Here is a 72,089-nt window from a genome sequence, read left to right on the forward strand (position 1 = left end):
TTCCACTTTACAAGAAGGGTGGCAGAGTATATCAGGGAACTATTGACCAGGAGTCTCACATCTGAGAGCAGGAAACTATAGGAGAAAATTAGCTTCCATTTAGAGAGCCAGGGTTTGATCAGGTGTAGTCACCATGGCTTTGTCAGAGGGAGATCATGCCTAACAAATTTGGTTGAATTTTTCAACCATTCATGTAGATGAGATATAGTTTATAGATTTCAGCAAGACCTTTAATAAGGTCCCACATGGGAAACTGATAAAAAATGTCAAAGCACACGGGATCCTGGGTAACTTGACAAGTTGGATCTAAAATTGGCTTATAAGCAAAAGACAGAGAGTGGTGATAGAAGGCTGTTTATGTGTCTGGAGCCCGGTATGCAGTATAGGAATCAGTGCTGGGTCCCTTATTGTTTGTGGTATTCATAAATAATGTAGATGAGAATGTTTAGAGGTGGTTGTGTAGAAAAGTAATGTTTGTAGATGACACGAAGATTGGCTGGATGGTTGACAGTGAGGAGGCAGGTCTTAGGAAATAGGAGGATATAAATTGGTTGGTAAATCCGCACAGGAGGCTGCTGAGTAAGATAAGGGCCCATGGTGTTAGAGGCAAGGTGCTAGCATGGATAGAAGATTGGCTGTCTGTCAGAAAGCAGAGAGTGGGGATAAAAGGGTCTTTCTCAAGATGGCAGCCAGTGACAAGTGATGTTCCGCAAGGGTCAGTGTTGAGATCACAACTTTTCACTTTATACATTAATGATCTAGATGAAGGAACTGTGGGCATTCTGGCTAAGTTTGCAGATGATACAAAGATAGGTGGAGGATCAGGTAGTATTGAGGAGTTGGGGAGGCTGCAGAAGGATTTGGACAGGTTAGGAGAGTGGGCAGAGAAGTGGCAGGTGGAGTACAATGTGGCAGAGTGTGACATAATGCACTTTGGTAAGAAAAATAAAAGCATGGACTATTTTCTAAATGGGGAGAAAATTCAGAAGTCTGAAGTGCAAAGAGACTTGGGAGTTCTAGCCCAGGATTCTCTCAAGGTAAACTTGCAGGTTGAGCCAGTCGTCCGGAAGGCAAATGAAATGTTGGCATTTATTTTGAGATGACTTGAATATAAAAGCAGGGATGTACTACTGAGGCTTTACAAGACTCTAGTCAGGCCACATTTGGAGTATTGTGTGCAGTTTTGGGCCCAATATCTCAGGAAGGATGTACTGGCCCTGAAGCGGGTTCAGAGGAGGTTCACGAGAATGGTCCCAGGAATGGAAAGCTTAACATATGAGGAACGTTTGAGGACTCTGGGACTACACTCTTTGGAGTTTAGAAGGATGAGGGGTGATCTAATTGAAACTTACAGAATACTGAATGGCCTGGACAGAATGGATGTTGGGAAGATGCTTCCTTTGGTAGGAGAGACTAGGATCCGAGGGCACAGCCTTAGAGTAAAGGGAAGACCTTTTAGAACGGAGATAAGGAGAAACTTCTTCAGCCAGAGAGTGGTGAATTTATGGAATTCACTGCCACAGAAGGCTGTGGAGGCGAGGTCATTGAGTACATTTAAGACTGAGATAGATAGGTTCTTGATTATCAAGGGGATCAAGGGTAATGGGGAGAAGGTGGGAGAATGGGGTTGAAGAACTTATCAGCCATGATTGAATGGCGGAGCAGACTCGATGGACTGAATGGCCTAATTTCTGCTCCTATGTCTTATGGTCTTATGGTTAGATGGGTAGATCAGTGGCAGATGGAATTTAACCATGATCAGTGTGCAATGATGCACTTTGTAATCAGTAACAAGACAAGCGAGTGCTCGGTGAATGACAGGACACTAGGAAAGATCAGAGTAACAGCAGGATATTATGGTGCTTGTCCATAAATCCTTGAAGGTGGCATGACAGGTTAATGGGGTAGTTAAGAAGGCAAAGATTGGGAAGATAGGTCACTAGTCTTTATCCACAGGGTTTGCTGAAATGGTCCTTTTGGCTTGTCAGGTGCTGCTGCACCTTGATCTTCTTTCACCAGGTATTTTCACTTGCTTTCCAGAAGCACAGGACAACTGCATCATACTTATAACGACTCTGACTTATTGGTTAACAGCCATAGCTTTATTTGGACCAAGACTCTTTTCCTTTACTGCGGAGAGAAAGACAGCTCCTTCCTCACTGTAGGTCCAATGGCTTCTGAGCAAACATTCACACCCACAAGCTTTTCAGTGACCTAGGAGCCAATCATATAATTGTTGACAGGCAGAGGGCCTTTGGCATTGACAACTGGTCACCCTTCCTCAGGCCAATCACCTATTCGCTGCCAAACAAATCTCCGCTCAATTACACCCCTTGCCTCCAGCTCATCTCAACGAGACTCTGTTTTCACTTCCTCCCACCAAAAACAATTGAACGAACAACAGTCTAGCCAGCGCTTACAATGATTGTTGACTAACTTGCTTTTAAAAAACACAACAATCCTTTTCACAATCCTTGCTTTTTTAAAACAGTCCTTTTCCCATTTCAGTCCACAATCAAAAAATAGTGAACAGTAAAAAGATCCAGTGTGTGCAGGGTGCAGTAATGTAGCCTGAGCAGGATATACTTTTGATTAAAATCACTAGCTTTTGAAAGTGCTTCCAATACTTGATATGTTGGAAATCGTTGTATGAAGCTGTTCCTCATTGATATTTATCATATATTGCAGCTCATATTGATGCCAAGACTTCAGAAGATCAGCAGACGCCAGTGCATCATGCTGCAAAGCACAATGCAACCGTAACTCTGCTATATTTGTGCCAACGTGGTGCCAATATTCAAGCTAGAGATCATAAATTTAGGACACCACTTTTTCTAGCTGTTGAGTATGGTAAGATTTTCTATCTATTTGAGTAGCATAATCAGTTTAACTGTAAGCAATCTGTATCATTTATTTCATGGAACTTTTAGTGAAATCCAAAAAGATGCAATTGTTCAGTCATTAAATCTGATTTCAGTGCTTTTAATGTAATGTTAAACTGAGGCCAGCTGATCTTCTGGAGATTAGGCTATTTAAAGTGTGATTATGTGTACAAAATAGCTGCTGTGTTTGAAAACAAGAATTTCAGCGTAATTCATAGCATGTGAAAATCTTTTAAGGAGTTACTGAGAAAAGGGCAGTACTTTGGTTTTGATAATGGGAGTGCTAAAACATTTACTATAAAAACTGATTCCTCTCCTTAAAATGTACATACTTAATATAAGTTCCTTGTTAATCGGCAAATAACATGGAAACCCTGAGAAGAAAACTGATATGTGATCCACAGGAGTTTCTGGGTTCAGCCTATTCAAAATAGTAATCGTAAGTTACTCATTGTGCCTATCATTTTGGCTGCAAAAATTGCATGCTACTGAAGGATTTAAAGATATATAGCAAATTAAAATGGCAGCATGTCAAAAAGCTAGATTTACAGCATTTCTGAAAGCTTTCTGGGGGAATATACCTGTTGAATTTGCAAAAAACCTGGGAAAATCTAGAACTAAAGAAAAATACTGTGGATATTTAAGGTGTGAAATAAAGCGAAAAATTTCTGGAATAGCCTGTTTCTATCATCTTAAGCATATAATTCACTGACACAAGCGCAGCTCAATCCCTAGGTAGCTTGTTTTGACGCATTCAGTTTCCATGCTGATGCCATCTAAGAAACATGCTAGATGAAGTGTTAATATTTGATACACAGGCAGCAGGGGTAGCCCTGTAATTAGAAAAAAAAATACAAGAGCTCCCTGTGACTTGTTAACCGCTCTGTTGACTGATTGGAAAATTTTGGATGGATAATGGACAGACTTGGGAGATTAGGAGTTGTGTGAATCGCTGCACAATTCCCATAGAGTCATCGTTATAGAAATATACAGCACGGAACAGAACTTCCCTTTGGCCCATGATGTTCAGCCATTTGGCCCAGTCAGAAACAACAACCTAACTACTCTAATCACATTTTCTAGAACTTGGCACATAGCCTTGTGTGCCTTGGCATTGCAAGTGCACATCTAAATCCTTCTTAAATGTTATGAGGGTTTCTGTCTCTACCACCCTTACAGGCAGTAAGTTCTAGATTCCCACCAACCTCTGGGTGAAAAGTTTTTTTCTCCACTTCTCTAAACCTTCCGTCTTTTTCCCTAAATCTGTACTCTATCCCAGTCACTGATCCCTCAATCAAGGGAAAAGTTTTTCCCTATTTACTCTGTCTATGCCCCTCATAATTTTATACATCTTAACCAGGAGATTCCCTGCCAATCTCCTCTGCTCTAGGGAAAACAACCCCAATCTGTCCCATCTCTCTTCATTACTGAAATCCTCCAGCCCAGGCAACATTCTGGTAGTTTTCCTCTGCACCCTCTCCAGTGCTGTTGCATCCCTCCTCTAATGTGGATTCCAGAACTGCACAGACTCCTGTAGATGTGGCCTAACCAGTGTTTTATACAGTTCCAGCATAACCTCCCTGCTCTTAAACTCTAAGCCTTGGCTGATAAAGACTAGTATAACGTATACCTTTTTATCCGCCTGGTCCGATACCTTAAAGGACCAGTGTACATGCGCATCAAGGATCCCAGGATCTTACCAATGCATAATTTATTCCCTTCCCTTGCCTGTACTGCCCAAGTGCATCACCTTACATTTATCCACATTGAATTCCATTTGCCACTGATCAGCCTATCTGACCAATCCATCTATATTCAAGGGCTATCCTCCTCACTGTTTACCATCCTATTAGCTTTTGTATCATCTGCAAACTTTCTGATCAACCCTCCTACATTTAAGTCTAAACCATTTATTTAAATCACAATCAGCAAGGGCCCCAACACGGACTCCTGTGGGACCCCACTGGACACAAACTTCCTGTCAGAAAAATACCCCTCAACCATCATCGACTGCATCCTGCCTATCAGCCAATTGTGGAACCAATTTGCCAAATTTCCTTGGATTCCATGGAATTCCCAGCCTGTAACCTATTCGTATAGCCATAGTATTTATACTGCTGGCTCAATTAAGTTTCTGGTCATGGGTATCTGTCAGCATGTTGATAGTGAGGATTAAATGGCGAATGTGAAGGGATGATAATTAGGTTTCTCTTAGTGAAGATGATAAGTGCCTGGCGCTTGGTGTCCAAATTTTACTCGCCACATACATTATGTCCTGGTCTTGCTGCATAGGGGCATTGACTGTCTGAATATTTGAAGAGATGGGAATGTTATGTAGTACTGTGCAATCATCAACGAACATTATATCATTTGATATAAGGCAGGAAGGCTCTTTGTTGAAGCAGCTGAAGATGATTGGGCCTAAGACGCTGACTTAAGGAATTCCTGTACTGATGTCTAGGGACTGAAATTATTGCAGTTCAGTGGTCAGATCCATGATTCTTTGAGTTGGGTATGGCTCTGATCAGTAGAAAAGTATTTCCCCTGATTCCATTCCTTTGCTGTGGCTCCTTTACGCCATATTTGGCCAAATACTGCCTTGATGCCAAGGGCAGTAACTCTCGCCTCACCTTTAGAGTTCAGCTGTTTGGAGGGCCGAAGGGCTTGTTCCTCTGCTTTACTGTTCTTTGTTCTTTGTATGCTGATCCCATTTACTTACGCTTGGTCCATTGCCTGGCATTTGGCATTTTAAGTGCAGATACTTGTTAAATGTTGTGAGAGTACCTTCTTCCACACTCTCAAGCAGCATATTTCTATCACCCTCTGGGTGAAAAAATATTTTTCTCAGGTGCCATCTGAACTACCTATGCCTCACCTTAAAATTATGCCCACAGGTCTTTGTCACGTTTGCTGTGGGGAAAAGATTCTCATGATTTACCCTGTCTGTGCCTCTCATAATATTGTAGACCTCAATCAGATTCCCCCCAGCCACCTCTACACCAAGGAAATCAAACCCAGCCTATCCAGTCCCTCCTCATAACTGAGACTTTCCATCCCAGGTGACATTTTGGTGAATCTCCTCTGCACCTTCTCCAGTGCAGTCACATTCTCCTGACAGTGTGGTGACCAGAACTGCACACCAGTGTTCCATATGTGGCCTATAGAGTTGTAACAAGGCTTCCTTGCACCTACATTCTGTGCTGCGGCTAATGAAGGCACCTATCCTGTATGCCTTGTTTGCCACCCTGTCTGTCTGTGCTGGTGCCTTCAGGGATCTTTGGACTTGTACACCGAGGTCCCTTTGTTCCTTACTACTCCCCAGGAAACTATCATACATTGTATGTTCTTCCCTTATTAGACCTCCCAAAACGCATCACTGCACACGTATCAGGATTAAAGTCCGTCTGCTGTTGGTCTGCCCGATTTATCATTTGATCAATATCGAACTGTAGCCTGAGACCATTCTCCTGACTCTCAACAACACCACCAATATTTGTGTCATCTATAAAGGTCTACATTCACATTCATGTTATTAATGTACATAAGAAACAGCAAAGGTCCTAGCACCAGTCCCTGTGGTACACTGCTGGTCACAGGCTTCTGATCACAAAGACAGCCCGGCTATTTGCAAGCCAACTATGTATTCAGTTTGCAACTTGTCTTGGATCCCGTGGGCTCTTACCTTTTGGATCAGCCTTCCATATGGGACCTTGTCAAAGGCCTTACTGAAGCCCATGTAAATCATATCAACTGCACTACCCTTAACAATATATTTACTCACTTTTTCAAAAAAATTCAATTAATTTAGTCAGACAGGATCTTCCTGTAACAAATCTGTGCTGACTATGCCTGATCTTAGTTGGATGGCATGGTAACTCATTGGTTAGCACTGCTGCCTCACAGTGCCAGGGACCCAGGTTTGATTCTGCCCTTGGGCGGCTATCTGTGTGGAGTTTGCACATTCCCCCTGTATCTGCGTGGGTTTCCTCCTGGTGCTCTGGTTTCCTGCCACAGTCCAGAGATGTGCAAGTTAGATGGATTGGCCATGTTACACTGTCCATTGTGTCCAGAGATGTCCGGGCTAGGTTGCTTAGCCATGGGACATGCAGGGTTATAGAGTAGGGGGGGTGGGTCTGTGTGGGATGCTCTTTGAAGTGTTGGTGTGGACAAATAGCCCACTTCCTCACTGTAGGAATTCAATGATTAATTCCTGCCTTTCCAAATGTTGATTAATCCTGTCCTCAATTTTTTCCAATAATTTCCCTCCCACTAACATCAGATAAATTGGTCTGTAATTAGCTGGCCTACCTGTGCTGCTCTTCTTGAACAAAGAAACCTCATTAGCTATCCTCCAGTACTTGACCTGTGGCCAGTGAAATATTAAATATCTCTTCCAGGACCCCTGCAATCTACTCCCTTGCCTCCCATAGCATCCTGGGACACATTTCATCAGACGCTGAGGATTTATGCACCATTATACCCGTTAAAACATCTAATAAATAGTCCTTATTAATTTTAACATGATTTAGAACCTCACCATTCCAAATGAAATCTCCGGCTGCAATGTCTTTTCCTTTGTGAATACAGTTAAGAAATAGTCATTTAAGACCTCTCCCATGTCCTCTGGCTTCACATTCAGATTGCCCCACTCCTTCCCTGGTAATCACCTTGCTCTTAATATAATATAAAATGTCTTAGAATTTTCTTTATTTGTATTTTCACATTGTATCACAAGTATGTGATTTTTTTTCATTCGTTATCAATAAGTTGTTTTATCCTTTTAATTGTTAGCGATATCATTTGCTATATTACAGTTTAAGATGCCATGGGACTTTGGGAAATCTTTGTAGTAGATTTATAGGTAATCTGTAAGCAGTGTCATGGCAGTTGACTTTCAGTCATTACCTGTAAACTGAGTTGTTCATTCTCTGCAAGGAAAGAAACTGATATTGCATTTAGGCAAGTTGTCCTTGTACTTGATCTCCCGTTGGTTTTGTGTGTAGAATCTGGACTAGTAGTCATGGAGGGAAATGGAATACAAAACTTCTGGGTTCAATTAAAATTGGCTTTTAAAAATTTTTAAGATTGTAGTAATTGTTTAATGACAACAATTCTATCTTCATCAGGTCACGAGGAGGCTGCTAAGATACTCTTGGATTATGGGGCTGATGTTAAATCACTGGACAATTCAGGTCAATCTATTATTTCGCTCATGATTATGAACATGCCTGTTCTGGTGAGTTTGCAATGTTGTATGGACATTTATTTATATGGTGCATTTTATAGTTTTCTAACAACTTAATGTGCTTCTCTACCAATAGTGTAGTTTTCAAATGTAGTGACTGTAGCGATTGTAACGAGGTCAGCCAGGTGGACATCATTGATTATGAGTTCCCTGATTTGCGCTGTTAATCTGGTCCAATCAGGGAGCTCTAGCTGCCAGATAAGAACAGGAATGTCAGACATCCTGTTCACCCTCAGAGCTGGCTCTGAGGGAGCTGGATCAGTATCAAGGACTCTCCACATGTAAATAAAGGGTGTCTTGGTGTTGGGATTCTGGCCTCTGTGGAGTTATTTCAATGACTGTTGTATAAACATAGGAATGGCTGTAGGTTATTTACTTCCTTAAGTCTTTTCCAACATTTGCTGAGATCCTGGTTTCTCCACAGCATATTAAAAAAATTGTTAACGGGATGTGGGTGTTGCTAGCTAGGCCAGCATTTACTGTCTATCTATAACTGCCCATAGGACAGTCAAGGATCAGTCACATTGCTGTGGATCTGTAGTCACGTGTAGGCCAGATCAGGCCAGGATGGCTGATTTCTTTTCCTGTTAGTGAACCATTAGAGATTTTGCAACAAGCGACAGTGGTTACAGTGACCTTTGGACTAGTCTTTTATTTTAGATTTCATTGAAGTCAAATTTGCCTTGATGAGGTTCTGAAATAACTGCACAGAGGCTGGTATCCCGCCACCAAGTCACCCTTTATTTACTTATGCACAGTATACTGGCTGTGGCCAGCCAGCTCAGAGTTAGTCACCTGCCTGAGGAGATTCCAGTATCCTAGTTGTATTTATTTTTCTTTTTTTTTTTCTCGAGGAGATTCTAATCTCCAGCTTATATTGGTCAGTCCAGGGTTTCCTGATTGGCTCAGGTTAACAACTCTAATCAACAACCTTATAGTCAACGAGGTCAACCTGGTTCCAATCACTACAGATTCAAATCCATGGCCTCAGAACATTAGATTGGATTACTCGTCCAGTGACATAACCACTACACCACCACTTTCCCTTTACTTTCCTTTTCCTAATATTCCTTAATATATGCAGCGTTATTTCCTAATTTCACTCTTTCATTTGGTGAACACAGCACAGATGGGGAAAAACTATTCCTTGCCTTGAATATTTTTGTACTCATTCACAGAATGTGGCCATCAAAAAGTTGTAGCTGTCTTTGGCACAGAAAAAGGCCCTTTGGCCCATTGAGTGTGCGCCAGTGAAAAACAAGCACCTATCAATGGCAATGCCATTGATGCCGCTTTTCACATCTCCCTTGAGAAGGTAATGTTAAACCAACCTTCTTGAACCACCATAGCCTAACTGGCACAGGTACACCTACAGTGCAGTTAGGGAGAACAATCCAGGTCTTTGTCCCAGCGGCAGTGAAATGAAACATGATGGTTCCAAATCTGGATGATGTATGACTTGTAGGGAAGCCCACAAGTAGTTATGTTCCAAGGTGCCTGGTGACCAGGCACCTTATCACTTATCACTTTTGTAATAAGTGGCAGAGATTATCAGTTTTGAAGATACTGCTGAAGGGAACTTGGTCAGTTGCTGCAGTGCATCTTGTATATGATGTACATTGCTGCTATTGTGTTCTAGTGGTATCTTGAATGCACTAAACAAATTTCTCGTCAAAGATCCCCATTCTTTGATTAGAGTATTGCCTGCCAATCCATGATCTAGTTTATACAGGTTCAGATCTATCTGAAACCAACTGAAATTTGTGCTCTTCCATTTAGATATTTTTACTTTAGATGCACCTCATCCTTTGCAGTAGTTAATTTGAACATTATGGTACTGTGATCGATGTTCACTAAATGTTCTTCTGACAATTTGCTGCACCTGACCCATCACAAAGAGAGCCAGCAATGCCTTTTTCCTTGTTGGGTCAGAAATGCATTGATCAAAGAAACTGTCCTGAAAATAGTTCTGAAATTTTTACCCTCCTCTGCTGTTTACTATATTATAAATCCAATCTCTATTGGGATAATTGGAGCCCCTCCGTCATCATTACTGCAATTTATTCTTGTATATCGTATTGGTTGGTAGCCTACCCAATGCAGCCAATAGTGTAATTAAAATAACTCTGAAATCTCATCCTAAATCACATTATCATATAAATTTATAATAGAAGGAAGGAAATCTGCTTTTCTTATCTACCTCACCTAATGTGACACTAGACTGCAACACAGTCACCACTTAACTGCCCTCTAATAGTTCAGCAAGCTACTTACCTGTTGGGCAATTAAGTATGCAGTGCTGTACACATCCTGTGAACTAGTAAATCAAATGTACCTCTTTTCCCTCATTAATAATGCAGTATCCACTCTCATATGTGACTGGATGTGACAGGCATACAAATCCGTGCCCTGATCCATTGATTTCTTATATGGAATGGTAAAAGATGGCTGACTTGAAGGGCGAGAACACAAATGATGAAGTTCTCTGCATATCAATATAAAAAAATTGACTGTTTGGTTCATAAAACTTGCCTCTTCAAAATATTTCTACAAACTCACATGAAAGCAAATTTATATTGTATTCTGTTCATTCCACTACAGGCTGAGGAAGGCTTGAATCAACTGTATGTACATGATCCTGACACCCAGCAATCACAATATCAGCTCAGATCCTTGGAGCCAATTTACAACAACAGTAAGTAACAAATTGAGATAGCTTGTGTATGTATTACTTTGTTGGTGAAAATCTGTGCTGTTGGAATATCGTAGCATTGACAAGTTGCCTGCATGTTTGACATTCCTGAGGTCAAAGAGGGACCTGAAGTTCAAAAATAATAATGTCGTTGTTTTCAGATCACATAAGCCACTACACAGGTGATTGCTCAAATGAAAACAAGATTTTAGTCATATTTTCCTGGCTCTCAGTTAGCTGAGTTTTTTTTTGCTGACAGGTTTAAAATTATTCTATCAACTTTTACAGCCTTGCTCTCCCACTGACTTACAACCTGCCACTTGACCAATGCCTTACAGCACCTGAGTCTTTACCTATTTGACTTGGAGCAAATCTACATCCCCTGTTTCTTCACATCCTTTTCACCCTTGCTCACTCCACTTGCCCTGTCCTTCTTACCAACAAACCATTTTGTGAGAGAGAATCAGCCTGTGATTGAATGAGCAGCCCTTACTAATTCTATTGATTTCGTTTATAGAGTTATTTTCTTTCATTGATTGCCTAGTGAATGAATTTTCCTGGGAATTTTGAGGGTAAATTTGCCTGATACCTCTGTGTATTTTGAGCTTTGATAGAGATCTAAGAAGCAGGGAAAATGATGCTTTTGATAAGATGAAGAAGTTGTACTGTAACTAATTTTGATTTTCCTCACTGGCAAGGGAGCCTTACTTGCTGGCTGTTTTAATTGGAAATTATCATGAACATTAATTTAAATTAAAGGTCAGTGTGGATATCGGTCACAAATTCTTTGATTTGCACAGCTGCTAGTTGAGGTTGCTTGTTCATAGTACAGACTTGAAAAATCTCTGAAGGTCTTTTTTTGATTCCTGCCATTGAAGTATCAGGCCAAATTTTAGACTATACATTTAAGCAACTAAGGTATTATGGAGATAGTAGGAACTGCACATGCTGGAGAATCCGAGACAACAAGGTGCAGGGCTGGATGAACACAGCAGGCCAAGCAGCATCTGCTCCTATGATGCTGCTTGGCCTGCTGTGTTCATCCAGCCCTGCACCTTGTTGTCTTGTAAGGTATTATGGAGCAGAGATTTTGGCGGAAATCAGTAAAGCAGGATATCTCCCCAATCTGTACCTAAGAAACACATCCAAGAATGAGAATCATCAGATAAGGATTTTCTACCTGAAATTTTGACGTGGCAATGAGGTGGATAAAGTGTTTTCTCTGAACTGTGATGCTTTTGCAGCAACCCGAAATATTCATGCACAGGCTGCATACAGATTGGCCCCTTCAAGTTGTTGCGTGTTGTAGCCACACAAAATAATTTAAAGGGCCAAAAACAAATGGTCCAAGGACTAACAGAAAACTAGAGGGTACTTCGAGTGGAATTGGTTTAATTTACATATTTGCTGGAGTCCTTTGTTTCATAATTTTGCTGTTGTAAAGTAGGTACCAGGCTTCCGGACCTTCACTTTTGATCACAAAGTCATCTATATGGACAGGCTGTGGGTTTCAGTTTTATCTTTTATATTTTTTTCCCTATAAGTTTCCTAATGTCTGCTTGTATCATAATATCATCTGTGAATTTGCAGACATTTTCCAAAACACCATCATCCATATCAATCATTGATAAATATTAATAATAGTGGTCCTAACAGTAATCCTTACTGGACTCTACCAATAGCCAGTTTCCATGCAGAAGTACCAACATTAATAACTTCCTTTATCTACAAGCATGCAACTGATTCTTTAATCATCTCAAAATCTGCACCCTAATGCCATGAGACTCAAGCTTATTAAGGAATCTATATGTGACATCTTGTTGAAAATGTCAACTGAGATAGCTAAATTCACCAACCTAGTCCATTTCCATTGTGCTGTGCTCTTGGGTAGATCATTATTCAAATCTGTCATGTGATGAAGCTAGGGAAGAAATTTCGGGGCCCCTAGCAGAGATATTTCTATCATCCACAGCCATGGATGACATGCCTGAAGACGAGAGGGGCCAGTTGTGCCTTTATTTAAGAAAGGCTGCAAGGAGAAGCCTGGGAACAGTAGACCGGTGAGTCTGACATCAGTGCGTAAGTTGTTGGAAGGGATTCTGAGAGACGGGATTTACCTGCATTTGGAGAGGCAAGGACTGATTAGGGATAGTCAGCCTGGTTTTGTGCATGGGAACTCATGTCTCACAGACTTGATTGAGTTTTTTGAGGATGTGACCAATAAGATAGATGAGGGCAGAGCAGTAGATGATGTCTCCGTGAGCTTTAGTAAAATCTTTGACAATTTCCGCATGGTAAACTAATTAGTTAAGTTAGATCACTTGGGATTCAGGGAGAACTTGCCAGTTGAATACAAAATTGACTTGATGGGAAGAGACAGAGAGCGGTGGTAAAGGGTTGTATTTTGGACTGGTGGCCTGTGACCATTGGAGTTTGGCAGGAATCGGTGCTGGGTCCATTGTTGTATGTCATTTATGTAAATGATTTGGATAAGAATTTAGGAAGCGTAGGTCGTATGGATGCGGGTGACACCAAAATTGGTGGTATTGTGGACAGTGAAGGATGTTATCTTAGATTACAAAGGGATCTTGATTAATTGGGCCACTGGGCTGAGGGGTAACAGATGGAGTTAAAGTTGGATAAATGCGAGGTGTTGCATTTTGATAAGATGAACAAGGGCAGGACTTACACAGTTAATGATAGGTCTCTGGGGAGTATTGTCAGATAGAAAGACGTAGGAATTCAGGAAGGTTGTGTCACAGGTACACAGGATAGTGAAGAAGGCGTTTGGCATGCTTGCCTTCATTGCTCGGACCATTGAGAATAGTAGTTGGGATGTCATGTTGCGATCATACAGGATGTTGGTGAGGCCACTTTTGGAGTACTGTGTACAGTTCTGGTTGCCGTGCTATAGGATGGATATTGTTAAATTGGAGAGGGTATAGAAAAAATTTATAAGTATGTTACCGAGTCCGGAGGGTTTGAGGTATGAGAAGAGGCTTGATAGGCTGGGAACTTTTTCATTGGAGCGTAAGAGGTTGAGGGGTGACCTTATAGAGGTTTATAAAATCAGGAAGGGCATAGACAAGATGAATAGCAAAGGTCTTTTCCCTAGGGTAGGGAAGTTCAAAACTAGAGGGCATATTTTTAAGATGACAGGAGAAAGATTTAAAAGGGACTGAGGGGCAACTTTTTCACACTGAGCAGTTTGTTTGTGGAATAAACCACCAGAGGAAATGGTAAATGCAGGTATAGTTACAACGTTTAAAAAAATTTGGACGGTTTAGAGGGATATGGGCCAAATGCAGGCAAATGGGACTAGTTTAGTTTGGGAACTATGATCGGCATGGACAAGTTAGACAAAAGGTCTGTTTCTGTGCTGTATGTCTCTATGGCTCACTGTCTTGGCTGGAAATTAGTTTGCAGCAGCTTTAGGCCTCATTGTTATTAACCAGTGAACTGCAAACATATGTTGTGCTGTATGTAAAAGCAGCTTAACCTTTATTAAAGACAATTCACCAAAAATTTAAAGTTTGGTTTTTAATTTTGAACAGCATTAAGAGCACAATACTCGAGGAGACCTGTAAGTAACATTCAACAGTGTTATACTGTGAACTTTTATTGTAATAATCATTTAGCTTTCCATTATCCCAGCACAAAATAATGAATTTCATTTGTAGTTGTATTTTTCTGACCAATGAGAAACCAATTTATTTAACTGTAATGTTATTTAATCAAAGCCCTTCGGTCAGAAACTTCAAAGTTTGAGTGTTTCTATTATGGAACAACTTTAAGTAATAAAAGAAACTATCCATAGGTCCGTTGTAACAGGAATAGGTCATTTGGCCCCTTGAACTGGTCCACCGTTCATTTGGATGATGTCTGATCTGTGACCTAGCTCAATATATCTACCTTTGCCCTATATCCCTTAATACTGTTGGCTAATAATCTGTCAACCTCAGTTTTAAATTTAGCAGTTGATCTAGATTTAATTGCCTTCTGGGAAGCAAGTTTGAGTGTAGAAGTGTTTCTTAATTTTACTTCTGAAAGTTCAGGGTATAATTAGTAGACTACGTCCCTCTAGACTCCCCAACACTCTAATGTTTATATTATGGGTCGGATTCCACAATAATGACTGCTTCAAACAACTGCATTTATGTGCTTCGTTGAAATTGATAGTTGATCATTTTATTTTATGATCACCAGATTCTACAAGTGAAACAGACACTATAAAGCTGTTGATTTTTTTCATTCCACATGTTTCTAGTTTGATAAAGTGCTGGAGAAAACAGTGGTCACTATTTTAAGATAGATTGTTTTGTTTTTAAATTCATCAGCTGAAAGCTGTAGGTAGTACTTACTCAAATTTCCAGATTTTCAGATACTCTACTGGAAAATTCACATAAGGAAATATTGAAAGTGGAAATCCGTGTTGATTTTTAAAAGTTTTGATGTTAGACAGGCGTTGAGAGAGATTTGGGTCTGGGAGGATACTAAGGAGGTTAGCAATAAGTTAGAACATCTAATTTGAAGGCACCTGTCACATTCTGATCTTTCTTAGTCCATTGCAAAGATTTTTACAGGTGTACACTGGGTAAAGAAGTCAGAACTCTGCATGAATCCAGTACCCAGTCTCAGTAATTTCACTCCTGAGTGAGAAAGAACTAGCTTACTTCAGGGATATAATTCAGAAGTTAGCAATGCAAGATAAATTGCATTTGCTGCTATCTCTAGACTGTGAATACCTAAAGTTACTGAACAGAAAGATAAATTTAGTTTTGTAAAAGCAGGTAATATCAAATTATTAGCTAATGAAAACATTTATAAGGGATGTTACCTTGTTATCATGAATTTTGCTATTCAATAGTTTGCCACTTTTTCTGACTTTAAATTATATGTCTTTGGTTTATCCAGATACAGTTCATTGTTTATTGCAACTTGATTAATCTGGCAAAGCATCCTGTCATTCAGAAATTTGTGGATATCAAGTGGAAATTCTATGGACAGTAGGTATTTGTTAATTATTGTTTTGATGGTTTTTGAATAGTGTTCAGCTGATTGAAAGTTAGTCATTTAGTTTTAATGGCATTTTCTGCCTTCCAATGTCAACATCATACAGGTAGAAAAAATTAAATCTCCTTGTAGCACTACACAATTAAAAGCTAAAATGTGTAACAACTTTCATTATCATTGGTCTTGATATCGTTGCCTCACCATGACAATAGATCTGAAAGTGTCAGGTGCTTAAATTAAAGGTGAGGAAAAACTCCCAGTGTTCTGCAGTCACCTGACATTTGTTTTAACCATAGTGGCTAAAAAGTCGTTCTAATGTTCCCCTTGGAGAGGTACAACAATAAATTAACATATTTATAAACAGCTTCTACAGTGCAATTGAAGTTCTTTTGCATTGTTCACTTTTGCTGCTTGGATTTCTTGGGGTTGGGAACAACACATTCAAACTTTTCAGGGAATTGGCCTTTCCAGGGTAAATTGAGATAGTTTGAACACTTTTTGGCTCATTTTAAAGATTGCATGATACACAGTGAACATTGATCTGATCAGTATAGTCATTGTCCACAGCTTTATTGAGCTCTATTGTGTCAAGTTGCAAGGTCTCAAAATGGCTGTGGCCCTATTTTTAAGATTGCTTTTAAGGCTAAATTTGTAGTGTATAGCACTATATAAATTACATTGTATACATTGGCCACTGAAGGTATGTTTCTGATGCTCAGTAGTGCAGACCCCATGAGCAGATTTCTCAATTAGAATGTCAAGGAAAGGTACCATGTTAGACTGTACCACCTCAAAAAGGTAAAGTTGACTGTGGAATGGAAGCATATTAAGGTGTGTAAGAATATTGCTGCAGAGTCAAAGGTAGTGAAAATGTAGTTTCCAAGAATCAGAAGTATGTGTGGCTAATTGATTCCTCGATCATTTCTGCCCATCATTCAGCCAAGTCTCAGTCATGGCTATGATATCATAATCTAACATGCCTGTTTTGCCCTCAGCTCATTTACCTTATTCCTCAGGTTCCTTGCATTCAAATATATTCCATTTAGTTTTGCTAAACTTAGTTCTTTCATATCTATGTTTCCTTTCCCTTCCAGACTCAACTTGCATTTCACCTTCTAATTCTATCTCAGCTTCTTTCCCTCTGATCTACTTGTCGGGATCCCATCCTCCTGCAGATCCAGTTTAAATCACCCTCAAAAGCATTAACAAATCTTTGCGTGAGGATGTTGATCCCGTTCCAAATGCAACCCATCCAACTTAAACAGGTCCCACCTTCCACAGAAATGGTTCTGATAGCTCAGGAATTTGAAGCTGTCTCTCCTGCACCATCTTTACAGCTACACCTTCATCTGCTGTATCCCTGTATTCTTATACTTAGTACTACATAACACCGGGAATGATTGGAGATAGTTACCTTTGAAGTTCTACTTTTCATTTACCTTCTTAATTCCCTAAATTCTGTTTGCAGGACCTAATTTTTCTTTCTTCCTATGCCATTGGTCTGAAAATAGACAATGCCATCTTGCTGTTCACTTTCCCCCTTCAGATTGCCCTGCAGCCATTCTATGACATCCTTGACCCTGTGATTTGGCAAGATACCATCCCGGAGTCACGTCCACAGCCTCTCCCCTCGTTAATGAATCCCTACCACTATTGCTCTTTCAAACTTCTTGCTCCCCCTCAAGCTCCTGAACTACTAACAGTGTGATGATGTGTGACTACAAGAGGTTCCTTTATTCATTCACGGGATGAGGGCATCGCTGGCTAGGCCAGAATTTATTGCCCACCCCTGATTGTCCAGAAGGCAGTTATGTGTCAACCACATTGCTGTGGGTCTGGAGTCACATGTAAGCCAGACCAGGTAAGGATTGCAGTTTCCCTCCCTAAAGGACATTAGTGAACCAGCTATGTTTTTCCAACAATCGGTAATGGATTCACGGTCATCGTTCGATTCTTAATTCCAGATATATATTGAATTCAAATTCCACCATCTACCATGGCGAGATTCGAACCTGGGTCCCCAGAATATCACCTGGGTCTCTAGATTAACAGCCCAGCGATAATACGACTAGGCTGTTGCCTCCCTAGGTTATTTTGTCCTGGTTTTTTTGCAGAGAGGTTGTATGGCAGAGGCACAGAGCAGTGTATCAAGGCCACTTGAGTAAACAGTTTAGGAGGCCTTGGGTTTTTTTTAAACAGCCTGAATGGGTGTGGTCAACTCTCACAGATCAGGATTTCTGAGTAGCATCAGAAGCCATTGGGGTCTCAGCAGAGTTGGAAGCTTCAGTGAAATGTTTCTTGGCTGGTACTTTTTCTGAATTTTCTCTTGATATTTTTTCCCTCCTGGATTGGAAAACTGCATGTGAGAATAAGTGTCTGAATTTTCCTTTTTGCGAAGGGGTGTGTCTGTGGGATGTTACTATATTGGAACAGTTAATTAATAATAGCTATTGTATCTATTATCCTGTTTAAGTTTTCCAGTAGAATTAGGTTACTCTAAATTCCTCTTTCTTCGGTTGTATTTTTAACTACAGTGTTTAAATAAATTGTGTTTTGCTTAACGTCAAGTAGTTTGACCAGTCACATTGCATCTGGAACAGGCAGTTTACATTTGGCTTTAAAAACAGAAAAAGTTAGGGTGTAGGCGGCCTTCTTAAAATATTTTGAGGGGATCTGGTCTGGTCCATAACAAACTGAGGGCTCTTGCCAGGATCAAAATCCCTAATTCCAGATTGAGTTTAGGATTGTTGGACTCGAAGGCAGCGAGTGGTAGGTGTTAGTGTCTTTTGTTTTGGGTGTTGAATTCAGTTGTTTTAAACAGGTTATGCTTTGTGTAGTAATGACAGTCACTAAGAGGTTTCTGGGGTTGGAAGAAGTCACTGCGGGAGTTTTACAGAAAGTGAGAAGGCAAAGCTGTCGGAATACCAGCTGGGGTTGGGGTTGCTTTATCCGTGCGAAATAAAGAGGCAATTGCAGCAGTAGCTTGACATTTACAATCGCTGGAAATACCATCGGAATCTTTAGAAATGGCTAAAATTCAATTGCAAATGAAGCAACTTGATCATGAAAAGGAAATGATACAGTTTGAATTACGACTAAAAGCAGAGGCAAAAGAAAAGGAAACAATGGCCATAGCAGAGGAAAAACAGAAAGGAGAGGAAGGCCCTAGCAGAAGAAAGAGAGAAGAAAAGCAGAAGGAGAGAGAGTTTGAACTTCGGAAGTTGTCAATTAGAGAGGAAAGTCGACTTAAAAGGGTGGAAGTGAAGGTAGAATGTAGGCTTAGTGAAGAGGATAGTGAGGACAAGCACACCCTATGTAGCCAAAGGCCTGTTGGGGATCTGTTTAAATATATTCAAGTGTTGCCTAAATTCAAAGTGAAAGATGTAGAAGCCTTTTTCATTTCATCTGAGAAAGCGGCTAAACAAATGAAATGGCCAGTGAGCATGTGGGTATTGTTGATCCGAACAAAGTTGGTAGGTAGAGTTAGTGAGGTATTTGCATCACTACCAGAGGAGTATCTAGGGAGCATAATGAGGTGAAAAATGCCATCTTAAGTGCATATGAGCTAGTACCAGAAGCCTATAGACACAATTCAGGAATCAAGGAAGGACCCTGATCAAACATACGTTGAGTTTGAAAGGATCAAACAAAGTAATTTTGATAGGTGGACAAGGGCATTAAAAATAGATCAAACATACGACGCTCATAGAAAGACGATTATTTTGGATGAGTTCAAAAAATCACTTCATGAAGTGGTGAGAACTCGTGGAAGAGCAGAATTAAAACTGCAAGATTAGCAGCGGAAATGGCCGATGATTATGAGTTGGTTCGTGAATCAAAGTTCGGTTTCTGACATCAATTTCATTTGGTGAGAGATAGAAATCGGGGAAAAGAGAAATCCTCATGTGATAAGGAAGGAGATCTCATTGAAGATAATAAAGATAGTTTATCACAGGGTGAAAAGAAAACCCATGAGGGGGAAAGAGAAGTAAAAAAGCTCAGGTGTTTTCCCTGCAATAAAATAGGCCACATGAAGTTGCAGTGTCGGTGATTTAGAAAAACCACTGGGAAGACCAATATGCGAAATAGGATAAGCCAGTGAATTTTGTTGAAGTATAAAGGAAAGCACAGTGGAAGCTAAAAAGCTGCACCAGAATGTGTAATCTGGTCAGAGGTTGGTTGAGAAGGAAGTGCTAGATCTCCTTAAAGGTTTTACTTGTGAGGGTAAGGTTACTCGTATATGCCAGGAGAAGAGGTAAAGAAATTACAATTTTAAGAGAAACGGGAGCATGTCAATATTTGCTGGTGAGAGATGAGGAAATAAGTAATTCAGAAGGAGTATTGCCTGAAAAAGAGGTAATATGTGGAATTCATGGTGAGACGAGAGGTGCTCCATTATATAAAGTGATTTTGGAGTGTCCGGTGAAAAGTGGAGAAGTGGTGGTAGGAGTACTGGAGAAACTCTTGGCTCCAGGTATACAATTTATTCTTGGTAATGATATAGTTGGATCTCAGGTGGGAGTGATGCCTACTGTGGTTGAAAAGCTAGTAGAAAATTGGCCAGGCATTCCAACCGGAACTCCATCAACAAACACATTGAACTGGACCTGATATACAAACCACTGGAAAACAGAACCGAAATGATGCCAACCACCCCAGCAAACGGAGGCATATAAATAACAAGCGGGACAGAACACCAATGCTTCACCAGACGTGCACTGACGATGTTACCTAGCAGGCTGATGAGACAACTGAAATCAAACACACCAGCTAGGAAAGCAAGTCTACAACCTTATCCACAACCCGAGCTACAAATTTTTGCAAAAACTTTAAGCTGGGAACTACCAATCTAATTACGCATGATGTAGACATAGGCAATGCTGTTCCAATTATGCAGCATCCTTATAGACTTAACCCTCTGAAGTTGGCACAGGTTCAAAAAGAGATTGAACGCATACTGAAAGACAACATAATGAAAGTGAGTTGCAGCGACTGGAGCTCAACCATAGTAATGGTACCAAAACCAGATGGTACCCAACGATTATATGTGGACTGTTGTAAAGTCAGCGCAGTTACAAAGTCTGTTTAATATCCTATTCCACATTTGGAAGAATGTATTGAGAAGGTGGGACAAGCAACTTATATTTCTAAGTTTGACTTAGAAATACTGGCAGGTACTTTTATCTGGAAGGGCAAAGACATTTTCGGTTTTCATGACACTGAATGGACTGTGCCAATTTAAAATCATGCCATTGGTATGAAAAATGTGCCAGCCATATTTCAAAGACTAACCAATAAAGTCATTTTGGATTACCCAATTATATGATATATATTGATGACCTGGTGATTTTTAGTCACACTTGGAAGGAACATCTGCAGCATCTGTCAGAATTGTTTGAACAACTTTGGGAGGCAGGCTTGTTGATCAAGCTGGCTGAGAGTGAGTTTGTAAAATCCCAAGGCACATCGCTGGGCCATGTTATTGGACATGACAGATGCCCCCACCCCACCCAGATGTGAAAACAAAGGTTATTAGGAAGAGGGCAGTGCTATGATTCCCGGGATTGAGTGGGTTTTATCAGAACATACTTTACAGCATCCGCAGTTCTTTCAGTTTTTATTCAGGTTTTATCAGAAGTTCGTACTGAATTTTAGAAGTGTGGCTGCTTCAATGACTTATTGAAGAAGTGCAGAAAATTTCAGTAGATGGTGGACTATCAGAAGGCATTTGACAGCCTAAAAGCTGTGTTAACCACTGCCTCAATGTTAGCCACGCCTAATTATGCAATGCCATTCAAGGTGGCTATCAATGTGAGTGATGTGGGTGTCAGTGCTGTATTCTTACAAGAAGACAATAAGAAGATAAAAAGACCTATTGGGTATTTTTCCAGAAAATTAAATGATCATTAACAGAAATATTCAATGATTGAGAAGAAAAATTTTTGCTCTTGGCATTTCAACATTTCAACATTGATGTTGCCACTAATGTGTCTGAGACAGTTGTATATACTGATCATCACCCATTAAAGTTTTTAGAGAAATTTAAAGATAAAAATTCCAGAATGTTTATGTGGAGCCTATTATTGCAGACTTTCAATTTGAAAATTATACACGTGGCAGAACAAAAGAACTTAATAGCTGATGCATTGTCACAACTTTGAAGAGGAAAGACGGAGGCGTTCAGTGGCGGGAATAAATGGACTGAAATAGATTGTAGTTGTGAATGCTTGCATGCTTAGAGTCAATGTAATCTATATGTATTGTAGCTTAAAGGTTTTTTAAAAATGAAGCCATCTTTGTACATTGATGGTCCATTTTTTAAAAGGGGGAAGGCGTGACAGTTTGTGGCTTTAAGAGGTTTTTTTTTCCTGGTTCTTTTGAAGAGAGGTTGTAAGGCAGAGGCGCTGAGCAGTCAACCAAGAGCACTCCAGTAAACAGCTTTGGAGGTCTTGGATTATTTTTTTTAACAGCTTGAATGGATGTTGCCAGCTCTCTCAGATCAGGATTTCTGGGTAGCATCAGAAGCTATTGGGGTCTCAACAGAGTTGGAAGCTAACTCATTCTCCATCCACTGTACCTTTATATAAAATAAATTGTTCATGATGTGTGCATCACAGCATTTATTGCCATCATTGCTTGCTGCTTGAACTGACTGTCTTGTAAGGGTCATTTCAGAAGGCTGTTAAGAGTCAAACATGTTGCTGTGGGTCTGGAATCATACGTAGGCCAAACAAGTAAGGATGATAGCTTTCCTTCCCTAAACGACATTAGTGCACCAGATGGGTTTTTACAACAATTGACAGTGTTGGTCACCATTATGTTATCTTCTTTTAAGTCCAGATTTTCATTGGTTTAAATTTCACCATCTGCCATATTGTGTTTCAAATCATATCCCAAAGCATTAGTCTGAATCTCTGGAGTACTAATCCAGTGACAACACCACTACACCACCACCTCCCTCATTGGATGCCAAACTGAGAGATTGGTTAATAATTGGTGCCTTCTAGCAGATTGAACTAGAAGGTTCGTATGCCTAGGTTTCCAATCCAGAAATTGCAGATACATTCTGCCCAGTGTGCCTTTGTCTTTGATATTGAAAATATCTATGCATCTTGTTGTTTTAAAAAGGAAGCACCTGTTGAAATATTTCACATCATTTCAAAATAGCAAGAGATATGTTTGTGGCTGCATTTGCTGATAGCCTGGAGCATACACACTATCAGTAAAACCTTTTAGATACGTTTAAGGACAAAGTGATGATTCAGTAACTGAAGTAACTCCGTGGAGACCAGTATCCCATCACCAAGTCATCCTTTATTCACATGTGCACAGTGACCAACTAGCTTGGAGCCAGTTGCTAGAGTGAGGAGAATCCCTGAGAGTCCTCTTCATATCTGTCAGCCAGGATTCCGTGATTGGCCCAGGTTAACGGCCCCAATCAGGGTACTCAGACTCAGTGGATCCACCTGTCCAATTTCAGTCCAATCACGAAATTAGCAAATCCTAAAGTGAGGAAAAAATTACATAGTATGTTGGCAAATAGAAAAAGAATATTAAAAGAAGTATAATTTTTTAGAAACTTGTAAGAATCTGCTTTATATTGCATGTGCAGGCTAAAAAAAATCAGAGGTGAGCATGCCCAGTTGGCATTCATAATAGGATAATTATTGACTGCAGACATGTTTAAATATGAACAGGGAGAGTCAGAATTTTGATTTTTAACAATGTTGTTCATTTATGTTTTTCAGAATGGAAGCATGGACCCTTCTTTTGGCAAATACTATATTCCATGTATCCTGGTCCTTTTTTTTATGTCTGTTATCATATGACAGAAGCCAAAGCAACAGTTACAGAATGGCAAGTAACATTAACAATTGATATAATTACCCTTAACATTTAAACAAAATTAAAGAATTTTAACTAGTAAACATCATAGCCCTGTAAACATTTGCACAAGGTCCCTGCATCACCTTTTCTATATGCAGACAGCAGCTACTCTCAGGCCTGAAGTAATAGCTTTCCTCATTCCATTCCATAATGAAAATGATCAAATATCTCACTGTCTCACAGTATTCTTAAAAATTCAATTTGATTACTGCTAACATTTCCAAATTTTTCTATACTCCAATGATGGAACTTCTGGAAATGAGAAATTAACATTTGTTAACATAGTTCGTCTGCAATTTACTTTATCATTGTCTCTAATTGTCTATACTAGGATAATTTAGAAGCACTGGAAAAAAATAATTAATACTTTAGGTGTATGTCCTTTCATCAGAACAGGAATAGGTTAGAGATGTCATAGATTTTGAACAAGGAATGAGCAAGAACAAAAGGAATGTCCGTGATAGCGAGAAATTCACGAACAATTAAGTGACAGAAGAGTTAGCAGTCCAACTGAACCAAAGTGAATAGTGCTGAGGGAAGAAAAGTAACAATACCACCTCCAAGAACTACCTCCTTGCATTTGCTGCCAACATCCCCATCTCTCTTCTGCCTCCACTCAGCTATGCTTTTAGTGTAGTATACTGTTATACTACACTCACCTCTTTTGATGAAATCCTGAAGCATGATGTTGGCAAATTGCTGCACATTTGAATCAAATTTATCTCTTTTGTCAGTAGAATCTCTGTAGAATCATGAAAGTGAAGGGACTGTGGAAAATAATTTTTGTTCAGCGTACACCTATCTTATAAAGGAAACTAGTAACTTCAGGAGAATTCTGATGGACATTTTGGATCAATTTTCTTTTTTGTATGGAGATCCTTTAGTTAGACCTTGCCTGTCTATTAAATCTCTCCTGTTCTGTTGCTGATAGGGTTTGTTTCATGCAGGAGGGTCACTTTGTATGTTGGAAATCATAGGCTGAATTATACTAGGCACTGCAGTATCTCCATTTTGGCCATTATTAGGCTGGAAACTGGTTTCAATCCTTGAAGAACAAGTGAGAGGATGTGGATTTCAGGGAGTCACCTACTGACGTAAGGGTAATGTCTTGGTCTTGCAGTGATCCCTGGAGGCCTGTTATAGAGGAAACCACAACCATTCAGCACGAGCCTGGCACAGGAAAACCTTCATATTGGCTGCATGATGTGGGCTTCTCAACGAGCTGGCATAGTGTTGTAACATTTTGAAGTTACAATTTTGGCATCTTGTTTTCACTTACACCTGCTATGTGGTACAAAACCAGAAGATGGAGCTGTAAGAAAGAGAAAGCTTGGTAATAACTATTAATAAGAACAGCCAGTGCTGAGTTCTGGTTTGTCTGCAGCTGTTTTTAAGTCCCCAAAATGTCACGCTTGACTAAGAATTTCACATTGACCGATGGTAATGCAGAATAAAAATTGTATTAATCCTTTTTGAGGGGTTTGCTCATTCTCTGCAATAAATACAATATGCAGAATTTTACTCCATGCACAATGTGGGTAATAGTGAGTTAGTAACGAAAATATGGCAAAATCTGAAAACTGAGATGCTTAACATTGAGAAAAATATTGGTCTTTCCACCCAGGCTTTGACTGGTGAGATGAGAATGTTATTTGTGAGTAGCAAGAAGCCTATTTGCATATATTAACATCCAGTTATTACCATTCTCATCTTATTTACATGCAGTTTACTCTTCTTTAATGTGGAGAGAGAGTAGATATTCCAGACATGAAAGTCAATGTAGTTACCTTGCAGCCTTCGTCTTGGCCAGCATTCCCTAATGTCTTGGGGCAATCTTCATGGGTAGCATGCTTGCATCATTTGCCTGCTGAGGTTGGCATCAGACACACACCAGCCTGATCACATCGTCATGGCACATCACTGACTCAATTAAACTACACCTATCTGCTTCAGTACTGCACTTTGGAGTGCACAACACCTTAAATTGTCATGCTGCTGCAAAGCTCCTTATGTACATGGACAGACCCTTGGAGTGGGGTCTTCATTCCATCTGCTTGTAAAGTCAGAGGGGGTATCAAGAGCTATGCTGTCATAGGAATGCTGGTGAAGTCACTTGTGGAGGTTGGATGCAGCATACTGGGATGCAGAGTGAACAATAATTGTAAAGGCAACTCAACAAACAAGGGTGGCAGATGATGGAGCCTGGGAGAGCAAAGGGTACACAGGCATACAAGATAGGAGCAGGAGTAGGCCATTCTATGCGTTGAGCGGCTCTGTCATCAAATATGATCATGTCTGATCACCGAGCTCAGTATCCTAACCCTGCCCTCAACCCCTGCATATCCTTTGATCCTGTCAGCGACAACAGCTATAACTACCTTCTTGAAAGTATATTATATTTTTGCCCACCCACTTTATGCGGTAGTGAATTCCACAAGCACACCACTGGGTGAAGAAGTTCTTCCTCCTCTTAGTCCTAAAAGTTTACCACTTATTCTTAACCTATGACCCTTATTTCTGGACTCCCCTACTATTAGGAGCATTCTTCTTGCATCTAACCTGTCATGCCTTGTTAGAATTTTATAGGTTTCTATGAAATTCCCCCTCATTCTTCTAAATATATGAATACAATCCTAACCAACTCAATTGCTTCTCATACATCAGTCTTGCCATCCCTGGAATCAATCTGGTAAACCTTTGCTTTAGTCCCTTTATAGTGAAACATCCGTACTCAGAAAAGAAGACCTAAACTGCTTAATATTTCGGGTATGGCCTCATCAATGTCCTGTTTTATTGCAAAAAGGCGTCCTTGTTCCTGTACACAAAACCTTTTGCTATGAAGGCCAACATGCACTTTGCCTTCTATACTGCTTGCCACCTGCGTGCTTACTTTCAGTGACTAGTGCACGAGGACAGGCAGGTCTCATTGAATATCCTCCTTTTTCAATTTACAGCTATTCAAATAATAATGCACCTTCTTATTTTTATTACCAACATGGATAACCTCATATTTATCCACATTATATTGCATCTGCTGTGATTTTGCCCATTCACGCAGCCTGTCCAAATCACACTGCAAATTTTCTGCATCCTCCTCACAGCTCATCCATCCACTCAGCTTTGTGTCATCTCCAAAATTTTGAGATATACATTTTCTGCTTTCATCTAACTTGTTAATACATATTGTGAATAGCAGGGATCCTTGCATGGTACCGTGGGAGGGGAGCAGTTATCAATGGTCACCACTACCCTGGCTTCAATTGGGGATGATTATGGAGAGAAGATATATCAGGGCATAACTGTTGGACATAACTAAAGTGTTTGCCTGGACTTTAGGGGGTGAAGTGGAGAAATGGCAGTTAAGTAAAAACGGTTGGCTACGAAGGTGGGTAAGATGAAAGCTGATGGAGTTGAAAGGGAGGGCAATGCAGAAATGAACATGAAAGTTTGGTGAGTTAGATTGAAAGGCTGAACTTCTGGCTCAATCCATGAAGCATTACTTGTGTTGCTTTCCATGTCATCCAAAACACAAATGCAGAGTAAAAAGAAATGCCTACCACCACACCTGGATTTTTTTTTTCCCCTTTGGAGGAAGGAGGCTCTATCTTTGTGTGACGTGGAGCCCTTTCAAGGGCCAAAGCATAAAACATACACTCATAGCACAGAAAGAAGACATACCTTCTCATGTAATTCAGAATTACTCATGCATTGACCAACTATGTTAACAAAGTCCTGGCCATAACCAACCTTGACCATATCATTCAACATTATAGATTAATCCTACTACTGGCATTGAAGCCTGCGAGGCAAGGTGTAAAGCTTTACCTTAGTTGCTAAAGAAGCTATCACATTCCAAGGTTTCATAAGCTGCATAAAGTGTGGTAACTGCTCAATCACACCTTAGAGTATAAAATTTTCCCACCATTATCCTATATACAATGCCGCCTTTCTTGGGTAATCTGGGGATGGGGGGAGAAGTTCTCATTCTTGTTACCACCTGTACAATCTCATACTGAATATTTACCAAAAGGCTTGAGCAGTGTACATCTGGATCTGTGCATGTTCTGTGTAGAGACATCCCATTGGCCTCCTTGTTGGAGGCCTCCATGTCCCAATGTTTTGAGGATGCTCCTTAAATGTGTGTGTGTGCGCTGCGACTTCTGAATGGCTATACTACTGAGGAGCTGCTTTATTTCTAATACTGTCCAATTTGGGACTGTTCCCACTGGATTCAAGCACAGAGCTGGGGTTGTTTCTGTGGTTGCTGCACCAAGAGCATCCACAGGAATGGATGAGGAACACATGCACATGGAAAATCCAGGACCAGCATTCACTTCCAGTAGATGTGGATCAGCCTCCTAATGTGGAGTTACCAGCCAAATATATCTTTGTGATGAGGCAAAAATGTAGGAGAGCCACAGTTGCTCCTTTTCCATGGAATGCTGTGCAAGTGAGAGGGGTGCATTGGCGCTATACTCTGTTTAGAGATGGCAGTTGGATCACTATGTCATCATGTGCAGAGTATCTGGAATGCAATACCTTGTTCCACCAAAGCCACAAGATATTTCCTCCATGTCAGGTTCTGTGCTTATCATGGTTGGAGGTTTGTTACTGAACCATACAAATAGAGGACATTGCTTAATCCTTGGATTCTTTGCTCCAGCCAACTGGAGGATATAACAAGGCTCTCGAATGGGCAGTGAGGAATTATGAGAGTTGCAAAATTGTATTGAATAAGAAACTGAGGACATTCTTGAGAAAGAACAGCACCTTGAGCATTCTGCAGGGCAGCAACATCTGCTGAAGCCACACAGGCAGGATGCCTTTATAAACCTTGTTAAATGGAACTGATTTGCATGAAGTCACCTTTCAAAACTATAATAGATTGATGCTGTAGATGCTAGCATTCTCTATGTGATCCCAACAGTAAATGTAGCTTAGCATAAGGTATTGCATTAGTAAATGCAGCTTACCTGTTTGATCTATTTATGTTTTTCTTGTTGATTAATACACCTTAAACTAATAGAACACAACACCTGATGCTCTCTTTTGCCAGTATGGATCCTATGGAAAAGATATATTTCATTCAGAACACAGTGGGACGCTCAAGATGTTTAGCCTGACTACCTTCATCTTTGTAGCTGCAGCTACAATGATTGAGCTGATAATGAAAAGTAAACATGTATTTAAAAATATGGTATTTACAATCAATTTTTACCTATATGACCTCTGTAGGCTTTTTTCCCCCTTTCCTTCCGTTGTTCAGAAAAATGTAGTCATAATCAGGGATAGTGTAGTTAGGGGAATAGACACTGCTCTGTGGCCAGGATTGAGAGTCCTGAAGACTGTGTTACCTGCCTGGTTTCAGGATGTTTAACTTGGGCTGCAGAAGAACTTGGAGTTGGTGGGGAAAGATCCGGTTGTTGTGGTCCATGTAGGTAGCAGTGGTACAGGTAGAAAGAGGAAGGAGAATCTGCTAAAGAAATATGAGCAGCCAGGGGCTAAATTAAAAAGCAGAACCAAAACAAATCTCCAGATTACTACTTCAACCATGAGCATATTGGCAAAGGGTCAACAAAATTAAAGCGGTAAATGCATGGCTCAAAGATTGGTCAGGGAGAAATGAGTTTGAATTCATTGGACATTGGCATCAGTACTGGGGAAGGAGGGAGCTGTTCCGATGAGCTGGGCTCCACCTGAATCATGCTGGTACCAGACCCTTGGCAAATCCAGAGGTGGGGGGTGGGGTTCAGTTGCATGGAAAATTATGAAAAATGTTAAAGTGGCCGTGAGGACTTAGCAGAGGTTATTAAAGTTTCCAGAACAAGTAATAGGGCAGAGAGTATGAAAAGGGTCAGGAATCTAACTTCAGGCACAGGAGATGAGGGGTCAGCTGTGAGGAGGTGGAGGCAGTCAATGTAGGACTGACGGTGCTATGCTTAAATGCACACCTATATGAAACAAGGTAAATGACCTTGTGGCACATAATGAAATTGGTAGTTGCGATGTTCTAGGTAACAGAGAGACAAGGCTGTAAGGGAATTAAATATTCAAGGATAAAAGATCTATTGAAAGGACAGGCAGATAGGCAGAGGGGTGGGTAGCCTTATTGATAAGAAATGAAATTAATTTGATAGCAAGAAGTTATATCGACCCGGAAGGTGTACAATCTGTGTGGACGAAGTTGAGGAACTGCAAAGGGAAAATGATCCTGATTGGAATTGTGTACAGACCTTCTAGCAGAAGTTGGAATGTGGGGAAGAAAATAAATCAGGAGATATAAATGGCATGAACAATAATCATGGAGAACTTCAAGATAAAGGTTGACTGGGAGAATTAGGTTGGTAGTGGATCTCATATAAAGGAATTTGCGGAATGTCTACGAGATGTTTTTTGGAGCAGCTTGTAGTTGAGCCCTCAAGGGAACAGGTAATTCTGGATTTGGTAATATGTGATGAGGCAGACATGATTAGGGAGCTTAAGCTGAAGGAACCCATAGGGGGCAGTGACCATAATACAGTAGAATTCACTCTGCAGTTTGAGAGGGAGAAATTGGAATCAGATGTAACAGTGTTACAATCGAGTAAAGGTAACTACAAAGACGGGAGGGAGGAGCTGATCAAGATTCCGTTGTACACTGAGATAATCTTCTTCACTGTCCATTGCACCAGCAATTTTGGTGTCATCTGCAAACTTACTCACCATTCCTCCTATATTCACATCGAAATCATTTATATAAATGACAAAATTCAGTGGACCCAGCACTGATCCTTGCAGCCATCACTAGTCACAGGCCTCCTGTCTGAAAAACCCTCCACCACCACCTTCTGTCTCCTACCTTCAAACCAATTTTGTATCCAGGGGAGAACGTGCAAACTCCACACAAACTGTCACCTGAGAGTGGAAATGAACATAGTCCCTGGCACTGTGAAGCTGCAATGCTAACCACTGAGCCATCATGCCACCCTACAGGACAGCCTTTTTGAAAAAAAAGGGAACAAAGATAACATTTGGAGTTGCCTAGTCTGTGCACAGGACAGAAACACTTGAGTTATACATCCCACCCAGGGAACCAGGTCACCCCAGAAACATCCAGAGTGTTAAGAGAGTCTAGATCCATTGAGATTACAACACCAAATGGGCAATATTAAGAAGAAACAGAAGTCAACTAAGGGAACTGCAAAACTGAACAGCATCCAACATTTATTATGCAGAGAATGCACCTGAAGATAAACATGCAGAGTGAAATTGTTTTCATGGTGGTCTTCCACAATCAACCCTCCACAATACACAAGATAAACACACACTCACGCGCGCACACACACACACATATATATTTATACACACACCTACATGTTAACACACAAGTAATCAGTCTATGTATCATGAGCATCATACCGTCATGAAATCAGTGAACGCATTTACCCATTTAGGCATTCTACACATTCTCTTTACCCCTATATTCTTCATTTGTAAACTCTTAAACAGACACCTATTCTGGTGAACTAGATTTCGCTAACAGCCTAAAAGTACATAACTGTTTATCTACTCGAAAGAATGACACACTTGAGTCCAATATAGTGTCTGAAAGCAGAAACAATGCAACACAAATACTAATGTTGCAGATTTAGGCAAGGCTAACTTCAATGCGATAATGTCTTATCCACAGTAAACCAGGCAAATCTGTTTTAATGGGTTAAGAGACAGAAGTCACATCACATCCGTCACAAAAGACACATCAGTGCAAGGTAACAAGGTGTAGAGCTGGATGAACACAGCAGGCCAAGCAACATCAGAGGAGCAGGAAGGCTGACGTTTCGGGCGTTTCAGGGAACCTGTCCTGTTGTAATTCTGTTGCCTTTGAGGTTTTGGGAGAAGGACCCCAGGGCATTTGTAACTGGAGGGCCTAGCGTGCTGAATGTGTTCTGCCTAGATGCAGGTTCATCATCCTCCGATTAAACTGTTATAGGTTAAATGAAGTGACGGGAGAAAATCACCATGCCACTCGTTCCTTTCAGGGCTCTTCTGGCACAGTGGTACCTATCTCTGAACGAAGAGACCTGTGTTCCAGTCCCACTTGCTCTAAAGATGTGTAATAACTAATAACATCTGGGAACAGGTTGATTATAATTTTCAAAAAAACTTTCACAGGTTTGGGAATTGTAGACAGTTTGGATGCAGTGGGGCTGGGTACCTCTGGATTGTCCTGAGAAGTGAGATTTCTTTGGTTGGGGGTGCGGCTGTAGACCCTAGGCTGTATGTCGTTCTTCCTCAGGTTACGTTATCAACTGTCACCAATCTGTCTCCTTGTGAGGAAAGGGCAGCTAGAGTAAGGTTATTCTTTTGTCCCTCTGTTATTTTACCAATGGTGCTGAGCACCAAGGCTAGAATGATGATGTGCAGGATCTGTGTGTATATCTGGAAGACACTAAGTGTGGTGTACCTGGTCTCCATGAGATGAGTAAGTCCTGCTGGATTTAATGCACCTCTGTCTTCCAACATGTCTGCCTGCCTTCAAACCCAACAGGGGTGTATCGTTAAATCCTATCCTGTAATTCAGGTGCAGAGTCTGCCCTCTTTATCAGTAAAGTCAATGGAATACCCTAGCAGCAAAAGTGTTAGTAAGAAAACTGATTAGATAAAATAAACTCAAACTCCGTTCCGAAGAGCAGTTATACTGGATTCGAAACAGTAATTCTTTCTTCACAGATGCTGTCAGACTCAAATTTCTCCAGCGCTCTTTGTGTTGTTTCAGATTTTCAGCATTCACAGTACTTTGCTTTTACTTAACAAAAAAGCCTTGTTCTTCCTGTCAGTTTTGGATTTGAATTAAGAGATTATCACGGGGTTAAATTTTGCAACACTTATGAATTGTCATGTTAAATTTTGAGCAAACAAATGACCTTTTAGACAATTTTACATGGTGTGATGAGTTCACAATACAGAGTATTCAATCTGATAAGATTTTCTTTTTTTTGTACAGGATATGTGGTTATTTTTGTTTGGATTTTTCTGCATTTGTGAACTATTATACTTGATTGGCCTTGAGATTTCTGAATATTTTGAGTTGAGAAGGATTTTTCGGCTGTGGCAGTGGCAGCAGCAGGCATCTCTAAAAAATGACTTAAAATACTGCAGTCCAGCTTGGCCACAGGTACAGAGACTTCACTTTATGACATTGTGCCTATTGTTTCTCATTTGTCCATCTGATCCTGTAAGAAATTTCCTTTTACAGAGGTTAGATAGTATTCATCATTCTTTATATCTCATACCCCACTGAACAAATAGAACCTCTTTCATCATCCTGGCATCTTACATTCTTCTTCAGCCATTTTTAAAACTTCTTCTCCCAGCCTTTAGTTATAGGCATTGTTAGTTGTTCACTTCACCCTCAGTTTTCATGAATTTTTCAATTATTAAGTCTCAAGTATTTTTCTTTTCTATTTCGGCCAAGTCATTTCAATCTCCACATTAATTGAACAGTAAAACTCTACAGGTGGCAATTTTTGAAATTTATTACTTACCTCCAGTCTGAATATCCTTTCCCTGCTATTTCAAGTGTCCAGCTGAGTCCTCTCCTTTTTACTGAAACTCAGCAAAAACAACAGAATCAAAGAGCCCGACAACTTTTTCTGTGATTGTTACGGTGTCTGCAAAGTCACTGCACAATCCAACATAATTGATCACGCAGGTCTCTTGGAAAGCATCTTCTCCACTGTCCAACTTCATTGGACTGCATTGTATGGTACCACTTTAGTTTGTATGATTTGTCATAGAACTGGAACCCTTGAAGTCCAGATATTATGGTTACTTTATCTTGTAATCTCTCCCAGGGCCAGAATAACATTCTGAAAGTTTGGTGCCCAGAATTGCTCACAGTACTCAATTCATTTCTGTAAATTTATGGACTGCATGACATTAAATTTTTGTATTATTTGATTATTTTTCGACTTGTCCATGAGATTTTATTGTTCTATATATGGGGACACTCCAGTTTCTCTGGACCTCCACCAATTGTGTTTATTATTTGGAAAGTTGTGATTGATCTTCATGTCAAAGATGAATTTAGATATTTGATAGGACTGCAAGCTACATATTAATGCATTTGATGATTAGTCAATGTTCCAACATCTTTAGGGCATCCAAAGTCATTATACTCTGCCAATTAAAATACTTTTACTTTATTCGTACTCTTTATCTCCTGTCACTCAGCTAATTTCTAAATCAATAATTTATTTGCAATTCCATGAGCTTCACTGTTAGTTAGTACTCTTTTGTGGGACTTCAAATGCACTTTGAAAATTATATTAAGAATATTTTTAAATGTTCCCTGTACACTATTTTAACGTCTTGAAAAAAATTCAATCAGGTTTGATAGGCATGACCCACACCTTATAAATCCATAATAAAAGATAGAAAGTACTGGAAATATGTAAGTCTGACAGCATCTGAAAAGAGAGAAACAGAGTTGACAGTTCAGGTTGATGACCTTTCACCAGAGCACCTTGCACTGATAGTAGGAACTGCAGATGCTGGAGAATCTGAGATAATAAGGTGTAGAGCTGCATGAACACAGCAGGCCAAGCAGCATCAGAGGAGCAGGAAGGCTGACGTTTCGGGCCTAGACCCTTCTTCAGAAATGGGGGAGGGGAAGGAGGTTCTGAAATAAATAGGGAGAGAGGGGGAGGCGGATAGAAGATGGATAGAGGAGAAGATAGGTGGAGAGGAAACAGACAGGTCAAAGAGGCGTGGATGGAGCCAGTAAAGGTGAGTGTAGGTGGGGAGGTAGGGAGGAGATAGGTCAGTCCAGGGAGGACGGACAGGTCGAGGGGGCGGGTTGAGGTTAGTAGGTAGGAGATGGGGATTGGGCTTGAGGTGGGAGGAGGGGATGAGCTGGGCTGGTTTTGGGATGCGGTAGGGGGAGGGGAGATTTTGAAGCTTGTGAAGTCAACATTGATACCATTGGGCTGCAGGGTTCCCAGGCGGAATATGAGTTGCTGCTCCTGCAACCTTCGGGTGGCATTGTTGTGGCACTGCAGAAGGCCCAGGATGGACATGTCGTCTGAGGAATGGGAGGGGGAGTTGAAATGGTTCGCGACTGGGAGGTGCAGTTGTTTAGTGCGAACAGAGCATAGGTGTTCTGCAAAGCGGTCCCCAAGCCTCCGCTTGGTTTCCCCGATGTAGAGGAGGCCACAACGGGAACAGCGGATACAGTATACCACATTAGCAGATGTGCAGGTGAACATCTGCTTGATGTGGAAAGTCTTCTTGGGGCCTGGGATGGAGGTGAGGGGGGAGGTGTAGGGGCAGGTGTAGCACTTCCTGCAGTTGCAGGGAAAAGTGCCGGGTGTGGTGGGGCTGGAGGGGAGTGTGGAGCAGACAAGGGAGTCACGGAGAGAATGGTCCCTCCGGAAAGCAGATAAAGATGGGGAGGCAAAAATGTCTTTGGTGGTGGGGTCGGATTGCAGATGGCGGAAGTGTCGGAGGATGATGCGTTGGATCCGGAGGTTGGTGGGGTGGGCCTATGAATGATCCTCCATAGCTCTTTAGCCACCACCACTAAATTTCTCATACTTAAATGAATGGTGGGACATTGGTTTTAGGAGTGCAGAAAATTATTTGTCCATGTTCTGCAGTAAGTGTTTGCCTTCAGGGTTATATCCTTAACTGGGTGATCACGCAATAGCATTTTTCAGTTTCTGTCTTCAGTTAGGTGTATTTGTGCTGTGCACGAACACGTGCAGGCAGATATCAGGCCCCTCCCATTTGTACTGTACGTTTCCTGCAATGCCTTCTTTTGTAACACAGTTTAGGAGAGAATTGGAGGTTGTAATTTTCAAATTGATTTGTTTACCCTCTACCCTTCCACTCTACACTACTCTCCCCCACCCCCTTCCATCTCTGTAGATGGCCTTCTTTCCTCAGGTGTCCCCTCTGACATTCTTCAGTTTCCCCTGTGGCTCTTTTTTTAATTCACCCATGAGTATTGCTGAATGGGCCAGCATTTTTTGCCCATCCGTAATTATCCTTGAGAAGATAGTGGTGAGCTGCCATTCTGAACTGCTGCAACCATGTACAGTTAGGAGAACCACAATTCTGTTCAGGTGCAGTTTCAGGAATTTGACCCAATGACACAGAAGGAATGGTGGTGTACTTCCAAGTCAGGATGGTAAATAGTTTGGAAGGGAACTTGCAGGTGCTGCTGTTCCCATCTTCTCAAATGGTCATTGGTTTGAAAGATGCTGTCTAAGGGTCTTTGTTGAATTTAGGCCATGCATCTTGTCGATGGTGCACACTGCTGATACTGAGTGTCAGAGGTTGAGGGAGCGATGTTTGTGGATGTGAAGCACTGCCAGTGAAGCAGGCTTGGATATAGTCAAACTTCTACAGTGTTGTTGGAACTGCACACAATCAAGCAAGTGGAGATTATGCCATCAGACTCAAGACTTGTGACTTGTAGATAGATGGTGGTCAGGCTTCGGGGAGTCAAGGAGGTAAATTACTCGCTGCAGGATTCCTAGCCTCTGACTTGCTCTTGTAGCCACTGTATTTGTAAGACTAGTTCAGTTCAGTTTCTGCTCAATGGTAACCCCCCAGGATGTTGATTATGTGGAATTAAGTAAGGATAATGCCATTGATCGTCAAAGGATGATTGTTACAATGTCTCTTATTGGAGATGATGATTGCCTTGCATTTATGCTGACCGACTGTTTCTTGCCAAGCTCAAGCTTGGATTTTGTCCAGGTCTTGCTGCATTTGAACATGGATGCATAAGTATCTGATGAATCCCAAATGGTGTTGAACATTGTGCAATCATCAGTGAACATCCCTGCTTCTGTCCTTAATTTGAAGAGATGGTTATTGATAAAGCAGTTGAAGATGGTTGGGTCTAGGATTCTACCTGAAGAACTCTTGCGGAGATGTCCTAGAACTCAGAAGACTGATGTCCAACAACCACAAGTATCTTCGCATGTGCCATGTATGACTGCAACCAGCAGAGAGTTTTCCCCCTGATTCCAACTGACTCCACTTTTCCTAGGGCTCCTTGATGCCATACCCAGTCAAATGTGACCTTGATTTCCAGGATAGTCACTCTCACCTCCCCTCTGAAATTCACCTGTCTTGAACAAGGCTGTAATGAGGTCAGAAGCTGAGTGTCCGTGGTGGAACCCGAACTGGATGTCATTGAGCAGGTTATTGCTGGGCAGGTGCTGCACGATAGCACTGATGACATCTTCCATCATTTAACTGAGAGTAGCCTGATGGGTTGGTACTTGACTGTGTTGGATTTATCCTGCTTTTTCTGTACAGGACATACCTGAGCATTTTTCCACATTGTTAAGCAGATGTCAGTTGTGTAGCTGTGCTGGAACAGCTTGACTGTGGCTGAGGCAAGTTTTGGAGCACATCTTCAGTACTATCGTTTAATTATCCACCACCAATCACAACTGGATAAAGCGGGACTGCAGAGCTTAGATCTGATTTGTTGTTTGTGGAATCACTTAGCTCTGTCTATCACTTATTGTTTATGCTGTTTAGCATGCAAGTAGTTTTGTTTTGTATTTTCAACAGGTTAACACCTGATTTTTAGGGTATGTCTGCTGCTGCTCCTGGAATGCTTGCTTGCATTTGTCAATGAACCAGGGATTGATCCCTTGGCTTGTGGTAGAATGGTGATATACAAGGCTATGAGGTTGTACATTATGTAAAAGTATAATTCTGCTGCTGCTGATGGCCTGCAGCACCTCATGGATGCCTAGTCTTGCATTGCAAGATCTATTCGCAACCTGTCCCATTTAGCATGGTGATAGTGCTACACTACACAATGTAGGGCATTCTCAATGTGAACATCAACTTCATCTCCACAAGTATTGTTTGGTGGCCACTGTTACCAATACTGAGTCATGGACAGATGCATCTGCAACCGGCTGATTGTTGAGGATCAAGAATTTTTTTTTCCCTCTTTTTGGTTTCCTCACCATCTGCTGCAGACCCTGTCTAGCAGCAATGTGCTTGGACTTGACCAGTTAGATTTAACTGTTAATGAAATGCAAATGCATGGAAATAAGGTGGTCCCAACTCATTAGTAAAATTCAGAACTTTCATTTAACAGGAAAATCGGATACATTTTTCCTTGGTGATAAGGCACATTCTCCCCGTGTCTGTGTGAATTTCCGCTGGGTGCTACAGTATGCTCCCAGAGTCCAAAGATCTGCCGGTTAGGTGGATTAGCCATGGTAAATATGGGGTTACACGGATAGGATAGAGGGCTGGGCCTGGGTGGGATACTGTTTGGTGCAAACCTGATGGGCCAAATGGCCTCTTTCTATATTATAGGGATTCTATAAATCTATGAATCTCATAATGCTTGCCATATTTTCCCAACTTTCTTGTGATTGAACATGCTACTTAAGATCTGGGAAAATTCCATTATGATCACCACTAGGCTCATTTTTTAAATTCCAGACGTTTATTGAATTCAGATTTCATTAGCTGCTGTGATGATATTCAAACCCATGTCCCAAGAACCGCTGTGGGGTTATAGATTAGTAGTCCGGTGACATTACCACTTCACCATCACCTCCCCCAAATAGAACTTGTGTAGCACAGTTTCAAAAGTTTATCCCATGATGCTGTTGTGAAAAGACTTGGGATGTTTTATTGCATTAAATAGAACGTGAAAAATAGGAGTAGGATATATGGTCCTGTGTAAATGAGAGTTTTTTAAAGGAATCACAGAACTGTTATAGTTTGGAAGTAATATGGTCCATTGTGCCTTCACCAGCTATCCATTTGAGCATTATGACTTAGTGCCATTTTCCTGTCTTTACTCCAAAACGCTGTACATTGTTTCTCTTTAAATAATCCTGAATGTCTTGAATCAACCTGCATCCACCAGACTTCCAGGCAGTGCATTTCAGACCCTAACTCACCATAGTCTTAACAGACTGATAGAGAGAGATGACTGGGGTTGGTTTAACCTGAGGGTCACCGTGCCTCAGGTGAGGGGAGAGGTTGAGAAGGAGAGTCCTTTATTGTAATGTAAGCCACTAAATGAACTGAACCCACACTGCTGCTAACCAGAGCATCTGGGACAGTGGCCGACTACAATTTGATTAGTGTCTGCAAGTGGCCTTATTGTGTAAAAAATTATGTGATTACTTTAATTTCTTTCTGATATACTGACATTAAAAAGTCATTGTTTTCTAACATTTACGTAGAAAAGAAAGATTTGCATTTATGTAGCTCCATTCTTAATCTTGGGACTTCCTAAGGTCCGTTACATCCAATTATCTTTTTTTGAAGTGAATTCACTCTTGCAACATAGGCAATTAATGTTATTATTTCATACAGATAGACATTTAAAATAAGCCCATACTGAATTGTTAGATTTTTTCTACTTGGAAATTTAACCAATAAGCCAAAGATTGGGCACAAGCACTATGCGCCAAATGGTTTATTTTTCTTCACTATGATTTTATGATCAATGAATTCACTTCCACGCTGCTGAATAGCTGATGGAAAGGAAACATCAACAAAAAAATATAATAATCTGTATGCTCACATTTTCAAATTAAAAACCAGTAAATAACTTAATATTGAGTTCTGAAAAAGAGTCATACCAGATTCAAAACACTAACTCTGTTTCTTTCTTAACAGATGCTGTCAGACCTGCTGGGTTTCTCCAGTATTCTCTGTGTTTGTTTCAGATTTCCAGCATCAGCAATATTTTGCTTTTAATAAGTTAATATTGTTATGAACAGATGCTTCACACAGATGAGATTATTGAACAAAATACAGTATTCAAAATTTCACAAGCTATGGAAAAGGAGTTCGGGTGGATGCCAAAAACAATGTCTTCTGTCTTTCCAATCTTTCATTAAACAAAATTTCCACTCATGAAATATTAGAGGTCTAATCCAAAACCAAAATGCTACAGATGCTATAAATATGAAATGCAAACTGAAAATGTTGGAAATACTCAGCAGGTCAGGCAATATCTATAGAAAGAAAAAAAAGTGAATATTTCAGGTCACAGATATGAACCTTTAATGTTTTTCTCTCAACATGCTACCTGATACATTGAATGTTGAATAGTTTAGCTACAGTGGAGGAAACATGAGAAGTGGTGGTATGGTAGATCTGGCATACATGTGAAAACCAATAATGTGCTTTCCAATGGTGTACCACAGCATAGCACATAGGTGAGAAATATAGGGAGCCAAGGATATATCCTTGGAGGACATCGGAGGTAATGGTGCAGAAAATCAAGGAGGAGCCATTGCAATTCATTCTCTGGCTGTGATTAGATAGATAAAAATAAATCTAGGTGAGTGCAGTTGCATCCGACTGAAGGACAGTAGAGAGGCTTTATATGAGATGTTGTGGTCCGCCATGTTGAAGTCAGATAGAGAAGACGGAGGAGAGAAATCTTTGCCGCAGTCATGTAAGATGTAATTTGTGACTTTGAGAAAAGCTGTTTTGATACTGTGGTGGGGACAAATAAGCAAACATACCAGACCTGTAAAACTAGCAAGTAGAGATTGATTGTTTCTAATAATGCATAACGTGGTATTTTCTATTAGATAACTGCGTTAGACCATGGCTGGTTCAAGGACAGTCCAACATTACATATATTCGATTGTAGTAATTCTATTAGCTTTAAGTGGCAAAAGGAAATGGCTTTGTCGAAAGATCTAACAACTTTGTATCCTATCAGGGTTCAAAGGATTTGCTCAGCCAGTTTTATTATTTCATTTTATTTTTATTTTTATTTTTCATTTTATATATAATATAGTATAAATATATATAAAATAATATATTTTATTATATTCTTTTGAGTATTTATAACTTTGTTCTACATAGGAGAGAGTTTTTCTGAAGAACAGGTTGAATGAACTGAATAAAACGAAGTCCTTCTTTCGCCTAACTTACTGGTGAGTTATCACATTTGTATGATTCAGTAGTCAATTTATTATGAATGCTGTCAAATTGCAATTGGAATTTGCTGCAGTCCTTTGGTGGTGGGGCTTGCTTGGGCAAGTTTTGAAGATGCACCCTCAACACAATAAGAAAGGAGTTGTTAGAAGTGGATTTAGTAGAAGTGTGGCAGTTTTGCAAAAAGGAAGTCAATTTATATAGCTCTTGCAAACCTCCACTTGTTTGTTTACGTTGTGTTGTTTAATTTGGGTGCCAGATCGATGGTTTAGAATGGCAGGAGGCAGAGGGAAATTTTAAAAATTAGCCATAAAATTTTTGACTATTTTTCTGTGTTTGAGGCAGTTCAGAGAATGTTTATTAGACTAATACCTGGGATGGGCAGGTTATCTTATGAGGAAAGCTTGGACATGGTAGGTTTGTATCCACCAGAGTTTAGAAGAGTAAGAAATTTGCTTAAAATATGTAAACCGTGAGTGATCTTGAAAGGCTAGATGTGGAAATGATATTTCCTCTTATGGGAAAATCTAGAAAATGCGCCACCACTTAAAGATTCAGGAGTTACCCATTTAAAACAGAGGCAAAATATTTTCTCAGAGGGTTGTCAGTCTTTGGGACTGTCTCCCTGAAAAGGTGGTGGATGTGGAGTATTTGAGTACTTTTAGGGCAGAGATAGATGATTGTTGTTAAGCAGAATGTTTCAAAGATTATCAGGGTAGACAGGTAATGTGAATTTGAGGTTTCAATTAGATCAGCCAGAGCAGGCCTGAGGGGCTGAATGGCCTATTCATTTCTTGCTTCATATATTCTTCTGTTTAATGGAATGTTTAGAGGCTGGTATTCCATGAAGATATCAAGACTTTTTTATAATTTTCTTCAGCTTTGTAATTGTTTGCTGTATTCTGCTATAACATTATTTGATTAAATTTTGCCTAAAACTGTGACTAAAATAAGAGTATTAACTGAAAGTTGACTTCAATGACTACCAGCTGTACCTGCCTTCTCATTGGCACCTGTGCTTTGGCTACTCCTCCCCCAAAACTATCCATCTGACATTATCTCTTCACTCCCTATCTTATCAAACTGCTTGCTGACATCTATTTATGAATAAACATTAATTTCCTCCAAATAAATATTAAGAAGAATGAGGCCATTGTCTAGAGTTCTTATCACAAATAATGCTGACCCTCCCTGGCCACCAAATGTTAGTGCTTGTAATTCTGCTAATGTTTTTGACAGCGAGCTTTGAACCCATACCTTCGCTATTACCAAGACCACATAATTCCACCTCGTGATATCACCTGCTGCTGAAATTCTAATCTGTGCCTTTTTACCTCTATACTCAGCAAATCCATTGCTTTTCTGGCTCGCCTCCCGTCTTCCACACTTAGTAAATTTCAGCTTATCCAAATCTCTGTCAATCTTATCCTATCTCATACCAAGTCCCGTTTACTTGTCACACTTGTGCTCCCCAACCTGCATTGGTTTCCAGCATAATGCCTCAAAGTTAAAATGCTCATCCTCCAGACAAAATCACTCTGTGGTTTGCCCCTCCTTATCTCCGTAACTCTCAGTGACTCTCAGTAGAATCATATGCTGGCTTTTGGTGCATCAACTGGTTTCTTCGGTCTGTCATTAGCAGCAATGACTTCAGTGACCTCACCCCTGTTTTTGAATTTTCTCTATACACCTGTTCACCTCCATGTCATCTCTTAAGGTCTTCCCTAAGAACATCTTTGCTCAAGCTTTTAGTTACCCTCTTAATGTCTTCATCATTGGCTCAATGTCAATTTTTATATGATCATACCTCAGAATCACGTTGGGATATTTTTCAGGTTAAGGGCAGGTTTTCCAGGTTTTAGTTGCAATTTTGCTTCAATGTACCAGATGATACTAGTATGACAGTGTAATGCTCTGAAAGAGATGGATAAATTTTACAAAGCTAGAGTTTTGAGTCAGAGCTTTTTCATTGTAAATACAGGTTAGTTAATCATTGTGGAATGTTGTACCCAAATGGCTTCCAATTTCCCGTCATATTTTAGTGTCTGAAAAATGGTGATAATTCCTCCTGTTTTATATTCCAGTTTTTCTTCCTTTGAAATTTATGTTCTCTTTTACGTGCATTCAGGAGATTGTACAACTGGATCCTGTATGCTGTCCTTATGCTTCTTACCTGCATCCTAGCTATTGATATCGTGATGAGGAGGAAGAAATTTAAACATCAAATCAAACGAATTATCGCAATTGTCCTCATTCCCCTTTGGCTGCGTAATTTGAAGTATCTCCAAGCATTTGGGTATTTATTTTAAAACATTTCCTGGAGTTTGCACTAGGGATATTTGGGAGAACCAAGAAAAGGCTCTTTATAAGGGACTGGTTTTTCCAACCCCACGGTCAGTAAGGGTCAAGAGATTATGCATGAGTGAGACAGAAGCCAGAGCATAGAAATAACAGCAAATTAAGTCTTCATGGGAATTTAGTGCATTGGGGAAATAAATGCCTTGAGTAAGGATCATTGTGACTCGTAAAGTGTGTTAGTTATTAGTTGGATTTGACAATGCAGGTAAAGATTAGTTGTTGTAAGGTTTATTAAGCTAAGGCCAAGTAAAATCAAGTTGTTATCAGAAAACCAGTGCAAAATAAAGTTAATGTAAGTGAAGTAAAGACATAGTAAAGCAGCCTAGTCGTGTGGTCAGTGTGTCCTATAATATGTGAGAAATTGAGGATGCTACTGGTGAATTAGAATGACATTTGCAGAAGTATCACCAGCTGCACTAAGATGAAACATTAGATAACATTTAATGTGAAAAAAGGTACTGGACGAATATACATCCTTATGTACCAAACCCCCTCAAAACATATCAAGGAGATAGCCTAGATCTTAACTTTTATCTTATTTAAAAACAAATCTAAGGCGCTGCATTCTAGATGTGATTCAATTGGTCAAACTACTAGGCTTTAAGCAAAATACACTTTATTTTTACACCACAGTTAAAATACAAACAAAAAAGGCATAACTTTAACTCTATTGAAATACTTAACAAAATAATGTATATTTTAACTATCACTTGTCAACTGTTCCAACATGGCAGTGTCCCATAAATGTACCTTTGGCAAAAGCAAATTCAGCAAAACAGATTTCCGTCAGTTGCTATCTCCTCCAGTCTAGGAGAAGGAACACCAACAGAATGAATCTAGCAGCAGAGAGAGAACTCAAGCTTTTGCAGCAGCAGAGAGAGAGCTGTATCTAGGAGCTGAAACTCCAAAAACCCCAACTTCAACCACTGAAAACAAAAAAAAAGACTCCTGGGATTGTGTGAGCCTGACTCCACCCACTCATGCTTCTTTTGTCTACTTTAAAAAACACTCAAGCTATTGACTCTGCTTTCCATGGAGCAGGTACCTCAGCACCAGGTTTACAATACTCCTCTTCAAGAAAAACAGGACAGAACAAATCCCTGTTAAAAGCACATGTCATTACACCTCCCTGCTTAGAAACAATGAACTGCCAATATACAAAGGTGCCTTCATTTCAAGACTTTTCGTTTTGCGCTATTAGTATTCTACCATATACTATATATATAATATATATGTATACACATACACACATATTTCATTAAGCCTAAGCATGCAAACATTCAATACTAGTAATTTCTCAGTCCGTTTCTTATGCCACCAAACACCTCCCCCTTCCTTCATCAAAGTCATGACAACGTAGCGACAATTACATTCTTGCAAGCTGCCATATGTATAACTTTCAAATTGAATGGCTGTAACACTAAACTCCATCTAAACAGTCTGGTATTTTTATCATTAAATTTTTCTAAAAACATTAAGGTGGTTAAGATAATATAGCTGTCTCAGATACATTACTGGGAACATAAATGTTGAAATGTTGGAACACCAACACCAGACTGAAGGTCTCTTTCTCAATGGTGGAATTTTCTTGGATGAATGTTCAACTTTTGGGAGAAATGCCCAATTGGTCTTTCTGTTCTCTTGACGTCTTCTTGTAAGAGTACAGCACTGACACCAACATCACTTGCATTGATAGCCACCTTGAATAGCTTTGCATGTTAGGTGTTGCTAACACCGGAGCACCGGAACATAGAACAGTACAGCACAGTGCAGGCCCTTCGGCCCACAATGTTGTGCCGACCTATTATCCTACTAAGATCAATCTACCCTGCATACCCTACATTTTACTATCCTCCGTGTACCTATCCAAGAGTCGCTTAAAAGTCTCTAAAGTCTCTACCTTCATTGATATGTTTTGCCACATCCTCAAAGAATTCAATAAGGCTTGTGAGGCATGACCTGCCCCTCACAAAGCCATGCTGACTATTTCTAATCAAACTGTGCTTTTCCAAATAATCATAAATACTATCTCTCAGAATCCTCTCCAATAATTTCCCACCACAGAAGTAAGACTGACCGGTGTGTAACTTCCAGGATTATCCCTATTCCCTTTCTTGAACAAGGGAATGACATTTGCCACCCTCCAATCTTCTGGTACTACTCCAGTGGACCTTGAGGATGCAAAGATCATCGCCAAAGGGCCTCGCTTCCTGTAGTAACCTTGGGTATATCCCGTCTGGCCCAGGGGACTTATCTATCCTCATGTTTTTCAAAACTTCTAGCATATCCTCCTTCCTAACATCAACCTGTTCGAGCATATCTGCCTGTTTCATGCTGTCCTCACAAACATCAAGGTCCGGCTCACTGGTAAATACTGAAGCAAAGTATTCATTTAGGACCCCCCCACCTCCTCTGACTACGCACACAAGTTCCCTCCACTATCCCTGATTGGCCCTACCCTCACTCTGGCCGTCCTCTTGTTGCTCACATAAATATAGAAAGCCTTGAGGTTTTCCTTGATCGTACCTGCCAAGGTTTTCTCATATCTCCTTCTCGCTCTCCTAAGTCCATTCTTCAGTTCCTCCCCAGTTACCTTGTAGACCTCCAAGTCAACACAGCATTCAGGCTGTCAGATGCCTTCTGACACTGCTCTATCCACTGAAATGTTCTGCACTTCTTCAATAAGTTAGACAGTGGAGCAACTACACTGCTAAAATTTGGTACAAATTTTCAATTAAAATCGTTCAGTCCCAGGAGCCACAGTTTTTATCTATTTTTCTATGGTATGGAAAACACACAAAGAATCTTTGTTTTCACATCCTGTAGGGGCCAGCTGTCCATGTCCAATTATACGGCCTGGGAACATGACCTGGGTTTTTGCAAACACACTCTTAGCCAGGTTCATCACCAAGCCCCCACCTTGAAGTTGATTGAATAATTCTGCTACGTGCTCCAAATATTCCTTCCGTGTATGACAAAAAATCACCAGATTGTCTATGTTCTTATCAAATAATTCACCTCACTCAGTTGGCTAATCCCAAAATTATGTGATTGGATAATCTTTGAAATGCAGCTGGCATATTTTTCATACTAAATGGCATGACTTTAAACTGGCCCATTCGGTGTCAGGAAAGCGGAAATTTCCTTTACTCTTCCGGGTGAAGGTACCTGTCTGTATGCTCTGAGTAAGTCTAACTTAGAAATATAAGTTGCATGTCCCACCTTTTCAGTACAGCCTTGTAAAAATGTAGTATGATACAAATCGGATTTTGTAACTGCACTGACTTTGCGATAGTCCACACATAATCGTAACATACTATCTGGTTTCAGCACCATTACTATGGGTGAGACTCGTTTGCTGCAAATCACTTTGATTATGTTGGCTCTAAGCATGTTTTTAATCTCTTTTGAACCTGTGCCAACTTTAGAGGGTTAAGCCTGTAAGGACATTGTTTAATTGGTACAGCAATTCCTACATCTACATCATGTGTAATCAATTTAGTATTTCCCAGCTTATTCCCACATATCTCTCCGTATAATTATAATAAATCTTTCAGGATTTTTTGATATTCCTCTGGAAGGTAACTCAGTAATTTGTTCCAATTTTTGAGAACTTACTCATTGTCCAATTTAATTTGAGGAATATCAAATTCTGAATAATCTGGATTTGGTTTTTCTCTCCGAGTTGTAACCAGTAACACATTTTCATTTTACTTTCCTTCCCTATCAAAATTCTATTTGAGCATATTCACATAATACACTCCGTGAATTTTTCTTCGATCTGGTGTTCTTATCAAATAATTCACCTCACTCAATTTCCTTTCGATTTGCTAAGACACATTAAACCTTGCCATTAAGGGTTTGCCATCATTTGTAGTAATGCCATTGCTAATTTTTGATCTCTTGTCTGCTTCCTGTTTCCTCACATGCTTTGCTACTTCTAAATGATGTGTAGCCAGATCAGCTGCTTTATTTAATCTCTCCCTAAAGTTGACACATAGTTCCAAGTATGTAGTCTCTGAACTCTGGCTCACCAATTTTTCCTGAATTAATTTCAGTGGCTTTCTCAACTCATGCCAGGAAATGAATTCAAATGATTTGAACTTAGTTGATTCATTAGGTGTATCCCTAATTGCAAAAATAAGTTCAAATGGAATTCCTTTATTCCCAATCCTCTGGATAGTCATAGAATATAGAACAGGACAGCACAGGAACCAGCCCTTTGGCCCATAATGTTTTGTTGAACCTGACTCCAAATTAAACTAATCCTTTCTGCCTGCCCTTGCTCCATAATCCCCCTATTCCTTGTATATTCATGTGCTTATCTAAAAGTCCCTTAAACGCCCTTATCCTATCTGCTTCCACCACTATCCCTGGCAGCATGTTCCATACTCCTACCACTTCCTATGTAAAAAACTTGCTCTTCATATCTCCTTTGAACTTATCCCCCTCACCTTAAATGCATGCCCCCTGGAATTAGACATTTCAACTCTGGGGAAAAAAATTCTGACTGGCAACCCTAGCTATGCATCTCACAATTTTATAGACTTCTATCAAGTCTCCCCTTAGCTCTGTCGCTCCAGAGAAAATAACCCGTGTTTTTCTCGCTTCTACTTATAGCTCATAGCCTCTAATCCAGGCAGCATCCTGGTAAACCTTTTCTGCATCCTCTCCAAAGCCTCCACATCCTTCCTGTAATGTTGCAATCAGAATTGAACTCAATACTCTAAGTGTGGTCTAACCAAAGTCTTATAAATCTGCAACATAACATCCTGACTCCTGTATTCAGTTTCCCGACCAATAAAGGCAAGTATGCCATACGCCTTCTTTACCATGCTATCTACTTATGTGGGGACTTTCAGGGAGCTATGGACTTGAACCCCAAGGTCCCTCTGTACATCAATGCTGTTCAGTATCCTACCATTAGCTATACTTTCCCTTAATACTTGATCTCCCTAAGTGCAGCACTTCACACATACCTGGATTAAACTCCATCTGCCATTTTTCTGCCCATATCTGCAGCTGATCTATATCCTGCTGTATCCTTTGACAACCTTCTACACTATCCACAACTCCACTGATCTTTTTGTTATCTGCAAACTTACTAACATATCCATCTACGTTTTCATCCAAGTCATTTATATATATCACAAATAGCAGAGGTCCCAGTACGGATCCTTGTGGAACACCACTAATCACGGACCTCCAGCAAAAAAAAAGCACCCTTCCACCACTACCCTCTGCTTTCTATGGGCAAGCTAATTCTGAATCCAAGCAGTCAAGTCACCGAAGATCCCATGCATCGTAATCTTCTGGATGAGCTTACCATGAGGGAGCTTGTCAAAAGCCTGAGTAAAATCCATATAGAATCCATAAAATCCATTTGTTTTGATAATAAGGCCTCAATATGGCCTTTAAAGTTTGATGCCACCACTCTAATGCTCCCTGTGACTCAGAATGATATGCAGTGGATTTGAATTGTTTTATTTCTAAGCTATACATAACTTCTTTGAATAATGTTGACGTAAATTTTGATCCTTGATCAAACTGTATTTCTGTGGGTAGTCCATACCTAGTAAAATATTTGAGTAACTCTTCGACAGTCCTTTTAGCCATGATACCATGTAGTGGAATGGCCTTTGGAAATGTAGTGGACACATCCATTATGATCAACAAATACTAATTCCTACTTTTTGTTTTAGGAAGGGGTCTTATGCAGTCAATTAAGACCTTCGTAAAAGGTTGTTCAATTACTGGAATAGGTATTAGGGGTGCTGGTTTTATCACTGCCTGAGATTCTATGATCTGACGCGTGTGATATGTCCGGCAAAATTCAACCACATCTTTTTGCAGCCCAGGCCAACAAAAATATTTTTGTATTTTGGCTTGAGTTTCCCTTGCTCCCAAATGAGGCCTACTGGTATCTCATGCTACCCACGACACCTCCTTTCAATAACCCATCGGTAATTCAACTTGATAAACATCTGCCCATTTTTCATCTGCCTGAATATGGGATTGTCTCCATTTCCTCATCCACACTTCATTTGTAAGATAGTAACATTCTGAGATACACTCAGATTCTTTTGTATATGCTTTTTGATACAACCACTTTATTTTTCTATGTTCCTGTTGTAATTCAGCTAACTTCTCTGAATTAAAAATATTCACTTTATCCTCGACATGTTCTTGTTTTTTTCTTAACCATTTTATCAAACAACGTTTCTGATAATTGAACTTCAACTTCCTTATCTTTACTCCTTAATTTCTTCTCCTGTTTCAACCGGTGGCTTTGTGACCTTGTTACCACACAGTCAGGCAAAATCCCAGGATATACTTCCTGTAACACCTCAGTTGTATGAGGTTTCACTGGTTAATTTAACTACAGTAGGCATCATTCCCTCCTGTGATCCAGCGAGATCATTACCAAGGATAAGTTACATTTCTGGAACCGAAAATTTATCTATTACTCCTATCACCACTTCACCAGACTCTCCAACCTCACCTTATATAATGGAACACTACTCTTCTCACCATGAATTCCACAAATAACAAACTTACAATATTCCTTCTGAATTACATAACTCATCTGTCACCATCAAAGATTGACCTTCTCCCATATCTCTTACACTCTTAATTCCTTTACCTGCTCCTCCTAGTACACGTGAGTAAACTTTTACGCACACAGGTAAATTCTTTAAAGAGATCGGGCATTTTTTTCTCAATTAACCCCCTGACCAGGCTGTACATTTTAGCTTCCCCTGGGCTTTCCTTTACCACTTTAACAAAACCCACTGGCTTATCCTGTTTTCCCATATCTTATTTCCCAGCGCTTTGTTTTAAACCACCAATACTGCAATTTCATGTGTCCTACTTTATTACAATGAAAACACCTGAAGTTTTTCACTTCTCTTCGGTCCCAACAAACCCCCACCATCACCACCACCATGGGTTTGCTTTTTAATCTGTGAAAACTATCTTTAATGAGATCTCCTTTTCCCTTACCACCCAAGGATTTCTCTTTTCCCCAATTTCTATCTCTCACAGCTTGAAATTGATATCAGAAGCCAAACTTTGATTTATGAACCAACTCATTATTATCTGCCATTTCCACTGCGAATCTTGCACTTTTAACTCTGCTGTCCCACGTGAGTTCTCACTACTTCAGGAAGTGAAATTTTAAATTCCTCCAAAATAACAGTCTCTCTAAGAACATTACATGTTTGATCTATTTTCAATGCCCTTACCGCTCAAAGTTACTTCCTTTGATCCTTTCAATCTCTATGTATGTTTGGCTAGATTCCCTCCTTAGATTCTTAAAAGACTTGTCTGCAGGCTTCTGGCACTAGTTCATATGCACTTAAGAGGGATTTTTTCACTTCCTCACACTCCCCAGATACCTCATCTGATAGTGATGCAAACACCTCTCTTGCTCTATCTACCAACTTTGTTCGGATTAACTGTACCCTCATAGCCAGTCACCATTTAATTTGTTTAGCCACTTTCTGAAATGAAACGAAAAAGGCTTCCACATCCTTCCCACCAAACCTTGATAATGCTTGGATTAGTTTAAGCAGATCCCCACCAGGCCTTTGGCTACGATGGGTTGACTCTCCATCACTGTCCTTATCACTAATCCCACCTTTCACCTCCACCGCTACCATTTTAAATCAAATTTCACTTTTCAGTTCCAACCTCCAAAGTTCAAAGGTTCTCTTTTTCTCCCTTTCTTTCCTCTCTTTATCACTTTCTTCTGTTAGGGCTATTTTTTCTTTTTTTTTCTGCTTTCAATCGCAACACAAATGGTTTGACTTACTTTTCTTATTCAGGTTTTTTAATTTGCAATTGAATTTTAGCCATTTTCAATTAATCTGTTTGCATTTCTGGCAATTGTAAATTGCTGCAGGCAGTCATTTCCCGTTTCCTCACGGGCACAGATAATCTCAAATCCAGCGTGTCCATCAATACTGAAATTTTTGCCTTACTCACCTTCTGTAAGCCACCCCATGTAACTTCCTTCACACCCAGGAAACTCTTAGCCATTGAAGGAGCCATTATTACACAAGGCACACCCTATTTAAACCAACACCCGAAAAGGGAACACCAACACTCAGCACTCACTGTCTTTAAGTCTAATAATCTTAAACCCAACCTGGATTTAGAGTTTGATCCTGACAAGAGTCCCCAATTTGTTATGGATCAGACCAAACTCCCTCAAAACATATCATGGAGATAGACTAGACCCTAATGTTTATTTTATTTAAAGGTGTCTAATATGCTGCATTTCTGATGTATTTAGATTGGTCAGCTGACAAAGAGGCTGCGCTCCAAAGCTTATGATATCAAATAAACCTGTTGGACTATAACCAGGTATCATGTGATTTTTGACTTTGTCCACCCCAGTCCAACACTAGCACTTCCACATCAAGGCTTTAAGTAAAACACACTTTATTCTTACACCACAGTTAAAATACAAACAAAAAAAGAATTGGCATAACTTTAACTCTGTTGAAATACTTAATAAAATACATTTTAACTACTACTCATCAACCATTTCAATAAAGCAACATCCCATAAATGCATCCTTGGCAAAGGCAAATTCAGCAAAACAGATTTCCCTCACTTGCTATCTCCTCCAGTCCAGGGAAGGAACACCGACAGAATGAATCTAGCAGGAGAGAGAGAATGCATGTTTTTGCAGCAACAGAGAGAGACAGCTGTATCTAGGAGCTTCAACTCCAAAAACCCCACTTCAACAACTGAAAGCAAAAAAAAACCTGGATCTATGTGAGCCTGACTCCACCCACTCATGCTTCTTTTTTCCATTTTTAAAAATCTCCAAAGCTATTTCCTCCACTTGTCATGGAGGAGAGACCTCAGCACCAGGTTTATAATGCTCCTCTTGAAAAGAAACAGGACAGAACAAGTCCCTCTTTAAAAGGCATATATTAACACAGTCAAAAGTGGATAACTAACCAGGGCCAGATCTATTGCATCCCAGCCTGTTAAATGAAGCCGGTGAGGAAATAGTGGATGCTCAAAGAATGAGGGGTTTCCCATTTTAGTCAGAAATTAATGGAATTTTTCTCTCAGAGGCTTGTTAATTTTTGGAATTCTCTTCCCCAGACAGTAGTAAACGCTAAGTCATTGAATATATTCAATGCTGAGTTGGGCAAACTTTAGATCTATAAGGGATTCAAAGGTTATAGCAAGCAGGCAGAAACTGGAGCTGAGGCCATTAGCAGATCAGCCACAATCTAATTGAATAGTGAAACAGTGTCAAATGGCCAACTCCAGCTCCTGTTATATATGTATGCTTATGTCTTATAACAAGTTTTAAATAAACGTTGAGATTGGAGTACAGGTAGTTCTCCTGTAACACAAAAGTTGCATCCTTGTGTGACCTTGCGCCAAAGAAAATCGCATTATAGAAAATCACCATAGGAAATTGTTATACCTGTACAGCAGAAAGTTTGTATTATCCAAACAGCATCCACTATTCATCAATCACATTACAGATAATGTACGTTGACAAAACACACGTTATAGCAGAACTACCTGTAAGTACATTTTGCAAAGTACTAGCATGAGAAGCACGCATTTCAAAGAAGCCACTCTGACCAAGGATCAAGGAGAGATATGTCTTCTGTAGTAAGGTGATTGGTAAGGAACCATATAAGTGATTTTGTCTTTGCTGACAAGTTAATGAAAAATCCAGGCCCATTTCAGTACTCAGTCCCTGGCTCTAGAGTCACCAAAATAAATTTCCTATGGACTTAGCTACTGAGTGGATTTCCTTGTAAAAAAAGACAGATAAGTCTTGAAAAACTCAGGTCTGGCAGGATTTGTGAATGAAGTAAAACAGAGTTTATGTTTCAGGTCAGTTATCTTTCGTCAGAGTTCTGAAACGTTAACTCTTAGATCCTTTGCCACAGATGCTGTCAGGTCTGTTTAGTATCCACAGAATTTCCAATTTGTATTTCAGATTTCCAGCATCCAATGCATGTTAATCTTGTATTAGATTTATTATGGAGTTAGGTATTGGGCATAAGTGGTTCGACTGAAAGCACTGCGATTAAAAATTTTTGTTCTACACACTATTATATGATTTGATGATAACTTAGATATATAGACGTAAAGTCTGTTTTTCTTGTTACAGTTATATTGGACCATTTATTCTTGTGCTTCACAAAATTGCCACCCTCATATTGAAATACTTGTTTGTATTTACTGAAATGGCTATTGCATTTACATTTGCTTTCTGGATTATTTTCATGGGTAAGTAATTAATGCAATGGATTAGTCATTTTGGGATGATCCTGTTTAAATGTGCAAAGTGGAATGATCTTGCAGATTGAGTTAAAGGCTAGATTATAATATGTTGTTATCAAGTAAATCAAAATGTGGTGACCCTGTCACATTTTACATTAGCATTGTTATTATTATTATTATTATTAACTGCTTATATAATACATTCAATTACATAGAAACATAGAAGATGGAAGCAGGAGGGCATTTGACCCTTTGAGCCTGCTCCGCCATTCTTCACGCTCATAGCTGATCGTCCAACTTAATAGCCTAGTCCTGCTTTCTCAACATAACCTTTGATCCCATTCGCCCCAAGTGCTGTATCTAGTTGCCTCTTGAATACATTCAGTGTTTTGGCATTATCTACTTCCTGTGGTATTGAATTTCACAGGCTCACCACTGTTTGGGTAAAGAATTGTCTCCTCATCTTCATCCTAAATTGTCTACCCGGAATCTTCATACTGTGACCCCTGTTCTGGACACACCCACCATCGGGAACATCTACCCTGCATCTACCCTGTCCAGTCCTGTTATAATTTTATAAGTCTCTATGAGATACCCCTCACTTGTCTGAACTCTAACGAAAACGATCTCAACTAAGTCAATTTTTTTCTCATATGTCAGACCCGCCATCCCCGGAATCAGTCTTCGTTGAACTCCCTCAAGAGCAAGAGCATCCTTCCTCAGAAAAGAATACCAAAATTGCACACAATATTCCAAGTGTGGTCTCACCAAGGCCCTGTACAACTGCAACAACACATCCCTGCTCCTGTATTCAAAACCTCTTGCAATGGAGGCACCCCACTAGTTACTGCCTGCCAATTTGAAAAGGACCCATTAATTCCTACTCTTTATTTCCTCTCTGCTAACCACTTTCGTATCCATCTCAGTACACTTCCCCCAACCCCATATGCTTTAATCTTGCACATTAATCTCGTCTGTGTACTTTGTCAAACGCTTTCTGAAAGTCCAAATATTCTACAGCGATTGGCTGTCCCTTGTCTACTAGCTATGTCTTCTTAGAATTCCAACAGATTTGTCAAGCATGATTTCCCCTTCATAAATCCATGCTGACTCTGTCTGACCCTGCCACTGCTTTCTAAATGCTCTGCTATAAAATCCTTGACAATAGATTAGAGAATTTTCCCCACTACCGATGTTCGGCTCACCGGTCTATAATTCCCTGTTTTCTCTCTACCTCCCATATTGAATATTGGAGTGATATTAGCCACCGTCCAATCTGCAATTTGCAGGGACTGTTCCAGATTCTATAGAATCCTGGAAGATGACCACTAATGCATCCACTATTTCTAGAGCTACTTTCTTTAGTACTCTGGGATGTAGATTATCAGGCCCTGGGGATTTATTGGCCTTCAATCCCAACAATTTTCCCAGCACCATTTCTCTACTAATATTGATCTCTCTCACTTCTTCCCTCTCACTAAATCTTGCATCCTCCAACAATTCTGGTATCTGATATGTATCCTCTTTTGTGAAGACAGAACCAAAGTATGTATTCAGTTCCTTAACCATTTCTTTGTCCCCTATTATACATTTGCCATTTCTGTCTGTGGGGGACCTACATTTGTCTTTACCAATCTCTTTCTCTTCACACATCGATAGAAACCCTTAGCAGTCTTTATGCCCCCTGCAAGCTTACTTGCATACTCTATTTTCCCCTTCTTAATCAATCCCTTGGTCCTTCTTTGCTGAATTCTAAACTGCTCCCAATCCTCAGATTTATTATTTTTCTTGGCCAATCTGTATACTTCTTCCTTGGATCAGATACTATCTCTTATTTCCTTTGTGAGCCATCGATTGGCCCTCTTACCCATTTTGCTTTTGTGACAGACAGGAATAAACAGTACCCCCCATCTGTTCCTTGAATGTTTGCCATTGCCTATCCACTGTCATCCCTTTAAGTGACTCTCCCCAATCTATCAAGGCCAACTGATGCCTCATATCCTTTATTAAGGTTCAGCACCCTACTCTCTGAATCAACAACCTGACTGTCCATTTTGCTACAAAATTCTATCATGTTATGGTTGCTTTTCTATGATTCAATGATTCTATGTTTCTTTGTTTCTATGGTTGTCTCACAACCAGGTCATTTTATCAATTAATATGAATAACAGTTATCAATAACTTTATACATATTGTATTTATGTCAGTAACAGTTTTTTTGATAGTTTGACATTTTGTCTATTTACCATCTTGTTTCACTGTTCTGCAAATTTAAAATCAGAAGTTTGGATGGGAATTGATTTATTAATTGTGGATGAGAGTACCTGCCTTGACATCAAGGCCGGATTTAACTGAGTGAGAAATTAAAGAGCCCTAGCAAAACTGTAGGCAGTGGGAATTGGGGGAAAACACTTCATTAATTAGAGTCATACCTGGCAGTCCCTAATGGCATGGATTCAACAGCTCAAGAAGGCAGCTTGCTACCACCTCCTCAACTAGGATGGGCAATAAATGACAATTATAAATAGACAATAAATGAATGACAATTGTACGTAAATAAATGATGGCAACCAGTGACATCCACAGCTCATGAATAAATAAAAAAGAAATACAGTACCACCATCTGTCAGAAAGATTTTTAATTTGATTAAATCAAAAACTAACTTCATTACTTTGACTACATCTCCCTCCACCTCAAAAACTTGCTGCAGCCAGAATTACAGTGAGAATACAAATTTCACAATCTTTAAAATTTCTTCCATGGGATTTGGGTATCATTGGCAGATCCAGTGTGTTGCTGGCTGAGGAAGTGAATATTTTTGATGGCGGACAGCATACCAAACATGCAGACTGCTGTGTCCTGTACTGTGCTTGTTGATTGTTGTTGGAGCTGGACTCATCTAGGCAAGTGGAGGGTATTTCATCACTCTTCTGATTTATGTCTTGAAGATGGTAGGTAGCCTCTGGGGGCAGGGCACGGGTGCAGGAAGAGAGCTGCTCTTCTCAGAATTCTTAGACTCTGATCTGATCTTATAGCTACAGCATTTATGTAGCCAGGCCAGACCAGTTCAATTTCTGAGCAATGGATCTATAGGGTATTGATAATGGGGGGATTTAATGGTGGTACACCATTGAATGTCAAGGGGAGATGTTTATATTTTTACTTATTGGAGATTGTAATTGCTTGGCACTTGTATGGCACAAATGATACTTGCCACATATCAGCCCAAACTGTCCTGGTTTTGTTGCGTGTTGGACGCGGACGGCTTCAGTATCTGAAGAGTTGTGAATGATATTGAATGTTGTGTAATCATCAGCAAAGATTCCAACTTCTGATCTTATGATGGAAATGATAGGACCTAGGGCGCTCCTCTGAGTATTGTGCATCTGAGATGATTGGCCTCCAACAACCACAATTATCTTCCTTTGGGTGAGGTATAATCTTAGATTACTTAATGCTAGATTTGGTCAGATACTACCTTAATGTCAAGGGTAGTACTCCCAACTCACCTCTTGAGTTAAGCTCCGTCATCCTGTTTGAACCAAGACTACAATGAGGACTGGGTCTTAGTGCCCTTGCCAGACCCAAACTGAGCATCAGTGAGCAGGTTATTGCTGTATGTGTCAATTGGTAACACTGTTAATGATAACTTCCTGAGACAAAGCTAATGGGCCAGTAATTACCAGCTTTGATTTGCCTTCTTCTTGTCCATAGAACATACGTGGGCAATTGGGAAGATGCCAGAGTTGTAGCTGTACTGGAACAGTTTGGTTAGAGGTGCAGCCGTTTCTGGAGCGCAAGTCTTCTGTGTGAATTAGAAACAATTTGGCCCCGTCACCATTTAATAAAATCATGCGTAATCTATTTGTATTCTGAATTCCATATTCCCTTCCATCCCTGATAACCTTTAATTCCCTAGCCTATCAAGAATCTACTTACCTCTGCCTTAAGAATATTCAATAACCCTATCTCCACTGCCTTCTGAATCAGAGTTTCAAAGTTACAAAATGCTCTAAGAGAAAAAAAAAATTCTCCTCACTCTGTCCTAAGACTGAGATCTCCAATTTTCAAGTGTTCCCTAGTCCTGGTCTCACGCAGTGTAAACATCTTTTTCACATCTACCTTGCAAAGGCTCTTCAGTAGCTTATAAACTTCAATCAATTCACCTTTCACCCTTCTGAACTGGAGTAAAAACAAACCCAGCATGTCCAGTCTTTGCTCATAAAACAATCCACTTGTTCCAGGTTTTAGTCTGGTAAACCTCGTCTGAACTGCCTCCAAATGTATTTACATCGTTCCTTAGTTAAGGAGAATAAAGCTTCACATAGTATTCAAGGTATTGTCTCACCAATGCACTGCATAACTGAAGCATAACATCCTCACTTTCATCCTCACTCTCATATAAAAGGCTAGCATCCTATTAGCCTTCCAGATTACATAGTTACCTATAAACTAACTTTTTATAATGCAAGCGCCAGGAGATCTAGATCCCTCATCACCTTGATATTTTGCAGTTCTCTTTTTAAGTATTTTATTCTTTCTGTTGAAGCGAACAGCTCCACATTTTCTCACATTCTACTCCATCTGCCAGATTTTTGTCTACTCACTTAACCTATCCATAACCGTCTGCATCTTTATTTCATGTCGTCTTCACAATAATACTTTCTGACCTGTCTTTGTTTTATCTGAAAATTTAGCCATCTTTGATACCTTTTTCTGTCACTGATATAAGTTTTAATAAGTCGGGGCCGCAGCACAGATCCCATTGGGACCCCATTTGTCAGATCCAGCCAATCTGAAAAGGACCCATTTTTGCATTCTCTGTTTTCTGCCAGCCAGCCGATCTTCTACGCTGTATACCATGAGCTCCTACTTTGTGAAATAACTTTATAAGTAAAACCTTGTCAAATACCTCCTGGAAATCCAAATACAGTATATCAACAGGCCATTAACAGCTTTTATCCAAAACACTTTTTCCTTCAAAGAATTCAAATATTTGGTAAACAGGATTTCCCTTACACAGAAGCGTGCTTACTCTTCCTAACTACCTTGCATTTTTCCAGGTGCCCAGTTATAAAGTCCTCAATGATTGATTCTAACACCATCCCATGGCAGATATCAAGCTAACTGGCTTATAGTTTCCTGTTTACTACCTCCCTTCCTTCTCAAATAGAAGACATTTGCTGCTTTCCTATTTGATGGAACTTTTCCAGAATCTAATAAATTTTGGAAAATTGATATCAATGCATCTACTAACTCATTAGCCACTTCTTTTAAGATCCTCTTCCACAAAACATTCAGTCACTGTACCACTGACTTTCAGGAAAAGTGTGTACCATCTACAAGATGCAATGCAGAAATTCACTGAGGCACCTTAGGCAGCACCTTCCAAACCCACCGCCACTTCCATCTAGAAAGACAAGAGCAGTAGATACAGACAAACTCCACCACTTGCAAGCTCCCCTTTGAAATAACTGCACAGACGCCATTCACCAAGTCACCCTTTATTTACATGTGCACATTACATGGGCTCTGACCAACCAGTCCCTAGAATGAGGAGACTCTCTGAATCTGCTGTTTATATCTGTTAGCCAGGGCCCCCTGGTTGGCCCAGGTTAACAACACCTGATCTCATAGTCAGTGAAATCCACCTGACCCTCATTCTAATCAGTAACCCTGCGAGCCACTCACCATCCTGACTTGGAAATATATCTCTGTTCCTTCAGTATGGCTGTGTCAAAATCCTGGAATTCCATACCTGACAGCATTGTAGATTTACCTGTAGAAAATGCAGTGCAGCAATTCAAGAAGGCAGCTCACCATCTTCTTAAGGGCAGTGAAGGACAGGCAATAAGTGCTGGCCCAGCCAGCAATGACCATATCTCTTGAGAGAATTTAGAAAAAAGGATGATGTCCATCAGAACCCGGAGACCTATCAACTCACAGATTTTTCACTTTGATCAGTACCACTTTCCTGGTGATTACAATTTCATCAAGTTTCTCTCTTCCTTCAACCTTCTGACTTCCAGCCTTTACTGGGATGTTTTTGTATCTTCTGTAGTGAAGACAGTCTTCAGTACAGTTGTCAGGATGTTGTCAAAACTTTTGCAGTGTCTCATGCCTTCAGCTGTTTCTTGATTTCACATGGAGTGAACCACATTGGCTTAAAATTGGCATCTGCAATGCTGAAAGACCTATAGATACAGCTAAGATAGATCACCCACTCCGAACATCTGGCTAAAGGTGATTCAAAATACTTCAGTCTAGCTTTTCACACCTAAGCATTAGACTCCCCTCCATTGAGAATGCAGTCATTTATGGAGCTTCCTCATTCAATTAGTTATTCAATTGTGCATCACTATTGGCTGAATATAGTAGGACTGCAGATCAAATTGGAGCAAATTGAAAGAAATGGAATGATAGATAATTTATCTAATTTTCCAAGGTAAAGGATGGTTTGGGTGTCTGGAGTTATGATGGGATTATATCTGCTGGAAACCACACCTATCATAGTTTATAGGACTATTGAGACATTACTAATTGCTACCTGTTAGAAGGGAAATGTCCTGGACCTCTGATTGTACTCAATGGGATGTTGCAAACTTTGATGTCAAGTTGCCTGTACAAGATGCAGCATATCTCCCTGTTACCGTTTCCGAGATGTGAATATCCATCTCTTCCGGATGCACTGGTCACCAGTTCTGTAGTGGTATTCCTTGTCATGGTGGGGTTATATCAAGGGCTTAAGAAACTCCTGGGGAACGTCAGAACTTGGTAACTCATATCCTGGACAATCCACTATACTGGATCTGATGCATTATGGGGTTTCAGCTCAACATGCTCAAATCTGTAACAAACACAACGCTAGTGCAGAATCTGTTTGAGTTATTTCCTTGTCTTGAAACAGAAAATATGGTGAAAATACCGTCAAAACAGTTTAGACATTTGAACTGATTTAGTTGCAGTTTTGTACGATTTCACCATTTTTCAGTACTTTTACCACATTAGGGTGTTTCGTTTTATTGTGTCTTATACTAAATTCGGTGCCCCTGTAAGGTTTTTGCTGCATCCACTTTGTTGGACCACAAAGTTCAAGAATTGTAACAAATTGTCAAAGGGATAGATGCTTTGTAGCATGTGAAGGACACACAGGAGCACTGAAATAATTGCGAGAAACATAGGTATAATTCATAAGGAGAAATTAGAAACAATGACGAGTGAAAAAAGTACATACTTCTTGGTTCATAAATGAGAGTATGTGGGTGTGCTTTTTAATACTTGTTCTTGGAATGAGGGTGTCACTGACAAGTTCATTATTTGCTACTTACCCCAAGAAGGTCATGGTAAGCCACTTTCTGAACTGCGGCAATTCATGTCATGTAAATATATCCACAGAGCTGTTAGTGAGGGAGTTCCAGGATTTTGACCCAGAGATAGTGAAAATGATAATAAAGTCCCAAGTGAGAAAGATGAGTGACTTAGGGAGGTGCTGGTTTGTCCATGCATCTTTAGCCTTTGTCCTTCTTCTTGGTGGAGATCATCAGTTTGAAAGTTGCTGTCAAAATGATATTGGTTAGTGGTTGCAGGTCATCTTATTGATAGCACACACTACTTCCACTATGTGTCCAGAAAGGAGGAAGTCACCATCAGACAGTACAGTTAGTCAAGGGGAGACATTCAGCAGTGAAATATTTGGGAACAGTTCCAGGGGTTATACATTCCAAAATGTATCAAGCCCTCAGGGATATTGAATTGTGATAGTATGTTAAGGAAAGGGTTTTCAAATATCAGTACTTCTTTTGCAGGAAAGTCAGACCATTTCAGGAGTTTTGATTCATTGATCTTCACCATTTTCCAAGTTACTATTGTTCATCAATATGGATATCACAACCTGCATGATATTGATCCGATCTTGACCTACATCCTGGTTTGTCTGTTGATATTTGGGAGTATTATCTGTAACAACCTACTCATTGCTATGCTGACCAAAACCTTTGCTAGGTAGGAATTTCAAAAAGCTGAAAGAAATATAGTTGCGTTAGTTCATTTTAAAACTAAGAGTATTACAAATCAGTAGCTAGAAGTGGTATTCAGTAGCTTATGAAATTATTGCTTTATTCAGAATAATTCCTTTAGCCAAATGCTGGGTTTTTCAAAACATAGGGAACATGACATTTAGTAAATGTCATAGCAGATGAGTGATAACAACTAAAAGACAGAATGCTGGACTGTAGTTGCAGTTGTTAACTGAACTATCTAGTCAGAAGTGCAAGTTTCACATAAGTATTGTTGAGGAGATGTGTTGCATAAAATATTAACTTTTAAGATAATTGACTATATACATCTGTCTTGGACATTTGAAAAGAACACTTTTCAAAGCAAAGGATACTGGCATGCAGAAGTGAAAATGTTGAATTTGTGAAGGACAAAACCTTTGGTATGGTGAGAGTCCAGAGCTCACAGAGAGTTCACATAACATTTTTTTTTAAACCAACTATTAAAGAGACTGCCACAAGACAGAATGGGCAATAGGCAAAAGACAGAGGGGGCACCCTTCTCTCTTTAAAACTCTCATCAAAGCTGGGGTGTTCTTGTTTTGAAGGGCTACCAAAAGACTTCATTGATGCAAACCAAGAGTTCTTAAGGGAAAATTCCAAATCAAACTACTGTTTACAAGAGAATAATAGAAGCACCCACAGCCATGATTGCAAGATGAGTGTTCCAGTGAGAAACCCCAGTACCAGAAGTTACTTAAAGCCACCCTTCAGCTGTAACAGGCCTCCAGACAATCTGAATGGTTTTCTTTTCTGACCTTGCTTGTTACTTGACCAATTTTTAAGATTTGATGTGCTCTAGAGCCTTATTGTGATTTTTTTTCACAAATGGGGAATTGTGTTTATATTGTTTCTGTATCAGTGGATAGTTATATATATTTGTATATTTTAAGTCTTTTGTTAATAATTTTTGCATATTTGCTTAAGTGTGCTGAGGAAATAAAACTAACTCTTTAGGTATTAATTTAAGGAACCTCACCTGCTTATTTCTCACATCAAGCAAGACATGGAAACGTTTTTATGTTTTGATTTGGCAATGTCACTTCTCTTTTAAATTCAAACTCAATTCAGGAATGGACCAAAAATAAGAGCCACTTCACTCCTCCTGACTTTGTTATAACAATATCTTAAGTTTCTGATCCGGGGTAGATGTGGGATAATATAGCTGAGACTAGTTGCTGAGCTGGTCGCAGGAATATTCAGAAGAGTCAATACCACTGCAAGAAATTAGATAATGGTAGAAATTCTACTGGTTCTACATTAAAGTTAGATTACAGCCTGTCCAATTAGGAGGGATGATGCTATTTGTTATGTACTTAGCAACTTGTTTAAATAGAAAACAGTAAAACCCTTTTGGATTGGTCTACTCTGATCAATGCCAACTCAGCCATTAACAGTGACATTATTTTAAAGTTTGCAAAAAACAAAAAAAATGTCTCTGATCCCTGTGAAATCTGCCAGTGCTGCATTCTGGCATGTGAAAACTAGAAGGAAAGCACAACCAACCAACCATGAAACATGATCCTATTTCCGAGCATTCTCAGATCAGCCAACTTGGATTGGAGTGTTCGCTTCAAGTCACATGTTTAACAAGGTAATACTTAGTTTACAGAGCTATAAAGAACATGCTGTTGTGGCATAGTGATAGGGTCTCTACCCCTGAATCAGGAGCCCTGGGTTTGAGTCCCACCTTCTTCAGAGGTGTGGAATAACATCTGTGAACAGATTGATTAGGACTTGGAGCTATTAGGTATCAAACTGCCTCCTATAGCACAGGTCACAAATTTACTGCTCTTGGTGGGTGATACACCAGTATTGCATTGAGACATTGGGTGAAATTTACCAGCTTTTGAAATAAAAGCTTGGAAAGGGGTAGTTAAATCAGAGATTACGGTATTTAGCTGGAAAGTCCAATCTCATGATGTAGCTACCAAATTTTGTGAGTGGCAAGACCGATAGAGGTTGGATTGTGATATAGAGTCATACAGCACGGAAACAGATCCTATGGTCCAACTCGTCCGTGCCAACCAGGTACAGTATCCTAAACTGAACTAGTCCCATTTGTCTGCATTTGGCCCATATCCCTCTAAAACTTTCCAATTCATGTACCTGTCCAAATGTATTTTAAGTGTTCTAATTTTATGTACCTCTATCATTTCCTCTGGCAGCTCGTTCCGTACATGCACCACCCCTATGTGTGAAAACGTTGCCCCTCGGGTCCCTTTTAAATCTTTTCCCTCATGTTAAACCTATGTAATCTAGTTTTAGACTCCCCTACCCTTGGAAAAAGACCTTACCCATTCCCTTAATCAATGCTCTTCCTGATATTATAAACCTCTATAAAGTCATCCCTCAGTCTCCAACTCTCCAGGGAAAAAAGGGCCAGTCTATTCAGCCACTCCTTATAACTCAGACTCTCCATTTCCGGCAACATCCTTGTGAATTTTCTCCGTAACCTTACTAGTTTAACAACATCCTTCCTAAGGCAGGGCAACCAGAACTGTACGCAGTATTCTGGACCAGAACTGTACACAGTATTCTAAAAGTGGTCTCATCAATCTCTTGCACAGCCACAACATGACATCCCAACTGCTACACTCACTGCTCTGACCAATGAAGGCAAGCGTGCCAAATGCCTTCTTCACCACTTTGTCTACCTGAGATGCCATTTTCAAGGAACTGTGAACCTGCATACCTACTAGGTTCAACAACATTCCTCAGATCTGGAACAAAGAACAAAATAACATGCCAACTTACAATCAAAAACAAAGCCTTCAAGTAACCACAAGTAGACTGACCATCAGAACATTGCTATGTTAATATTATATCAAATAAAAGGAACATAGCTAAAATCAGATCTTACATATCCTATGTAGCTATTTTGCTGCCTTTGAAATATGCAAATTAAACATTTAAAAAATAAGAATTCTCAAAATGATATTTTTACTGGACAGTTTTTAAAAAAATACACTATGGTACACTGCAACCAAGGAAGTATCTGTTTGGGACTGAAGTGCTGTACTATATGACTGTGCCGTCTGCCATGTCATAGTTATGTGACCTCAACTGGTACTGACTGGTGGCTGGTATCCTGCAGTCAGTTTAATAGACACAGTACAGACAATGTGGCACTGGACTGAGCTCCTGACATGGTGTTAGAAATGGAGCTGAGATTGGGTGTTGAAGTGCTGTGTTACTAACAGACAAATGCAGGAATTTCCAGAGCTGTGTAAACTGCCACTGAAAAATACTGAAAAGGAACAAGAAGCAGGCAACAGCTGAGACACTGGATAAGACAGTGACCGCAACATTTCCTCTCCAAGGTCAAGTTGAAGTGATATGAAACACAACTGGTAGTTTTTCCATTAAGAGTGGCAAAATTACTGAGTTGCAACAGATTTATTTAACAGCAGCTGGAGTAGTGACAACTCTTGTCACTGTCACGAAGAGACTGTCTCAACAAGTACCCTATCCTTAAATCTCTCTGATGCACAGAAAAAAAAATGAATGCAGAAATCTTGAAGGCCTCTGAACCCAAATTAATGCAACTTCTGAACAGTTGCTACAGTAGTATTCAATATTAGGGCCCAAGTGAAAAAGAGACCAATGATCAATAAGTGACTGCATTAATACAGCTCACAGAATCCTTTGAATTTGTAGAACTAAAAGACTCTTTAAGTAAAGACAAGAAATAGTAGGAACTGCAGATGCTGGAAAATCTGAGATAACGAGGTGTAGAGCTGGATGAACACAGCAGGCCAAGCAACATCAGAAGAGCAGGAAAGCTGACGTTTCGGGCCTAGACCCTTCTTCAGAAATGGGGGAGGGGAAGGGGATTCTGAAATAAATAGGGAGAGAGGGGGAGGCGGATAGAAGATGGATAAAGGAGAAGATAGGTGGAGAGGAGACAGACAGGTCAAAGAGGCGGGGTTGGAGCCAGTGAAGGTGAGTGTAGGTGTGGAGTTAGGGAGGGGATAGGTCAATCCAGGGAGGACGGACAGGTGAAGGAGGCGGGATGAGGTTAGTAGGTAGGAGATGGGGTTGGGGCTTGAGGTGGGAGGAGTGGATAGGTGGGAGGTCAGTTTAGGGGGGTAGTTGATACTTTGGGCTGCAGGGTTCCCAAGCAGAATATGAGTTGCTGTTCCTGCAACCTTCGGGTGGCATCGTTGTGGCACTGCAGGAGGCCCTGGATGGACGTCGTCCAAGGAGTGGGAGGGGTAGTTGAAATGGTTCACGAGTGGGAGGTGCAGTTGTCTGTTGCGAACTGAGCGTAGGTGTTCCACAAAGCGGTCCCCAAGCCTCCGCTTGGTTTCCCCGACCCTGCAGCCCAATGGTATCAATGTGGACTTCACAAGCTTCAAAATCTCCCCTCGCCCGACCGCATCCCAAAACCAGCCCAGCTCGTCCCCGCTTCCCTAACCTGTCCTCCCACCTATCCACTCCTCCCACCTCAAGCCCCACCCCCATCTCCTACCTACTAGCCTCATCCCGCCTCCTTGAGCTATCCATCCTCCCTGGATTGACCTATCCCCTCCCTAACTCTCCACCTACACTCACACTTTACCAGTTCCAATCCCGCCTCTTTGACCTGTCTGTCTCCTCTCCACCTATCTTCTCCTTTATCCATCTTCTATCCGCCTCCCCCTCTCCCTATTTATTTCAGAATCCCCTTCTCCTCCCCCATTTCTGAAGAAGGGTCTAGACCCGAAACGTCAGCTTTCCTGCTCTTCTGATGCTGCTTGGCCTGCTGTGTTCACCCAGCTCCACACCTTATTATCTTAAGTAAAGACAAGATTGCATTAAACATAGGAGGTCTAGTAGTAGGAGCATTTATACTGAGAGAGGAACTTACACTCAGGATAGTGATCAACATGTACAGAAATGCTGAGGTTACAAATCAGCAGCCAGAGTGCATTCATGGCAGAATAGACTTGGCCTTGTATTATGCCAATAGACACTCCAGGTCAAAAAAGCAGAACAATAAAAAAGTGCAGGACGCAAATACTGAGAGGACATCACAAAGACGAAGGCAATACACCAACATGTTCCCTAACCAACTATTCTGTCTCAGACTTGCCACATTGCTCCAGCAAAGCTCAGCATAAGCTGGAAGAGCAGCATCTTATTTTCCACTTGGGGAGCCTGCAGCCTTCAGGACTGAATATTGAGTTCAATAATTTTAGAGCCTAAGCACGTTCCCTCATGTCCTTATTCCAACCCCACACACCAGACCTTGTGATCAAATGGACTGTTACCATATCCAACCCATTTTCAACCACAAATGGTCCCCATTAGCAGCCATTGCTTCTCCCAGGCTTACCTTTGCTCATTCCTTTGTCGGCCTAACAGTTGCTGTCTCTCTCTCTCTCTCTCACTGAGTTCATCTTCATCGATCGTTTGCTCCTCTCCTTCCCCACACCATCTTCTGTATATATACTAACCTTTTCCTAGCTACAATCAGTTCTGAAGAAGGGTCACTAGATGTGCTTTCTCTCCACAGATGCTGCCAGACCTGCTGAGTTTTTTCAAGGTATTAAGGGATATGGCAGGTCTATGAAGTTAGGCTACAGTTCAGATCATTGAATGGTGAAACAGGCTCAAAGAGCTGAATGGACTACTCACTGTTCCTATGTTATGGCAGGTAACAGATTATTCTGCTAGCCAAAAGCAATGGTAAGAATGAAGATTAAGTTTTGGATCAAAGATGTCAAACAAAAGCCACTCATCTCAGCTGGAGCAGGTCCAAAGCTTGGACTGGTAACTTTCAGAAGAGATTTGCAATGTGTTGCAGCAGATTAAATCACTAACTGCAGAACAGGTCCTAGAGATGTATAATAATGTGTTTGCAGGGTTAGGATGTCTTCCTGAAGAATATCATTTCAAAGTACAGTAGATGACAGTGAGAGACCAGTTCAGCATCTGCCGAGGGAAGTTCCTGATGCTGTCAAGGCCAGCCTGAAAGACAAAATAGCATAGCTGGAAAAGAAAGGAGTAATCAAGAAAGTGACAACTTCGTCAGAACAGATTAACAGTATGGTAGCAGTGAAACAACCTGGAAAGCTGAGAGTATGCATTGACCCAAAGAATCTAAATGAAGCTCTGATGAGAGCTCACTGTCCTATACTAGCCATTGAAGGAATCATGCCACAACTTCACTCAGCATTAGATGTGAAGAATGGTTACTGGCAAATGAAGTTGGATGAAAGCAGCAGCTTCCTAACAGCTTGGTGGACACCATTTGGAATATATAGGTTGTTGCACGTACTGTTTGTCACTTCCACACACCTAAAACAGTATCCACACAGACAATGTGATAGTGAATGATCTTTCATTGAAGCAATATATTACCAACTAAGGTATTTAAGAGAATTAACTGAGATTTCGTGGCATTTTTAATTTTGTCAATGGTGCATGAAGTTCTTGGAGCCCTGTTTGAGGCAGCAGTGAGGTGAGGGATGGCAAGGAAGTGGGATAAGTACTGGCTGTCCAAGCAAACTAGTGGGAGGATCAGCATGCAATGGTGGAAAGGGTGTTTTGTAAATAGTACTGGAAAATAGTGGTACAAGAGCAGAAGAAAATGCCAAGAGTGTAGGGACCTATGGCCAGAGTTACATAGGGAGGGTGGCTCTTACCTGAAGTACAGGACTCAGGAAATGTTTGAAGGCCTAGGATTCAGAGGGAAACCAACTGCTATTGGTCTGATTCACCCTTATCTCATTCCCTGTACTCCCTCTCTTCTAGTGAGAAAGGGAGCTCAGAGGGATGCAGGACCAACCATCAGCAGTGCCACATTACCAAACTTTAGACCAGCAAGACCACCCTTTCAAGGTAGGCATGGTGCAGAAGGGCAGGTATGGATATGCCAATAACCACACATCCACAGAAAAGCCTATCCCAAGAGGAAGTTTATGAGTAATAAGCATATTGCGTGTGCCAGAGTGATAATGTCAACAAGAACTGTGGTTCTCCAGGAAGGTTGACACTGATTTCTGTGAGAAGATACATGACAAGTTGAGACCTACTGGATTTATGAGCACCCAATGACAGTGGCACTGAAGAACACCATGACTATCAATTTCTACTTGTCCAGATCATTCTGGGGATCCACTGGGGCATGTGAGAGATTACCCAGACTGAAGCCCAATGAAGATATGACCAAAGTCATGGTCATGTTCATGTATGCTACTGCACTGATCCAGACAATAAGGCAGAGAGGTCCATTGAGTTGGAAACCATTGTGGGATTTCCAGCAATTGCAAGGTATCATCAACTGTCTGTGCGTGACCATCATGGGCCAGTCCATGATCTTCATCAACCAGAAGGGATTCCACTCCATCGATACACAACTGGTCTGTGACCACCAAATGCATATTCTTCAGGTGTGTACACATTTTCTGGGAAGCTGCCATGACAGCTATATACTAAAACAGTCCCAGGCACCACAGCTTTCTGGCTGTTTGTCCACTTTCAGGGATGGATACTTGGAGTTAAGGCTACCCACTAAAGGCATGACTATTCATGCCTGAAAGGAAATACCGAGGACAAGTATAACTTAAGCCAAAAGTCGTCTTCACCCCAAGATGTCAGCGGAGTAGGGCTCCTGAGCTGGGGCCTAGTGTGCTCTGTCTTGCTTTTCTTTCTTTTCTTTTTTCCTTCTGTTTTTCTTTTTTTTTCTCTTTTACTTAACTTTTATATTACCTATTGTGAAGAGTTCAAATGGCGTTTGGTGCCAGGGAGTTATCCCAATGCAGACTCATGGCAGAGAGTGCAAGTCCAGCACAGGAGAGTGCAAGCCCAATGCAGGGAGAGTGAGCCCAGTGCAGGGAGAGCGGGTCCAGTCTGGGGAGAGTGAGCCCAGCACATGGAACAATGAGACCTGAGACAACATTGGTGAGGTAAGCCCAGCGACGAAAGTTGGTGTGAGGATTGGCAACTTCGTCATTGGTTGGGTCTGGTGCTGATGCAGCGAAGCGATGGCAGTAGAGCATTGACAACATGGGCCAGGTGGTGAGAGACTCTGGTGTTGGTGGGTCTGGCACAGGTGGTCGTGGTGAATGATGGCGCTTGAGGATCTGCGACTTTGACACTAGTTCAGTCGAACGTAGACACTGGTGAGGTGGTGATGGTTCTGAGTACCTTAGAACTTGAACATGGAATGACTTTTCTTTAAACTACATCTTTTCTTTTATTTAAACTATCAAAATAGCACCATATTGTGGCAATGTATGAAAGCATTTCACTGTATTTTATTGTATTTCTCACCGTAAAATACACATGACAATAAAATCATTCATAATTCAACTAATTGAGCATTTGGGAGGCCACTGGACTTTTGAAGATATGATTCAGGTGCATTGATCAACCTGGTGGAGCCCTACAGTATACAAAAGCACAGGTCTCGTGTCACTGTGATCTGCTGTGTACTGCACAAGGGGAGGCATTGAACAATTCAGACATTGCTGTTTGTGACGCCTCCTTCAATGAAAAAAATGAGTAGCCAGCTGACTAGGTGATGTAAGATGAGATCTTCCATGGACAACAGGCATTACGATGCATTGATACATGGTTGTTTCTTGTGACCCTTGTGCCTTACCTTGAAGCAGCTCTGCTGTATCCTTCTAGGGCCTGAATGAACAGAACTTTATCTGTCACTTCTATCAAGGGAGGAAAGGTGTGGATATGATCCAACTTGGTATCAAGAATTAAAATGAGAAGGAAAAAGATTTGAGTGGAAGATGAATTTAGTCACTCTGCACAATGGTAATCTTTTATATGGTATATAAATTACCCTTGACCCTCCGCATCCCTCCCCAGTTCAGCTAGGTGCTCCTCTGAACATTATGGGTACTTCTACAAGATTCAGCCCTGTGTGTGCAGCTTGCATACCATTGGCTTGACCATGAGATCAAGGCAGTACTGACAGGGAGAAAGGATACCTGGATTTTTCGTTGTCATCCTCCTTCTCAGGTCTACATGGACGTATAAGTATGCCTTTCAAGGGATGAAGAACGGTCATCTCTTTCTGGAATCTAGAATGTCTTGTTAGGACATTCCTGGAGCACTCAGTCACTCCTCAGACCTCTGTCAGTGAGTCCATTACCTTAAAAAGCTGCAATGAGAGAAGGATCTAATCCTAGTCATTTGCAGCTGAGGTAGAAGGAGGCTGTTGATTATCTGACCCTTGTCTTGGGGTCACCATGATAGTCACCTTCTAACTGCCTGAGGCTTAAGGTGCCATCATGGCTTCTTGCCTTTATTATAGATCTACTATTCAGAACTAGTTGGAGCTCTCAGCCTCTTGGAGTCTTTCTTTTTTAAAGCTGTTGTTCAGCTTCTTCTAGATATTTAACTTGTAAAATCTGAGGCAGGGGATCCAAAGACCAAAAGGAAATTCAAATAAAACGACAACAAATTCACATAGGAAGAGGCACAAACTTGTGTTATGATGATATCTGAAATATTTATTCAAAATATTCTTGACCAGACCTTTATCTGGATTTTGGGTATAATACATTGTAGAGCAAAGAAAAGTAAGGGAAAATGTTGCATTTGCAAAGAGCAAATGCTACTTAATTGGAGTCACTGAGTCTACAGAACTTTTAAACAGAAATTTCATAACTTATTGTCTGCAATAAAGTGGATGAATTTGAACATATAGATTTTAAGGTGGCCTTCCTCTGGAGCTACACTTTTGTCCTTTCTCTTGAAAAACCCCTCACGAAAGTTATGAATTGTAAACCCACTAGAAGGTCTCATCACTGCAAGTAGGGCATTCCAAAAGGAGGATTAAAAATCTACAGCACTGTACCAGAAAAAAGTGAATTTAGCTAGCCATAATTGATCCACAAAGAAATCCCAGTGTCAACAGCTTGTGTGGAAAGTGTCTTTAGCTGCATATCATGCATTTCGGATAATGCTTGAATAATTCTTTAACTTGGCCAAGTAAGGGACGTGATAGTCTAGTGGTATTATTGCTGGACTGTTAATCCAGAGACCCAGGTAATGTTCTGGGGACCCAGATTTGATGCTGCTATGGCAGATGGTGGAATTTGAATATAATAAAATAATCTGAAATTAAGACTAACGATGACCATGAATCCATTGCCAATTGTTGGAAAAACCCATCTGGTTCACTAGCGTCCTTTAGGGAAGGAAACTGCCATCCTTATCTGGTCTGCCCTACATGTGACTCCAGACCCATGTCAATGTGATTGATTCTTAACAGCCCTTTGGCCAATTAGGGATAGGCAATAAATGCTGGTCTAGCCAGCAATACCCTCATCCCATGAATGAATAAAAAAGAGATCCTTGATTGGGGTTGTTAACCTGGGCCAATCAGGGAACCCTGGCTGACAGATATAAACAGGAGATTCAGAGAATCTCCTCATTATAGGGAGGCAAACAAGAAAATTACAGGGGCTCTGACCTGAATTTTTGATGCTTTCTGGCCACGTGGAGGTGCCAAACGTCTGGACAATAGCTAATATAGTTAAGAGTTTTCAAGAAACGTGGGAGGGACAAACCATGGAATTACAGACCAGTGAGTCTCACATCAGTGGTAGGGAATCTATTGGTGAAAATTTTGAGGGGAGAATTAATCTCCACTCACAGAGGCAAGGTTTTGATCAGGGATAGTCAGCATAGCATTGTAAGAGAAAGGTCATGCCTAACAAATTTGATTGAATTTTTTGAGGAGGTGATCAGGTGTGTAGATGAGGGTAGTGCAGTTGATTTAGTTTAAGTGGATTTC

This window comes from Rhincodon typus, chromosome 5 (assembly GCF_021869965.1).
Source record: "Rhincodon typus isolate 14 chromosome 5, sRhiTyp1.1, whole genome shotgun sequence".
NCBI lineage: Eukaryota > Metazoa > Chordata > Chondrichthyes > Orectolobiformes > Rhincodontidae > Rhincodon > Rhincodon typus.